This window comes from Benincasa hispida, chromosome 5, assembly GCF_027475165.1.
Source record: "Benincasa hispida cultivar pf3 chromosome 5, pf3_genome.v1.1, whole genome shotgun sequence".
Taxonomy (NCBI): Eukaryota; Viridiplantae; Streptophyta; class Magnoliopsida; order Cucurbitales; family Cucurbitaceae; genus Benincasa; species Benincasa hispida.
The window spans coordinates 40,520,612-40,592,700 of NC_143482.1; the positions used below are offsets into that span (position 1 = coordinate 40,520,612).

Here is a 72,089-nt window from a genome sequence, read left to right on the forward strand (position 1 = left end):
GAGGATGAGGACCCTTGTTCACGACCTGGATTCAGTACTTAAGAGAACAACCTTTCTCCTATCCCTAAATCGGGTAGGCGTGAATTCCGTCTTACACCCTATGTTCCCAACTATATACCCGGTCTTACCCCTAAAATGGGAGGCATATTGAGCCGGCACTGTTGAGCCAACCCTCACTTATGCAAATCTAAGGATAATCTCGAATAAACGGGAGTTCATAGTTAGCTTAAGATTAAGATCGAGTTACTTAGATCATCTAAGCGAAATAGTCAGTCTTAAATAGTAAACATCATTATAAAGTAAGAGTGACTTATTTCTTGGTCCAATCTTATACAAACTCATTGCATAAGACGTCGCACTCTTTATGTCAATACATGAACGAATCTGGATCACTTCGTTTGTAGTATGTTTACAACAACTTGTAACAGCTACAGAGTAGGCCGCATCCAATAGTGTTACCAGAATAAGGTATCCAACCTTAATCAAGTACTATAGACCATTTTGGCTATTTACTCGAACTTGATCCATCTTTATGTCTCTACATAAATTTAAAGTATTCATGTAATAGTCATGGATCTTAGTTTATTGGATTTAGACTCTATGAATGAAATTAATAGATTCAATACCTTTATTGAGGAAATGTTAAATAACATCTTTTATTGATAATAAAATATGTTTACTTTTACAAATTTTGAGTTTTAGGACATAAAACCCAACAGTGGCACCTAACACTACTTCCTTATTTAAGTGATTAGAAAGACGATTGAATTTTCTAGCAAGGACCTTATTACACATCTAACCTGTATCATATCGTGCAAATGACATGTGTTTTCAATTTGTGTCACATCTTTACTAAGGATGAACATCTTCAATTTGTTGTGTTGTCCGCAGTGTGAACAATATCAAATTTTATAGTGCCACAGGTAGGGTGATTATGCCACTTGTTCTTCTTCTTCTGTTTTTGAAAGTGTTTGATAGATTGAACTTAAATTCATTTAAGGTTCCTACACACCCTTGAAGAAATGGATCAAGTCATAACGTAGTTCAAATGATTTTTTTTGGTTTTTTAGTGGACTGAACTTGGAGTTTCTTTCAAGCTGCCTACGTATCATTTTTAATGAATAGGGATCAAGTCATAGTAGTTGAAACTTTTTTTTTTTTTTGTCATTCACCTTTTAAGCTCATATGGGCTAGGAGGAACATGCAATTTAGGCTCTTGCGAGAAAAAGCTATTACATTTATATTTCAGAGGTTTTTACTTTCATCATGGCTTTGTTCATCCTCTTCATATATAAGATTCATCAATATGATTAGTTTTGGCTTCACCATCAATGAACCTTCTATATTTATGTCAATAGACAACTTCCTCTTCGTGCGTGAAAGGACACAATTGTGAACCTTATCGTCGTTGTTTTCTTCATGAAATGGTTTTTCCTTCAAGGTTTTTATTTTTATTTCATGTTGATCACTTCTCAATTTGAGAAGATAAAAAAAATAAATGTTGAAGGTTGATCTTACTTGGTTGTGGAGATTTTTAGCCTTTTGAACACTGAAGTTTGAGTGGTAGTAAACGTTGGATATCGGTTTTCTTCTTCTATTGTGGTCATACTCAATCTTTGGAAGACTGAAAATCGAGTAGTTGAAGGCTTGATACGGTCAAAGACAAAAATTCTTTGCTCAGTTTCTTTTGAATCATCGACTTGTTCAGTAGTTATATGATTGTTGTTGATTTCTGCTACGATGATAGGGTGACAAGGAATAGTTTTTTAAACTTTCTTTGGATGATTATTGAGGAATCTTCTTGGGAAATTTTTTTTCAAAGTTACCGGTCGTCAAAGTTGAAGAAAGTGTTCATCTTCTTCCTTGGTAGGCTTAAGCTTCCATCCCATCTTTTTTCTTTTCTTTTTTTTTTCTGAGTCTTGCTTCCTTTTCTGTAACTTCGATAAGCGTGCAACTCTTTTTAGGTGCAATTTGGTTGTCTTTTTTTTCAATGAATCACAACTATCCGCTTTCAGCCTCCTCTTTGATTGGTTCTTTCTTCTCTTGGGAATTTTTCATCACGATCTTTAACTAGAATCGAACAACTACTGGCTCAAAGGCCCCAAACTAATTAAACCTTCCATTTGATCATAAAATGGTGTTGACTGAGAAACAATTGAATTCATTGCTACTGCGGTATGATTTGTCTAAGCTACTTCATCAATATCTATCAATCTTCTTTTCACGAGCTAACTTTAGAATCAACTTCTTCAGCAAGAAGCACTTTTCAATTGGGTAACTAACGAACCGATGATACTTTTAGTAATTAGATGTCTACTCTTTCTGCTTGTTCCTATCATTTGCATTTCGACAACTGAATAAGTTGCTTCTCTAGCAGTTGTTCCAGTATGTCTACAATATCAGTGTTAGGGAATGGATAAAATCTTCTCTTGTCTTTCTTTAAGAGTTGGGTGATGCTTCTCGTTGCCATCATATTTTCTTTGGAATCTTGTTTCTTTTCCTTTGGAGGATAAATTTAGCGAGGTCGCATTCACGACCATAGATTCTGTTATGACACTATTCACAATCTTTTCAGTGCCTTTGATTTCTTTCTCATCCTCTATCCTATGAGGGACTAGGAAATCTTTAGTTTCCCTGTTGGTGATGCTCAACATCATGTCATAGGCGTGACTCGCCAATTTTTCGAATGTACGAGACTTTATCCCTTGTAGAAAGTGGAGAAGTTCCCAGTGAATGCTTTAGGTGCACATCTCCGCTATAGATAATTAGTGAGTCTATCTTTGCAATCTAGACTCAAAGCTCTCTAGAGGATGATGTAATCGATGATTGGCTCTCCTTTTCGCTGCTTGGCATTTTTCAGCTCCATCATACTAACAATGCATCTAGTGTTGTAGTAGAGGTTTAGAAACTCTCTTTCAAACTATTCTCAACTATTAATCACTTCTAGCTTTAGATCAATATACCAATCGAAAGCATTTCCTTTCAAGGTATAGACGAACTGCTTGACTAGCTGGTCTCTCTGGTTCATGCATTTTTATAGGTTTCAATGAATTGAGCAACATGTTGTTTCAGATTGTTTTTTCTATCAAACTGTTGGAACTTTGGAGGTTGCTACCTAACTGGCATTCTCAGGTTGTCGATTCTCTTGGTGTACTAATTGGAGTACACAAAAGAAGATTGTGACGATCCTCCATACTAAGCCCTTATGGAGTTTGTAATTATATCATGTAGTTGTTGAACTGATAGGGAGGCAACAAAGGTGGATTGTATCGGCTCCCGCAAAATAGTCTTTCCTTTGTCATTGGCTTTGGCAGTTGGAGTTTGACTCATCTCAGCAGTTTCTCGGGCCTATATTTGATCTCTTAAGGCAATGATTACATGATCTTGCTCCTCAAGAGCTTTCATTAAGAGATTTATTTTCATCTTCATCTCTGCCATGGCCGACTCAGCCGTTATGTCAGCCGTCATGATAGACACTACATTAAAGTGTGATTCTTTCTCTGATCTGTCAGAAGAAAGATCAGAGTTGTCGAACAAAGAATTTTCTCTAATGGTGATTCTTCCTTTACGAAATTCCATCAGATGTTCCCAGATTTTCTTCGCGATCACAGAGTCGTGTTCTTGCTCGTACAAGATCCTCTTTAAGTGACTCCAGGTGATAGATCTCGTATCGGAGCTGCTTGTAGCAGTTGCTTTAGATGCAGATTTCTTTGGTGCCATTTTGATTTATTAATTTAGATGACAAGAAAGAGATTAGAGGTAGAGATGTCCCACTAGACGTGCCAATTTGTTTGCACGAGGTTTCCAAAGAAACTTATTTTGTGGAGTTGAACTTGTGTTTGTGTTGATTTGATGTAAATGTGATTCGATCTCTAATACTTGATCCTCTGATTCTCTCTCAGTTGGATGCATACGGTTGATTTGGGGAAGCAAAGTGCATGGTGTTTTTGAAGTTTAAGTCTTGGAAGAGTCTATGGATCTTCAAAACTTGAGCTTCAAGGAGTAGTTTAGTCTTCTGGAGATAAGGAATCTTCTGATTGTAGAGAATTTTCTCTAGGCTCTCTTCAATGTACCATTGTTTTAACTCTCAGTTAGATGCATACACTTGATTTGGGGAAGATGAACCCGGTGTTGTGGTTTCAAATTCCAAAATTTATTGACACTTGTTTCAGCCCATTAAAGGTATGTTGATAATTTTAGGTGGTTTTAATTAAACTGTATTCAATAATCTTTCTTAATAAGATAGTAACATCTCATTTACATGGTTGGGGGTACATTGGACTTTTATAATTTCGTAATTATTTGTTTAAATTCGTTTTGTCATTTTTATAGAAGGAAAGTTATTTTTCTATTTTTCTAAATAAAAAATTAAAATATGATATTCATCTTGTCCGTCCTATTAATTGACCCATAAGCAAGCCTTATTATTGGTTAATGTGAGGGGAGGTGCTATGAAAAAGGGAAATTGTTGGCAATGGATCAATATTTCATAACAGCAAGTTTAGAAGAAAATTATGCAAGTATGCTGAGAGCCACCTTTTGTGAGTGTAGAAGAAGGAAAGCCAAGAGATTAAAGTTTTTTTCTTCAACATTGTAGTATGTGGTAGTGAGTGAAGTTTGAGAGAATCGAGTGTGTTCTATCTTGTTGGGTTGAAGGTTTCTCTTATTGTTTATCCTAAGATACCGAGTTATATATTATTGGAAATTAAATAGTTTGTGTTGGACTATTTGGGAGAGATTTGTAGCGCGAGTTTGAGGAATCTCTTTTGCAATCTCTACCATATTAGAATCTACAGTTGCATAAGATTGGAAGTAGTCTCAAGTTTCGAGAAAACCAGTATATGTTTGGTGTCATTCTCTTTTTCTCTTCTCTTTATTTGTTATTTTACAATCAATTACTTATTTGACTCTAACCTGTGAACTAGGATTTTGAAATATAATTTAGTTTATTCTGCATTTATTCATACTAGTAAAAATTCTCAACTGTCTCAAGATATATAGCAGAACGAATCTCTAGTCAGACTATGCACCAAATAATCTCCAGAGTACATAGAAAAGTAAATCTCCAATCATATTATGTACCTAGTAATATCTCGGTACATAGCAAACCAAATCTTTAGTCATATGTGCACACAAAGGACCCCAAAGGGGCACATCGACACACAGCCCAAAGTCTATTTGTGTATCTAAGTGAATCCCAAAGATCTCATATATATTATATCCACACTAAACACATTTACATAAGTGCATCTAGGGAAATCACCATAAAGTTTAGTGGTTTGAAAACAATATGAACATGGTAAACATAAATTCTAAAACCACAACAAGGTCATAAACATAACTCAAGGCCATAACTTCATAGCAATTGCTTTAACTACAATCACCATTACTTCCGACATTTTAAATTCAAATATTGAAGCATTTCTAAAGCCCAACCATTTTTTAAATTTGTTTGCAATATTTTCAACCTTTATCGATAAGTCAAATCAACAAGTTCCTAAAATTCATCTTATATATACTCCAATAACGATGGCTAAAATCTACGTAGCTAAAATCATCCATAAACATAAATCATTGAAATTTCATATTACAAAATCCTAGAGTAAATTGAACAACTCCAAATTACTCTCTCTCAAATATAATTATTTCTTTTTGTACTTTAATGTACTTTTAATGGTAAAGTAATGTATTATTTCATTCCACTATCTCTACAAAAACTTTCTTTCCATAGCATATTTCAATAACATTTCTTCTCTCTCCTTAAATCCACAAAACACTTTTTTTCCATAACATAATTTCATATTCCATTATTTTATTTATTTCTCTTCAAAATTACTTTTCTTCTGGATTTTTCCACCCAACAACATTCATAAACTTCACAATCTAAAAAGCACAGATATAGATATAGATACGGATACATGATACGGATGCGTTGAAGATACATTATATATATATATATATATAACTAATTGCTATAATACTTATTTTAAGTTAGATTAAAGTAGATCAAAAAAGATAGTGAAAACTTGAAAAAAAATTCAGTAACATCGAGTGATTGTTGAGCGACTAGAGTATATGGTAGGAAAGAAGTAGAAGATGAAGATTGAAGAAGGAAGTTGAGGATGAAGGGGGTGTAAATCATGATTTGAATAGTGAGAGAAAAGTGAAGAATGAAGATTTAATTACATTTCAGGTTTTTTTTTAATTTTTTATGTTTTATCATTTTTAATTTATTTTGTCTTAGATTGCTCAATTTAAGTGGACTTTTATGTTTGGAAGTGATTTTAAAATGATTGAAATCACTTTTGTTATTTTCAAAATCACGATGAAACATGTTTAATCCTTTAAAGCTAATTTTGACGATATGAAAATTGCATTTAAAAGTGTAAAATTAAAAACTAAATTAATTTTGAGTAATCAAAAGTGTGTTTTCGAGTGATTTTAAAAATGGAAAAAGTGATTTTTGATGATTTTAAAATCACTCCTAAATATGCACTAAAATAAAATAGGTTGTGGGTTGGACTTTTTAAGTGGTTTGACTTAAATTTGAAAAAAAAATGACCTACTTATCCCCTTCACACGTATCTGGAAGTAGATATGTATATCTGAAAATGAAAAATAAAAGTAAAAAAATCAGATACTTCAAATCACGTATCTACCACGTATCTGGAGGTATCCATATCGTATCCGTATATGATACTGATTCTCTGCACAATTAAAAGTATTTGTACTTCCTAGTTCACAATCAAACAACATCAATTAAAGCACACTTGAAACTTCCATGGAAACAATAAGAAAGTGAGACTCCTAAGATAAAACCATCTATTTCCATGTTTTCTTAAAAGAAAATGATCTTGCCAAATTTCCATATGGCAATTTTTCTATAGCTTCTCCGAACCAGTTCCAAAGTTGGCTGTGATTTTTTCAACACCCAACGGACTTCCAAAACATGTTCGATCAGCCCGAAACCATAAACAAAAGGAGTTTCCAAGATTCGAGCTAATCTACAATAGTTTAGTCTAAACTAAGAGAGTCTAAATATGCTTTGATTTATCACGTAATGAAAAACACTTGGGTCTTTGTTGATTTGTGTCTGACAATGTTCCAACTCATGTATCGGACCTTTAACGTCTATAAATCTTTTGATTTTAGATCAATAAGATTTTTGAAACTCAAAACTAACCCAAAATAAAATGGCAAATGTTTTTTTTTAGGTCGTTTAAGTGTGCGTAATCCCCGAACTATGAGTGAAAGGAAGAAATTTTTACTACTCACTGTTGTTCACCAGTAAACGCCGCTACGTCGTAGAAAAGGTCTTTGTCGGAGGGAGCGTATACGTAGGCGAGCCATCGTCGAGCTTGGCTGAGAATGAAAATGCAAAGAGAAGGGTGAAAAGATGAATATGTTTGATATTTACAAGATATAGTAAATTTTTCGAATTATCAATAATAAACGCTGATTATCAGCGTCTGTTATTGATAATTTGAAAATTTTGTTATATCTTGTAAATAATGTCAACAGTTTTACCATTTTAAATAATTTTTTAATTTTTTTCTTTTTTTTTAATTAATCACAAACTCTCTTCTTTGACCTTTATAAATGAAATGTACTTTATTAATATCAACTCCAATATCATTTTCTTATCTATTTTAATTCAAACTTGTCCTTCATCAAAATATTTCAAAATCAAATAATCATTAACCCAAAAATAACCAAATAGAACAAAGGAGAAAATTTTTAAAATCTAACATAGAAACCGTGCAAAAACTAGTAAAGAGATAGCCTAAAATTGTACTCTACCATTGAGACATTGGCCTCCTATTTTTCTAAAAGACTTCAAATTGAATGCGTGCGTTTCTTATGTCATTCTTCATAGCATCGAGAAGCCATCACCTAAGATAAGTGTGTTGTTCAACATGATGTTCGAGTCAAACTGCTCAAATATCATTTTTCTCGCTACAACAAAATTCGGATTTCATGACATTTAAAAATTGCTAGATTTTAAAATTCATAATAGTTATTTTCAGTCATTGTATCACCTGTAAAAGTATGTGAATTGTTGTCCATTTGATCTTCACGTTTACAATCACAAATCATTCAGATATAACGGTCAAAAACAATTCAAGAGTCAGGGGAGGTAATATGCTGAGGCTTGAAAATCTTCTGTCGTTTACCAAATGGAAGCTCTATCATGTAGATGAAGCTCCAAGAACTAAACAATAGTTCAATTATGTAAACGATTGGATGAAGCACTAGACGATCATGTAGAGGACAGTTGACTGGAGCTAGACGATCATGTAGAGGATAGTTGACTGGAGCTAGACGATCATGTAGACGACAGTTGACTGGAGCTACTCACGGATGATGAAATTCTTCAAGCAATCCATTGATAATTGCATATTTGTTACAATGATTGAATATAAATTGATTGAATCTCTCAAAAAAATTACACGAATAGCTCTATAAATTCGAAGTCTCTCTAAAAGTTTTGAGTTTTTCTTCTCTTCTTCCCTTCCCTTCTTCTCTAAAAACCTGAATCAAAATTTATACCAGCAGGCATAGCGTCGCCACGCCAAGGCCAGCATTGGAACGCTAAATCGTAAAAGAACTAAGAAGCATTGGGCTAATGTTGCAACGTTGTGTTGACGCTTGGTTGTGCAAGGTGCGGGGAATGAATCGCGTCAAAATCTGGAACGTTGCAACGTCGTGAGGAGTGTTGCAACTCATCGAGTTTTTGCAGTAAAAAGCAAGCGTTCTGTCTTTAACTCGATACTCGATGCACGATATTCCTTTACTTGATACACGATGTTGGATGCCTTTACTTGATAGCATTTACTCGATGGTCAAAAAAAATAAGAAGAAACTCGATAGTACTCAATTATACTTGATGCTCGATGAACGATTACTCGATGATTGATGACTCGATGCTTGATTATACTCGATGGTATTTACTGACATTTACTTGATGCATTACTCAATCCTTCACAGCCTTACTAGATGACATTTTGGTAATTTTCTGATTTTCTTCAATTTAGTTTATTTTCTTGGTCATTTTTTATCTTTTTGGCTCAATTTTCTATTCCTAATCGCATTTGGACAGTTTTACCTACAAAATTAGCAATTAAATAAAAGAATCAACACAATTTTAGGGAAATTAACATAGAAAATATATATCCTTTAAAAACCTAACCGTCACTGCCACTAAAAATCAATCAACTTGATGAGAGACGCCGCAAGGGAGGTCGATGGTGATGGGGCAAAATAGCAAACGACAATTAGGGGCAAAATACCCGACACTCTCCAAAATTTTCCTCATCCTCGCCTCTAAAGCCCTAAAAAACAAATCAATCATCAGAAGAAAAAAAATTCCAAAACAAATTTCACCAATCAAGAACTCATAGAACTCTAACCTTGGGTTTTGATACTCGGTGGCATTAGACGGAAGTCTATGGCCAGAATCTTAGTCGCGCAAGTCTTTGCCTCCAAAATCATCTCTTCTCTGCTCTCAAAAGAAGAGGATGAAGAATCGAGGTTTGTTGTTTGGTGGAAGACAGAGAGAGAGGGAATGGGGGAAAGGATGAAAAAAATCAGGGTTTGTTGTGGTGGCAATTTAGAACTTAGTTTTTTTTTTTTTTTTTTTTTTTTAAAAAAAAAAAAAAACAACATTACTGATTTTTTTTATTTTAAATAAAACATAACGATTTTAACTTTATGACAGTTTAATATTCATAGATTTATGACACTTAAAAACGGTCATAAATGTTAAAAATTACGAAAATCAGCATTTTTCCTGCCAAACTCGCGCTTTTTAGGATTTATGACAGTTTTTTTCTCTCGCCCCCCTTAGTTTGGCTATAATCTTAGTCATGGAATGTCATCTTTGTTGTAGTGTCTTCTGAACAATTCAAGTTGGGTGCCGATTAGTTGCCTCTTTAATAACTGGTTAGCATGCTTAATATGGTGGCATGTTGGTCATTTGTGAAGGAAATCAGTTTATCGAAGCGACCTAGTATAAGTTGTCATTTGATTTCTGCAAGGAGCTAGGAAAAAAAACCACTTAACAACATGCTCAATGAAATTGTTAGCCTGCATATAATGTAGGTGACATCAATCATGAATACCCATATCGTTACCGATATCGAAAGCTGTATCATTTGTCTATCGTTAAGGTATCAAAGATCAAATCTAACGTAAAATAAACCTAAAACCCTAAAGTTGGATTAATACCCATATCAAGATTACATGAATTTCATGATTTTGAACCCTAAACCGAAAGTAATTGTGCGATGAATAGAAACTCAAAGGAAGAGAGGTCGATCAAGAAATAGTAAGAAGAAGATGAGTAGTGTGAAAAATGGTTGAGATATTTGAAATACTAAAATACGATCATTCATTAGAATGGTACGTTTTTTTATATCTCAAGGACACTAATAATCACACGTTGCATTCCATATCTAATGTTAATGTAAGTGGCCTCAATATTGATGCAAATTACCTATTAAATGCATCGAAAGAAATCTAATTCTATTTATGTTTAAAATTCATTACGATTGATACATGAATGAAAATTGATTATGATTAGACCAATTTTAATTACAGATTAATAAACGTGATCTCTTGACATTTCTCTACCGAAAGTATCATATGCCTATAACCTTTGTTCATTGTCAGGAAGAAACATGACGCGTGAAATAAAGTTTGAAAAGGAAGCTGTCGGTTTGTTGACTAAGAAAAGTCAAGTTTTTCTTAACAATAATTATATAAGATTAAAAACAAAAAAGTTGACCATTGACTACGTGGCAAGCAAAAGTTTATACCTGGTCACCATACACCAATTACTTGGCGAAAATTCCAATATGGGATAGGGCTGTTTTCAAATAAAAATAAATAAATTAAAATATTTATAAGATATAGTAAAATTTTAGAACTATCAATAATAAATGCAGATAGACATTAATAGATTTCTATCCGTATTTATCTGTATCACTGATAAATATTTATAGAAGTTTATCAGTTTCTATCATTGATAGTTCTAAAATTTTATTATATTTTATAAATATTTTCAACAGTTTTATCATTTGAAATAATTTTCTTATTGGTTGACGTAATTTTATATGACATTTTTTAATTATCACACTTCTGGAAGCTCATCTCATCTACTTTTCCGGTCTAATTTTCTCACACCATTATTTCTCCTTCACATTCAATTTTTGCCAGATTTTCTCGTCATTGACCGACTTGCATCGCCAATCACATTTTTTCCTTGCAAGACTTTTGTTTATCGAAAGAGACAATGTACCCAACTTCTACGTTTCTATTTTTAATTTTTGAAAATTAATGAAAACTTTTCTAAAGATTTGGTATAAAAATAATCACAATTTTTAAAAATAAAAAAATCAAAAGTCTCGTTTAATATTTTGATTTTTAATTTTTTTTGAAATTAAGCCGATAAACTATCCACTTTAGTATCTTATTGAACAAACCACTCATATCGGTCAATCCAAGGAAAGCCATCACTTAATTTTCAATTAGGTCTTGTTTTAGCCTCTATCTACTTTTTATCAATAATATAAACATCAATCCAAATTTTAAAAACTAAAAATAAATAGTTTTTATAAACTGGTTTTTACTTTTGGAATTTGGTTTAGAATTCAACTTTTTTATATAAGAAAGATACTGATGTATCTAAGAAATAGAAAGAAAATAGACTTCATTTTAAAAAACTTAAATAGTTATAATTATCAAATGAAACCTAACTGATAATGAATGGGGTGTAAGTAGTTATTAAAGAGGATTAATATTTTCCATATTATCTTTCTTTCCAAAAACAAAATACAAAAAAAATAAGGCCACAACTTTTCTTCAACCACCACCAAATTTTTAATAACCCTTACATCCAACAATATTTGAAGTTTGAGTCAATGGCGTTGGAAGAATTATCATTCTTCACAGCTTTCACTCTTCTTATCCTTTTTCTTACTTTCATCCCTTTAATATCCTTTTCTCAACCAAACTCTGTTCATTCTCATGGAGAAGTGTCATCACAATTTTTGTTGCTGAACCAACTTCATGGATCCCATAAGGGTGACAAAGTGAAAGGTATCCACCAGCTGAAGAAATACCTTCGACAGTTCGGCTACTTGAACTATGCTCAGATTGATCATTTTGAAAATAACAACCACGATGAGTTCGACCAGTTGTTAGAGTCCGCCATTAAAACGTACCAAGAGAATTACAATCTCAAAGTCACAGGGACTCTAGATGTTTTGACGCTAGCACAAATGTCGAAGCCTCGATGCGGAGTTGCAGATATCATCCATGGCAATACTTGGATGAGAGCAAGCAAGAAAAGAAATCAACTTGGGCATGGAATTGGGCATTTTCATACGGTTTCTCACTATGCTTTCTTGGGAGGAAATATCAGGTGGCCCAAATCTCACCTTACTTACGGTAAATTATCAACCATTATCAATATTAATTCAAATAAAAATTGATATGAATAATGTTCTTAACACAAAATCTCTTACTTTGTTGCATGTTAATCACTAATCAACTCAAAATTGGAAGTTGATAGATTATAGTAAAATTTTAGAGAAAATACTTTTTCGGTCTTTAAATTTTTGTTATAATTTTTATCTGGTTGATAGGTTTGAAAATGTTACATATTTAATCCTTAAATTTTGAGATTGAGTTCTTTAGTTCTTAGGTCTAAAATTGTTGCAAATTTATCCATGAGATTTGTGTTTTGTTTAAATTTGGTCACTAAGTTTCAAGATTTACATCTTTAGCCTCAATTTTTTTTTTATTATTAAATATTCATTTTCCATCTTTGACATTAATGTGTATTAATCAATTTAAAATAATTATGATGTAAATTTTTAAATTTAATTTTAATAGTGATGAAAAATAATGAAAATTAATTAATTGTAGTTCTTTTAAATAGACGTTAAAACTAAAGACGGGAAATGATCATTTAATTTAAAATCGTAGCTAAAAGTATAATTCTTGAAACCTAACACCAAACTAAAACAAAACTCGAACTTCAAAGGTACACTTGTAATATTTTAAAATCTAGAGACTAAATTAAAATCAAACTCAAAACTTAATAACAAAGAGCTATTTGGGGCGTTAAGTTGGTTAGTATAGTCAATGATTATCATAGCATGTGGTTTATAATAGTCCATCTTTTGAGATGCAAACTATTTTAGTATGAGTTTTCAAATAGTTTTACTCGAGCTAAGTGTGGGTTATAATAATTGGAAACTTCAACTATTATAATGGAAGTCTCAAACATTGAGTAGATTATAATAACTCATTCCATTCAAGACAAGTTGGAGGCCAAATGATCCGTGTAATATTTTAAAATCTAGAGATTAAAAGAAAATTAAATTCAAAATCCAAGGAGCGAAAGCGATTCTTGTCAAAATTTAATTGTATCCATACTTCAACAAAAAATATTCATTCATTCATATTCTTAACAGCGTTCATTCGTGGAACTCCACCAGAAATGGCAAGTCCGATTTCTCGAGCTTTTGCAACTTGGGCTGCGAACTCTCACTTCACATTTTCACAAGCTTTGGACAACCAAACTGCAGACATAAACATAGAGTTTGCAAGTGGTGATCATGGAGATGGGAATCCATTCGATGGTGTTGGGGGAGTGATAGCCCATTCTTTTATGCCGCCAGACGGTCGGTTTCACCTCGATGCCGACGAGTCTTGGGCGGCCGGTGTTTTTTCTGGTTCGTTTGATTTGGAGACGGTGGCATTGCATGAGATTGGACACCTTCTCGGCCTTCAACACAGCTCCATTGAAGGGGCTATCATGTGGCCATCAATTCCTAAAGGAGCTTCCAAGGGTTTGCATCCTGATGATATTGCAGGCATTAAGGCTTTATATGGTACAAAAGTTATGCCAAATGCACCTGAAGTTATGCCAAATGCGCTAACTCGTACTCTCAAGTCATCTTTTAAAGAATGTCATATTGGTGCTTATAGTTAAGAAAAAGTTAAATATTCTTGACAATAAAAAGTGACATTATTAACTTCTTTTGTGACAAGGGAAAAATGTCACTATATATTCTTTTTTTACATTTTAAACTTATAGCCAATATCCATAACTGTTACGCTTGTGGTCGACTGTTAATCTTTTCTTTTATTCTGTTGAATATTTTGTCTTTGACTTTGTGTGAATATTCTTTTCTTTTTGGTGGCAGATTTGTTGGGGTGATCTTTCCTTGTTTGTGTTGTTGCTATTGTTGGTTTTCTTGCCTTTTCTAGCTTGCCTTTTTTTGTAGCATCTGTGTGGTTTTTTAGGGTAAGTTGTATTCCTACTGCACAAATCCGTTTAGTTGTAATTTAGAGAGTAGGTGTGTATTCGGTATTGTGGGTTGATTAGAGACAAAAACAGTTCGTGCTTGAAGCTTAGGCTGACCAAGTAGATTCTTCACAGTTCAGAAGTAGTGTGTTAGTTGAGTGTTCCTACTAGTAGGTGAAAAGAGGGTGAAGTTGTTGTTGTGGCATCAGATTTAGGGGGAGCCCAAGTCTGCAAACTTATCACAAATAGTATCAGCATTAGGGGGAGCCTAACTTGCTCGCTAGTATTCATTTATGAGTAAACTGACCATATGTAATCTTAGTTGAAGTGTATATTGTAAAACTAAGTTGCATTGTAATGGATTTCTTTTCACCTAGGCAGAAAGCCTCCCCAAACGTGGGTGTAACTACACCGAACTGGGTTAAGAAGTCTCTATGTGCCTCTCCCTTCTTTTTACTTCGGTCCTTTTCATTTGGTATCAGAACGGGTTGACTCCTTGTTCATTGAGTTCTCAATGGAGTCTATCAGGGAAGGTAGATCCACAACACAACCTCCAATTATGGATGGAACGAATTATTCTTATTGGAAGGCCCAAATGACTGCATTCCTTAAATCTACTAACAACAAGTCTTGGAAGGTTGTTCTCAAAGGTTGATCACATCCTACAATTACTGACAAAGATGGGATTATTAGTCTAAAGCCTAAAAAGGACTGGACTGAAGAGGAAGATCAAGCATCACTTGGAAATTCTTAAGCCTTGAATACTATCTTCGATGATGTCAATCAAAACAACTTCAGGTTAATCAACACGTGTGTTACTGCAAAAGAACTGTGGGAGATTCCTATAATAGCCCATGAAGGAAGATATAATTAAAGATATCAAGGTTGCAGGTCTTGACAACCCAATTTGAATCTCTTAAAATGCACGTAATGAGAGTATTGTGGAGTTCAATGTATACCTCCTCGACATCACTAATGAATCCTTTTCCCTTGGAGAAAAAATTTCAAAAGAGAAATTGATTCGTAAAATATTACAATCTTTACCTAAAAGATTCGATATGAAGGTTATTACTATAGAAGAGACCAGATATTAGTATCATGAAAATTGATGAACTGTTCAGTTCTTTACGAACATTTGAAATGAACCTTGATGAAAAAACAGGAAAAAAAAGTCAAAGAAATTTTCATGCAATCTTCAACGAATGATGATGGATTGTGAAGAAAAGTCAAAGAGTCAGATGAAAATCTAATATAATCTATATCTCTCTTGACAAAACAATTTGTGAAAGAGATCAAGTGTTGTGCCCTTCGTGGTCCCTATGCTCCACCTCATGGCAAAGACATGAAGAACATCAGCAATAACAATGTTCCAAGACAAAGAAATCATTTTCGCAAAAAGACTAAAAGCAACAAAGGAGACAGTATTCAAACTCAATAGTGACAACTTACTATGTTGAGATATCAATTTTCAATGGAACATTTGCAACTGGTATATGTGATTTAGTTACTTTCTTTGCATCTATAAAACATCTAGTAATTGATTTTCTATATTTTGCAAATGAATTATCTTATGAACTTCAAGTTCACATTAATCTGTACGGGGATCTAAATGAGACAATAACGATGTATTCCATGCAATTTCTTTCTCCAATTTTTAATTCCTCCCCCTAATGTTGGAAAGTTTGTGTCATTAAAATGACAATCAACAAATTGGGCAGTAAATACATCACCTATTAAGGGTTCAAGATATTTAATAATACACGGGGAATCATATCCAATATATATTCCTAACCTCCGTTGAGGACCCATTTTAGTGTATTATGGTGGAGCAATTGGAACATATACTGCACATCCAAAAATTCATAGATGAGAAATATTTAGCTCATGGCGATAAACTAATTATAATGGCGAGTACTTATGATAAGCTACGGGCCTAATGCATACAAGTGACGATGCATGCAAAATAGCATGTTCACATATAGATGTAGGAAGTTTAGCTCTCATAAGCAATGGTCTAGCAATTAACTAAAAACATTTTATGAATGATTCTGCTAAATCATTTTGTGTATGGACATGAGCTACAGGATGTTCAACACTTATCCCAATTGACATACAGTAATGATCAAAAGCTTGAGATGTAAATTCTCCAGCATTATCAAGATGAATGGTCTTAATTATATAATCAGGAAATTATGCTCTTAACTTAATTATTTAAGTAAGTAATCTTGCAAATGCAAGATTTCGACTTGATAATAAGCACACGTGTGACCATCTGTTGGATGCGTCAATTAATACCATAAAATATCTAAAAGGTCCACTTGGTGGGTTAATAAGTCCACATATACCACCATAAATTTGTTGATTTAGTTCCCACCTTAACTAGTGATGGTCTAATGATTAATTTGCCTTGACAGCAAGTATCACATGATAATTCATTAGATTGAAGAATTTGCTAGCTCTTCAATGGGTGTGTCACACCCCGCCCCAGACTACCCTCTGAGCCTGAGAAAGGGCATGACTGCAGTAGTTATCAACCCTTTTGTTGACACTTACTGCCTAATAACTCTTGCGGAAATAACTCTCATACCAATGAACAAATTCAACAACCCACTGATTAAGTCAAAGAGGTAAATAACAGTTGATTAAGTAGGCTCATTTTATATTACAACAATGTAACATTTATACAACTTCAAGACTTAACTACAAAGTCTACAACAACAACTGTAAAACCCTCCGAAAGTGTAACTGTGGCTTGTGGTAGACCTTGACCTTAGCAGCATCCTGGAACTCCTCACCTTTCTACTACCTGGGGGGAAAAAGAAAAACATTTAGAAAGTATGAGCTATAAAGCCCAGTGAGTGGTGCCTTTAAATAAACAAATAACTTTGACTACAGAAATATACTTTTTGGAAAGCAATGCATAGTCAACCAGAATATTACCACAAGTTTACAATTATTTCTCCAGTCAGACCGCTAGATTATCCCCAGCTCAATCGCTGGTTAAAACAATTAACCCCAGCTTAACCGCTGGTTATTACTTAATATGAACATCCCCAGCTTTACTGCTGGTTATCCCTAACATGATCATACATTTTTTTCCCAGCACTTTAACACGTATACTAACACAACAACAATTCTTGTGGAAACTTTCCTTGTACCCTATTATCCTGCCAATGTGCACATCGACTATTTTTCCCCTAGCTATGCTTAGGTAACTTGACTATGTTTCCTGTCGGTCGTCACCGACTATAATTTTCCGCCGACCGAAGCCGACTATATTTTTCCACCAGCCGAAGCCGACTATATTTTCCCGCTAAGTACCTTTTCAAGCATGCTAACTATATATCCAGGGTATAATTCTAGTTTCCAACACAAACATACAAGCAATATCTTAACAAGCATAGTAACAAGATAAACTTATATCCTTGATAATGCCAATTTAACATTATCTCCTATATATATTTACTTATATATAGAAATTACATCAACAATACAATAACACAATAACCACTTACCTTGGTTGGTTAGGAACTTTCTTTTCCGAAGTTCCTTAGGTTTCCTTGGTTCCCTTTTGAACCCTAAATTCTAGATTCAACTATCAGCTTAGATTACTCATAGTTCCAGAACTTATTTTAAGATACTTCCTTCTGCAAACATATTCTAAAATGTCTCAAGAAACTTACCTTAAACTCTTAGCTCCGAAATCCTCGTGGTTTGGCCGAAATCATAAAAAAATCAAGACTGGCCCATCTAACCCGACAGCTTGGCCCGTCTGTCTTTTCCTCATTCTCCAACCCGATTCCTTGGAGATTCTTCTCTAGAAGCCCCACCATGAAAACTAGACTCTCATAGATTTCAGGTGGCTTTGGAATCACTCCAAATGCACGAGTATTCTGGGAGAACGTCTCATCCCAAGTTGATGTTGTTTCCAGACTTCACTGTCTATTGCATTTCCTCTGGAAGCTTTATGATCAACACATAGATTTGCTATCAACGCAATGTTTAATCATCTTTCCCACTCTTCTTTATGTCTTTTGAATTGTGATCTGAAAAGAAGTCCTTGGCCCTATTTATAGGAATATAAAAACTCTCCAAGGTCGACACCTCCTACTTGGCTGCATGTCCAAGTGTTTCTTCCTCACACTATCAATGCAACCTTCAATCAACGCAATCTAAGATGTCTTCTTCATCCTCAGCCAGCACAAAATGCTTAATTTTGCATGTCTTGTGCAACCACCTCATTTGCTTAAGGCTTAAGATTTCTTCCCAACAAGCCACATGTCCGGATGACATCCTTAAATGCGTCCATCCTTCATATGCGTTCATCTAACTTCATATGCGTTCAACTAGGATATTGACCAACACTCTTTCAATGCATACTACTAGTTTGTCCTATGCGCCCACATGCCCTTGGATGTCTAACGCATAGCACATCACCAATGCATAGCACATCACCAATGCATAGCACATTACTAATGCATAGTGCATCACCAACGCATAGCACATCACCAACGCATAGCACATCACCAACGCATAGTACATCACCAACGCATAGCACATCACCAACGCATAGTGCATCACCGACACATAGTGCATCACCAATGCATAGCACATCACCAACGCATAACACATCACCAACGCATAGTATTGCACTGCCGCATCCATCGCATCCATCGCTTCCATCGCTACTTACCATCGCATAGCACTGTTGCGTCCATTGCGTCCATCGCATCCATCGCGGCATACCATCACATAGAACTGCCGCGTCGTATACCAACGCATTCCTCGGCCGCATAGCATCAATGCATTGCATCACTATGTGACATCAACGCATAGTGCTAGCCGTATACCGTCGATCCATACCTTCGGCCGCACAACGCATAGCACCGCCGCATGATGCCAACACATAGTTGCTGCCGCATACCATCGACGCATACCCCCATCACCACATGTCATCCATCGTCGCATCCTTCATCGTCGCATGCCATACATCGCCGCATGCTAACAGCGCATCCCTTCGGCCACAAACCATCGGCCGTATACTCTCGCGTCCAATGCATCCATCGCACCTGCCTCCACGCCGCATGCCTCTATCCATCGCATCCATCACGTCCAACGCATCCAACGTCCAGCCCCCTTGGATGCGCAACTTGAGGCTGCCGCATGCGTTATTCTAACCTCTTCTAAACCTTGGCTGTTGCTTGCACTACTAAGCTCCCAAATAACCTCTCAAAGTCTAATGGCCAACACATTGCACATACTAACGCATTGTTAAATACTTAGTCAAATTTCACCAATTAAAGCTTAACTCAAAACTACTGAAGGAAATTCTATTCAACACTTAGAAATTTCCTTTTCTTCAACATAGGATTTAACTTTCACTTAGTTAATTCCTTTTAACACCTGCTTAAATAGAGATAATGAAAATCCGGGTTTCATAGGGTGTCTATTTGAATTGTGATAACGGGCAGAAATGCATGTTATTACATTGCTAAGTTATTAAACAATGAGGGTTTGCGTTAATGAAATATGTTAGATTGCGTCCAAAAAGAATTAAGTTTATAACATTGCGGTCACATGCGTTCATCACATAGAAACAGTTAACTTTTGTGTTCTTATATAGAATATGCGTTGACGCAAGGTAAAAAGCACGATCACAAGAAATCAACGGACGAGCGCAGCATTATCGCAAGGTTTTGCAGTGATTTGTGCTCGCAAACATCTGCTCAAGAAGGATTGCCGCATAGAGCCGGCACAACTTGGTGGACGCATTTGGGTGAAAGGCATCATTAATCACTATGGGACAGAAAGCTGATGACGGTTGAATCCGAATTAAGTTGACAGCCGCTAACGATAACAAGTACATTCAGCTTTTCGGTGACAAATATTCAGCACATCAGTCAGGAAATTAAAGCCATCCCATCTGTGCAATCATAACAAAGAAGCCGCCCTTCACCCCGGAGCTCTATAAATACCAAAGGCATCCTTCAGAAAAGGGGTTAACAAGTTCACCTGTTCACCGATTTAGGAGCTTTAGCCGTTTTCATAGTTTTCTTTTATTTTTAAGGTGGAGCAAGGGAAGAGTAGAGACGCCGGAAGATCGCACAGGGCAACTCGAGAGAGAATCCGGAGGCATCGAAAGCAGAGAGCGGGCCGACTCTCGCGAGAACGAGATTATTTTTTGAACAAGAGTAGAAAGATAGTGTAAAAGTCTGGGAAGCAAAAGATTGCTGCCAGGCTCTTTATTCTCTTCTTGCATTGTTATTTTGTGCTTCAACTTTATATTTATACAATGGAAGTTCTTATTCTACATCTATTCACTCTCTTCGCACACATGAGTTGCTAAACGTATCGAATGGGTTGAGGAGAACTAATCTAACATGACCTAGGAAGTTCATTGCTTGCGATTATCTTGTGTTATGCTATGCCAAACATCCCTTTAGATCTACTTGAGAGAGAGTCTAAAGAAAGAACCTAAGACTTGAGAGAGCTAGGTTAGAATTTAGACTAGAGAGAGCAAGATTTGAACTGCATAAATAAGAGTAGGGACTTAGAGATAAGCTCTGTTTGCCAACCTGCATCGCATGCATCCTAGAGAAAGGAATGATATTATGTGGTCGCCTTACTTTTGTGTGTGTCATTTTGTAATCGCTTAAATAAGAATGGAGGCTTATGTGTAGGTCCTATAGACTTATCACATATATTACAGGCGTTCTAGTATTAGAAGTCATAGAATTCACATCGTGAGGTGGTTTACTATTGTATGTGTGTATCATGATCGCATAGCATGAACGCATCCAAGAAGTGTTAGCCATAACCCTTCTCAACCCGTTCACCGCATACTCATCGTATCTTCCGTTTTATCAACTTTTTTCGAACTCCACCGCATTTGTTTATTTTGATTACCGCAACAAATAAAACCAACAAAAATTTGAGTTACCGGTTACCACAAATTTTTTCTGAAAATTACCGCCGCATACTGTTTTCCCAAGTCCCTGAGTTCGACCCTGGACTTACCAGGAAACTCAGTGGGGTTTACACTTGGATTCCACTGAGAAAACTTGAGTACTCAATGCATTTCATCAATAATTCCACATCATAAAATAACGCATCAAGTTTTTGGCGCCGTTGCCGGGAACTTCGGCAAAATAGTGTGCTAACGGTAATTTTTCTGATTTCTTTGCAGACTCTCAATCTCTGGCAAATTACGACTCGGAGATTAAGAGACCGCCAACAACAACAGTCAGATAAAGAAGATATGGTGGAGCAGTCTGGAAACGGAGCACCAAACGAAAACAACGTCATGGCGAATCCAATCCTGCTGGCAAACAATCGCAATAGGCCGATTAGGGAGTAAGCATCACCAAACCTCTATGATTTCTCTCCAGGAATCATGAGGCTTGCCCTCGATGGAAGCAGATTCGAAATGAAGTTGATGATGCTGCAGATGATCCAGACTGTATGGCAATTTGGAGGGAAGCGTGGCGAAGACCTGCACGCCCACCTCCAGAGCTTCATAGAAATCTACAACACTTTTGTGTTCCCGAATATCTACACCGAGGAAGTTCGACACACTCTGTTCCGATTTTTCTTATGCGATCAAGCAAGAAAATGGGCATATTCTCTCGAACGGAGGGAGATAACCTCGTGGGAACAAGTCATCGAAAAATTTATGAAGAAGTATTTCGCACCAACCGAGAATGCTAGGAGAAGGAAATTAATAAAAAAAATTTGAACAAGAAGATGACGAATCGCTCAGTGATGCCTGGGCGAGGTTCAAGCGGCGGGTAAGAGACTGTCCACATAATGGCTTACCAGACTGCCTGCGAATGGAGATTTTTTACCAAGGACTGAATCCCTCTTCGCAGATCGCTGCCAATGCGGCAGCTGCTGGTGGTCTGCTAGACAAAACATATGATGAGGCAAAGAGTATACATGATCGCATTTCTAAAAATCACGAGGATTGGCGAAAAAGCGATCAGAGATTAAGAATAAAAAATAATAACGCAAACAATGGGGCCATTGCATCTCTGCAAAATCAAATGACTACAATGATGAGTTTGATACAAGGCATCATAATTAATAACACAGGAGCGAAGAAAGGGCAGGTTAACACAAATGCTCAAATGATCGCAAGTGTGTCATTTGTGGAGATGCTCATTCGATGGAAGAATGCCCAGCAAACTCGCAGCCAGTATGCTTCATAAAGAATAATCCCTATTCCGATACATGGAACCTCGGGTGGAGAAACCACCCAAATTTTTTGTGAAAAAATCAACAACAAAGCTTCCAACCAGTTGCGCAAAAAGGAGGGCCACCCAGATTTTTCCTGCAAAACAGCGGTCCAATGCATAGTCAAGCCAGCAGCTTGCAAACACCGCAATCTTCATCCTTAGAGAGCTTGTTGAAGCAGTACATTGAAAAAAACAAATCAGTGCTTTAGCAACATCCATTCGAAATCTAGAAATTCAACCTAGGACAAATTGCAGGCGAGCTGAAAAATAGACTGCAAGGAGCGTTGCCGAGCTCAACTGAGCTCCCTGGCAATGTTGAGGGTACCGGGAAGGAACAATACTTAGCAGTTTCCTTGTTAAGCGACAACATGACTGCGGAAGTAGGGGAGGAGCCCATTGTGACCAACTTGAGTGTGGTGACATCCGAGGACCTGTTGACTTATAATTCGGAAAAGCCCAAGAAAATGAACCCCAAAATTGTGTCCACCCTCAAGCCTTCAGAACATGAGACAAAAGAAGTCCAGCTACCATCAGCTCTGCAAAGATTGAACGAAAAACAAAATGATGGAAAAAAAAAAATCACAATAGTGGCCGCAAAGCAAAATGTTATGATCCCACCAAAAATAGGTGACCCAGGAATCTTCACGATACCATGCTCCATTGGAGGAATCTACAGTGGCCAAGCACTATGTGATCTTGGGGCAAGTATAAACATAATGCCACTATCAATCTTCAAACGATTGAGTATTGGTATACTCACACCCACAACAGAAACTTTCCTACTTGTGAATAGATCCCAAATACATCGTGAAGGAGAGCTGAAAATGTCGCAATCTCAATTGATAAATTCATCTTGTCGGTAGACTTCCTCATTTTGGATTATAAAGCGGACGAAAATGTGTTCATCATATTGGGACGACCATTCCTTTCAACCAGTCGCGTTCAAATTGATGTGCGCAAGGGGGAGATCGTAATGAACATTCATGGGGAAAAGCTCCGGATTAAGGCAGTCAAGATCCTAGAGGACAAAGAAAAGAAGGAGAAGCCACCGTGGACATGAAAAGACCAGCTCGGGAATAAGCAGTCCCTGAGTTACTATATAACTCAACCTCAACAGGGATGCAAACCTTTTGAATATCCTTTCTCTACATCAATACTTCATGAACTTTCAACATTTTAATTTTGTCTATTATCGCATATCTATTTTTTTCTTTATATTCTAAAAAAAAAAAGATTGTGTTGAACGATTGCGTTAAAAGATGTTGTTTTGTTTAAAATCATTTGACTCTCTCACTGTTTTTCTTGCAAACGATCGAGGCGCAGGATTGCGGAGGTGTTACACGAAAAAGCAACTTATCTTATTCCGTCACCGCAATCCACAGAAGATAGATCGCCGCAAAGAAGGATGCATCAACACACAATGCGGGCGACCGCGCAAATTTGGGGGTTGTATTCTTCCTGAACTTTATTTCAAATTTTGCACTATCGCATTCCATTTTGATTTTGAAAATTTTATCACCGCATTCTCTTTGATTACTACAATCATTTAACATTGATAATTTAGTAAGTCACTGCATGAGTTCTTTCCCAATTATGATTTCAATGATTAAACACATGCTTCTATTTTTTTCCTCATATATACTAGAATCAACTTAATCTTAGAAAAGTCACCTCATGAAATATTTCTAGAAGTTAGAGATCTGCTAGCTTTCTTTCAAACTCTCTTTATGTAGCTTCCTAAGAACATCACATGACTTCTTTCAATCTTTTGGCAATGGGGACATTGTCGCATTTTAAATTTGGGGGCGAGGTATTTATTTTCGACCTTGTTATTCTGAAAAAAAACAAAAACAAAAAAAAAAAAACAACTCCACCGTCAACGCAATGGGAAAACCCATGTTGATAAGAGTTAAGTTGTGAAGGGTACTTACCCGTAGTTGGATGTCCACATAACACACGTGGGGACAAGCCAAAACGAAAGTAAGTCGCCAGGATCAACGCATAGATACAATGATCGCAACTCCGCTGCCAAGAAGGTATGAGTTTAGTCTAAGAAATAGCGCATTGCTCGTAGTTGGATGTCCGCATGACACACGTGGGGGCAAGCCAAAACGAAAGCAAGGCACTTGGATCAGCGTAAGGTCAGAAAAAAATAATAATGTCAAGAAATATGCAAGGATAAAAATCATTTGATACCCCGGTGGAAAAGTTTTCTTTGTGAAATAAATCATGCGATGTTCTGGAATTTAGTAAAGCCCTTTTGAAGGTTAAACTTGCGGTCCCTAGGTCTTAGAAATATTTTTAGAGGAGACTTGAATAAGACTTAAGGAAATTTTGGTGTATAGGATTTGAATAAAATATCCTTGAGAAATCTAGGAAAAGAGAATTGCGGTCAATTTGCTAAAAGAAATCTTTAGCTTATGCTTGAGGACAAGCATTATTTAAATTTGGGGTGTGATAACGGGCAGAAATGCACGTTATTACATTGCTAAGTTATTAAATAATGAGGGTTTGCATTGATGAAATATGTTAGATTGCGTCTAAAAAGCATTAAGTTTATAACATTGCGGTCGCATGCATTCATCGCATAGAAATAGTTAACTTTTGTGTTTTTATGTAGAATATGCGTTGACGCAAGGTAAAAAGTGAGATCACAAGAAATCAATGGATGAGCGCAACATTACCGCAAGGCTTTGCGGAGATTTGTGCTCGCAAACATCTGCTCAAGAAGGATTGCCGCATAGAGCTGACGCAACTTGGTGGGCGCATCTAGGTGAAAGGCATCATTAATCACGATGGGGCAGAACGTTGATGACAATCGAATCCGAATTAAGTTGACAGCCGCTAACGATAACAAGTACATTCAGCTTTTCGGTAACAAATATTCAACGCATCAGTCGGGGAATTAAAGCCATCCCATCTGTGCAATCATAAGAGAGAAGCTGCCCTTCACCCCGGAGCTCTATAAATACCAAAGGCGTCCTTCAAAAAAGGGGTTAACAAGTTCACATGTTCACCGATTTAGGAGCTTTAGCCGTGTTCATAGTTTTCTTTTATTTTTAAGGTGGAGCAATGGAAGAGTAGAAATGCCGGAAGATCGCTCAGGACAATTCGAGAGAGAACCTGGAGACGTAGAAAGCAGAGAGCGGGCCGAGTCTCGCGAGAGCGAGATTATCTTTTGAACAAGAGTAGAAAGACAATGTAAAAGTTTGGGAAGCAAGAGATTGCTGCCAGGCTCTTTATTCTCTTCTTGCATTGTTATTTTGTACTTCAACTTTATATTTATACAATGGAAGTTCTTATTCTACATCTGTTCACTCTCTTCACACACATGAGTAGCTAAACGTATCGAATGGGTTGAGGAGAACTAAGCTAACATGACCTAGGAAGTTCATTGCTTGCGATTATCTTGTGTTATGCTGTGCCAAACATTCCTTTAGAGCTACTCGAGAGAGAGTCTAAAGAAAGAACCTAAGACTTGAGAGAGCTAGGTTAGAATTTAGACTAGAGAGAGCAAGATTTGAACTGCATAAACAAGAGTAGGGACTTAGAGATAAGCTCTGTTTGCCAACCTGCATCGCATGCATCCTAGAGAAAGGAATGATATTATGTGGTCGCCTTACTTTTGTGTGTGTCATTTTGTAATCGCATAAATAACAATGGAGGCTTATGTGTAGCTCCTATAGACTTATCGCATGCGTTCTAGTATTAGAAGCTGTAGCATTCGCATCAAGAGATGGTTTAGTATTGTAAGTGTGTTGCATGATTGCATAGCATGAACGCATCCTAGGATGTGTTAGCCGCAAATCTTCTCAACCCGTTCACCAAATACTCATCGTATCTTCCTTTTTATCAACTCTTTTCGAACTGTGCCGTATTTGTTTATTTTGATTACCGCAACAAACAAAACCAACAACTATTTAAGTTACCGGTTACCGCAAAGTTTTCCTGAAAAATTACCACCGCATACTGTTTTCCCAAGTCCCTGAGTTTGACCCTAGAATTACCAGGAAACTCAATGGAGTTTACACTTGGATTCTACTGAGAAAACTTGAGTGCTCAACGCATTTTCATCATCGCATTTCATCCGTAATTCCACATCATAAAATAACGCATCAAATTGTCAATAATTTTTCTCATCATTATAAACCCTGGATGACCTAACTATCATGCCAAATTATAAATATGTCTGGATTCATAAACTTTAGGTTCATTGTTGCATATGTTTCAATTACTCATATATGAGTATAATATAATCTAGAAGATAAAGCAGACAACTCTTCCAGTATATGTTTTTCATATGAGATAGTAGATATGATATAAAGATATTCCATATTAACCTTTCTATTAGTCTCAATATGATAACCATTGTAATGTATATCTATAAAACTAAGTAGGTTTCTTTTTTATTGACTAGAGAACAATGCATTGTCAATTGTAAATTTTGTTTCTCTAGGGAAAATAATATTTTCTTTTTCAAACCCTTCAATTAGGTTTGTAGAACCTGTATCGTATTGACTTTTGCTTCCAACATTGTCAGTTTTGAAAAATATTTTCTACTTGTAAGTATTGTATGTGTAGTTGCACTATCTGCCAAACATAGATCTTCTTTACTCATTTTTTAGTCACCCAACATATGAAAATGATTCAAGTTTCTTCATTAAAAGAAAATAATTACAATAAGAAATGAATATACAAAGTTAACATCTACTAAGAGAAGAAAGAAAACATGGAGATGAATTCAAAGTCAAAGGAAACATTTGATGTTCCATCAATTTTGTCAATTTTCTCTTCAGGAGATTCAAAGAAGTCCGCCACATCCAAATTTATCCTATGAGATGGGTTGAATATGTCATTATCCTGGTATGCAAAATTTTTTTCCACATTTTTTTCTTTATCCTTCCAAGAGGCGTGATATAGATCAACTAAGTGTTTTGACATACGACAGGTACGTGACCAATGCCCAGTCATTCTACATCGAAAATATTTATTTTCAACACTTTTTTAATTCTTATCTTGTGGAGCCTTTCCTTATGATCAGCATTTTCTGTGGTTCTTTTGAAATTTGAATGATTAGAACGACCACCACCAAAATAATAATTATTTCTTCCTCTACTACGATAACGATCTCGACCATGATTATTAACATTCACAGCATTCACTTTAGGGAATGTTGTTGTTCCAGTTGGTCAAGATTCATGATTTTTTATCAATAACTTGTTATTTTGTTCGGCCACGAGAAGACATGAAATTAGTTCAGAATAATGTTTAAAATCTTTCCCTCGATATTGCTACTGCATGAGCATATCCAAAATGTAGAAAAATGTTTTTTCTAACATATTGATTTAAAGTGTTTTAGCCTCAAATCCATTTACGATGAGCTTTAGGAAGAAAATTTGTTTTTTGTTGATCACATTCTTATGGCATCCAAGTGTATTCTCACATCAAGCACTAATGACAAATAATTATTACCAATAATATCAAATGCTACAAAATCTAATTTTGTAATATTTTCATAATAGCATTATTACAAAATGTTATATTTATATTAGAAAATTAGTATATATCAAATATGTAAAACAACATTTAAAATATTAATGATAACGAAGAGAGAAAAATCAGCATACCTTTAGGACCTACCGTTAGCGAGAAGAACGATAGGAGCTCGTGCTGATAAAGTGTTATGAATTTGAAGAGCACAACAGGAACATGTTGGGGATTTCCTAGAACTCACAATTCATAAATTTTGTGTTAAACATTCTATTTCTCAATAAAATATTATTGAGTATCCTATTCAATAAAGTTGTTGATTTTTCATTCTATTATGAAAATCCAATAAACATATCCATGGCTATAGTATGAATACTTTAACTTTATATGATGACATAAACAGGATCAAGTTAATAGTATATAGCCTAAATGGTCTATAAGTATATGAATGAAATTGGGTATCTCATCCTGGTACATTATTGGTTGCGGCTCATTTTGTATAGGTAATACAAATGATGTGATCCACAAATCATTCAAGAAGAGACATGTGAGTGGGGGCATCCTACGCAATGAGTTTTCATATAGACTGGACCATGAAATAGTCACTTTTCTTTATAACGACCGTTTACTGTTAAAACTGACTATTTCATACTTAAATAATCTAAGATAACTCGATCTTAATCCTAAACTAACTATGAACTTCTGTTTATTCAGGATTATCCTTTGATCTGCATAGGTGAGAGTAGTCTAACAACACTGCTTAATAAGCCTTCCATTTTGGGGATAAGACCGGATGGATAGCTGAGGACATAGCTCTGCAAGATGAAATTCGCTCCTACCCATTTTAGGGTTAGCAGATAGGTTGTTCTCTCAAGTGCTGATTCCAAGTCTTGAACAATCGAAGCTTCACCTTCTCATGATAGAGAAGGATATGATTCATAAGTAATATTATGAATTAAAATTGTTCATTATAAGGTCAGTGGGAACTTAAGGAACAAGATGTATTTACAGGGGTAAAACGGTAATTTTGTCCCAGCTGTAATTACGAACGACTTGTAAAGGATCGACTTACTGATTATGATTTATATGGATAGAAATATATCTACAGTGAGGAGAGTGCAACTATCGAGCTATAGTGGTATGTCTTGATAGTTAACGAATAATAATTAATTCGATTAAAGAATTTTAACGAATTAATTACAGATTGTTGGAGTTCATGATCTGTAGGTCCATTAGGTCTCTTTACTAACTCATTAAATTGGAATAACAAATTGAGTATTGATGTATGAAATTAGGGTTATGAATTTGAAATGTTCAAATTCAATTTTAGGGTTTTCGATTGATTGTATATGATACAATAATAAACGTTTAATTTAATTGAAATTAAACGAAATGGAAAAATAAATTAATATTTAAATTATGATTTAAATATAAAATTGTTTTATTGGTGGTATTGATATTTTATTAATTTAATATTTAGATATCAAATTAATATTATTTTAATTAAAAATCAATTAAAATTAGTTTTATTTAATTAATTATTTTTTAATTAATTTTATAAAACTAATTTAAAAAATAAAAATGAAAATTATTTTTGAAATCATTTTAAGTTAGTGGATTTTTCCAATTTTTGTGAAAAATCCACTAAACAATTTGATGGATTATCACCAAATTCCATTTCTTTGGGTGATGATCTTCAAGCTGGAGCTGCCCTTCATGCAACCTTGTACATTTGCATGATTTCTACCTATATAGAAGCTTCATGCATGAAGAACAGATAAGGATTCTGAGTTATACTTACTGAAGTGATAACCTGAAAACCCTACATACTCCTCACTGGTTCTTCATCAATTCAATCTGATTTAAGTGTTTCTACCACGCGTTCAAGCTTGAGTATAGTAGAGAAGATCTCGGTGGTAGTCCTCTTGAAGTTTCAAGCTCTATCTTGGTAGATTTCAGCTGAATTCGTGGAGGAAATCTTCAAAGGTAATATGTGTTCAAACCCTCTTATGAATATCATATGAACAACATGCTTAAAACTCAAATTAAATGTAGTTTAAGTGCTTATTGATTCTGTAGTCTTTCGTTGCATGATATATCATTCCTTCAGAACACGGATACCAATAAAATATAATATAATAATAAAATAAATAAATATTGAAACAAATTAAACATAATATATAAATTAATTAATTAAATTAAATTAACAAAATATGAAATAAGAAATTTCTCTAAAATCTCCACTTTCTCGAATTATCACGGATTTTGTCCAACGTGTGTCTTTCAAAACCCACCAAATACCACTATTTACAAGGAATTTGGTATGTAGGAGGTAGATTACATGGACACTAAGAATGAGTATTTACAAGACATGTGGTTATATATGGAGTGTAGAGACATTTGGTTTTTTGACACTAAGAATAGGTATCTATTTTACACATAATTTATGATATTTATAATATAGTTTTTGTTAACTAAAAAGTAAAAAGTAAAAAGAAAAAGAAAGATGCTCCATATGGCAAAAGTTTGAAATTTGGAGATGGGGGAGAGAGGAATGAGAGAGATTGTAATCTGAAAAGGAAGAGGAATTTGGGAGATGGAAGAATTGGCAGAATGGAAGATAGGATTAAGAAAGGAATAGGTAAATGTTATTTTAAATATTTGTTGTATTTGAAATTTTCTTTAAAGATTTGCTATATTAGAAAATAAGAAGGACTAGTTTGTCATCCATTATAATTATTCTATTTTTAATTCTCAATTAAGGTCGAATCAAAACCAAGAGGGAAATTCAGTACTAGTCCAAGCTCTGATCGAAAAGAAGACTACAAATCCAAGTAGAAACATAGGAGGTGGAAAGAAATTGTGTAAGTCAAATGAAATATACAATCCAAATCGATGGAGAACGATGGAAAACTCTACTAGGAGCAATGAAATTCTTAAATTAATTGAACTCTTTAATTAAATTAATCAACATTCATTAACTGCAGGTGACTTCATTAAAGATCTACAACTGCGCTCTTTGCACTGTAGATATATTTCTGGATCCATAGATATAACCAATCAATAGTAAGTTGACTATTCACGGATCACTCATAATTATAGTTGGGTCAATTTACAATTTTGTCCCTAAATTACATCTAACTCTTTAAGTCCCACCGATCTTCTAATGAATAACCTGTTTCTGGTTCAACCCTTTAGACTAATGAGAGGGAAGGGCCCAATGTTCAAGATTTGGAGTCAACACTTAAGGGAGCAATTCATCTACTTACCCTAAAGATTGGAAGAAGTGAATTTCATCTTCTGTAGCTATGTTTCCAACTCCCTACTCATATATTCCCAAAATGGTAGGCTTCTTGAGTCGGCGAGTCAAGCTACTCTCACCCATATAAATCAAAGGACTGCTCTCATAGGCAGGAGTTCATAACTCACTCAGGATTGAGGTCGAGTTACCTATGATCATCCTATGAAATGTTAATCTCCAAATGATTTGTTGCACTTTACAACTTTTGTAACAATTACAAAATGGGTTGTATCCGTAGTGTCACTAGGATAAGACATCCAACCTTATCCATATACTATAGATTATTTAGGTTATTACTTAAACATGATCCACCTGTATGTCAACCACATACATGTTTAAATTACATAAAATAACCTTGGATCTTTCTTTAATGGATAATAATATATAAAATAATCAATCATTATTTCAAATAACATATTAACTACAAGGCTTTAGAGCATACATCCCAATAGGTTTTGGTGTGGATAGAATGATAATACATTAAAATAAAAGCAAAGGGACAAATGTAACCTAGGATTGGAAATTTCTAGTTTCGAGAGAAAAGAGGTTCCTATGCAATTTCAATCATTGATTTCTATTGATAAAACATGCATTTAATTCATGCATGCATGATGACTTACTTCGTTGGATTAAACAAAGCAACTGTCAAGTCTAAACCCTAATTAAACTACATGCTTTAGTTCTATTGGGTTTGAAAGTGTTCATCTAAGACTAAGAATATGTGCATTAAGATTAAGGATTTTATTGTGTGGTTAATTAATTAGGTAGTCTAACTAATTAATCAAGTTTATATTTGAACTAGTAAAAGCATGCATTATAATAGCAATGAAATACATGGATTCAATTATTTGTGACTTAAGTGATTCAAGCCAAACAAAAAATTAAATATATCAAGCAAGCCTAAATCAATTAGCAATGATGATACACATTTAAGAAGGGAGAGTTAATCCAAGCACAAATTCACATCTAGAAATTATTCAATATTTAAAGAAGCATAAATAGATATGCATTCAGTCCATCAATAGAAAACTCACAAAATTACAAAGGTCTTGCTCCCAAAAACTAGAGAAAAACTTACCTCATAGACAAAAGAAACATGGGGTGGGGGGGGGGGGGGGGGGGGTGTTCCAAATCTAGGATTTTAACCCAAACGGAAATAAAATCCTAAGATAAAATTCCAAAAATAATGGAGAAGATGAAGAAATTTCAGTCCTCTCCACGGCTTCTGTTACGAAATGGATAATTAAAGAATATATAAAAAAAAGAACGTAGAGATAGAGAAGATCGACACACAGATATACGTGGTTGACTAACGGTGTGTTAGCTACGTCCATGGGCAGAGGGAGAACAATATTACTAGGGATAATGTTTTCATAAAATTACATCAAACGGCGTTTCTAGGGTTAGAGAGTTTATATAACGCACTACTCTAAACCCTAGGGTCATAATCGTAAATAACTACAAATAAATAAATATGCTAAATACGAATTTTGAATAGGTTTTAGGGGCGTTGCCCCCGAACCCCTACCAGCGAGACCCCCATACTTGGTTGTTCGAAGTGCCAACAAACAAATTTAAGGCATTCCAACAAATCTCCACCTTAACTTGAATTCTCTCCCAGATAACAGATGTACCAAATGTAACATAAATCAATATTGCCAGACGTATTTAGACTTATCCCTCATGCCTAAAAGTGTCCCACAAAGAGGACCACTAACAATTCAAAAGATTCAGCAAGTCCAAACAATGTTGGAATTTGCCTTGTGGGACCGGTTTGGTGAACATATCAATAGGGTTATCAGTAGTACCAATTTTCATCACTTTAACTCTATGCTCACCTCTTAAGAAGTGATATCTTACATCTATGTGCTTAATTCTCTCATGATGAACTTGATCCTTGGCTAGGCATATTGCACTCAAACTATCACAATATACAATAGCTTGGTCATGATGGAAACTAAGATCACCAACTAACCCCCTCAACCATATTCCCTCTTTAGCAGCTTCTGTCAAGGCCATGTACTCTGCTTCAGTAGTAGACAAAGTAATTGTAGGCTGTAAGGTTTCCTTCCAACTAACAACAGAACCACCCAGCGTGAACACATAGCCAGTCATAGACCTCCTAATGTCAACATCTTCAGTATAGTCAGAATCAGAATAACCGATCACCAAACACTCTGTGCAATTCCCATGAACGAGAACAACATCAAATGTACCTCTAAGGTAACGAAAAATCCTTTTAACGACTTGTAAATGCTCCTTCCTAGGTTGACCCATGAACTTGTTGACAACACTAACGGCAAGGGCAAGATTAGGCCTAGTACAGACCATAGCATACATCAAACTTCCCACTGCACTAGCATAAGGAACTCAAGACATGTACTCCTTCTCAGCTTCAGAATGTGGTGAAAGCACGATGACAAACGAGCATTTACAGCACTAGGAGTATCTATAGGCTTAGCTGATGACATACCAAACCTGGACAATATTTTTTGAATATATCCTTTCTGCGACAAAAAGAGTTTGTTGTTATCTCTGTTCCTATAAATCTCCATACCCAGAATTTTCGGAGCAGCACCCAAATCCTTCATATCAAACTCAGCACTAAGAAGATTCTTCAATTTCAGAATGTCAGACTTGGACTTTGCAGCTATGAGCATATCTACATATAAAAGTAGATAAATCATCAAACCATCATTAGCTTTGTTGTGATATACACAACAATCATATGAACTTCTATTATAGCCAAGTTCAATCATATAGCTGTCAAAATGTTTGTACCACTGCCTTGGAGACTGCTTTAACCCATACAAAGATTTCTTTAACTTGCAAACATAATCTTCTTTACCTGGACACTGGAACCCATCTGGTTGGGTCATATAAATCTCTTCCTCCAACTCTCCATGTAAGAAAGTTTTCTTCACATCTAGTTGTTCAAGTTCCAAATTCTAATGTGCTATTATAGCTATCAACACCCTGATAGAAGTATGTCTGACTACTGGTGAGAAGATCTCATTATAATCAACTCATTCCCTTTGTGTGAACCTTCTAGCAACAACTCGAGCTTTATATTTAATGCCCTCTTAAGGTGATATTCCCTCCTTTTTCTTGAAGACCCAATTACAAGTGACAATTTTTCTCTCCTTAGGTTGTTTAACTAATTCCCAAGTCTGATTTTTGTCAAGAGATTCCATCTCATCCCCCATAGCAGCAAGCCATTGAACAGACTCACCACATGACACATCTTCTCTATAGATGGATGGCTCATGAGGATCCACCTCTTCAGCAACCTGCAACGCAAAAGTAACCATATCTTCAAAACCATACCTCATAGGAGGTCCAACACCAACTCTCCTAGCTCTATCATGAGCTATACTCGGTTGATCTACTCGTGATCTAGAATTCTCAAGCAAAGCAACTTCTCACGTTTTAGGCACATTAATTTCTGGTTGCACATCAGTTTCTGTAGTAACGTGTTGATCTTTTCCACCTTGATGTTGTAATTCATTCACAGCTGAAGTGAATTGCATCTTCACCTGTTTATCAACATTACTACTTTCTCCCACATCAGTAGATGTCACAAAAGGCTTTACAGTTGAGTTAAGCATGAAATTTTCATCAAATATCACAGTCCTACTAAGTATGGCTCTATTCTCAGAAGGTGACCAGACTCTATATCCCTTAACTTCATCCCTAAAACCCACAAATATACCCTTTTTAGCTCCCGATTTTAATTTATCCTCATTAACATGATAGTAGACAGTATAACAAACAACTTTTAATAAAGAATAATCTGCAGGCTTACCAGACCACACCTCATAAGGTGTTTTACAATCAATAGCTGTGTGAGGTCCACGATTGATCAGATAACATGATGTATTTACTACTTCTGCCCAAAATCTTCTAATCAACCTTGCATTAGAGAGCATGCATCTTGCTCTCTCCAACAACGTCTGATTCATACGTTTTGCAACCCCATTTTTCTGTGTAGTATCCCTAACAGTGTGATGGCAAATAATCCCCTCGACTTTACAGAACTCATTAAGTTCAGATCCATAGAATTCAAGACCATTATCAGTTAGCCTTTTGATCTTCTTCCCAGTTTGATTTTCAATAATATCTTCTACTGCTTGAAATTCTTGAAGGCTTCACTTTTATGTTTCATCATAAAAACCCAAGTCATTCTTGAGTAATCATCAATTATTGACAAAAAATACCTACTACCTCTAATAGATTCGACTTTGAAAGGTCCCCAGCAGTCTGAATGAATATAATCAAGTGTCCCTTTTGTACGATGAATACCTCTTGGAAACTTGCTGTGATGAAGCTTCCCAAATACACAAAGTTCACAGAATTCAAAATCATGCACCTTGTGCCCACAAAGAAGATCCCTTTTTGACAGAATTTGCATCCCTTTTTCACTCATATGACCAAGTCTCCTGCCATAACTTAGTCATATCATCCTTGTAAACGACCGACGATGGAACAACAACATAACCTATTATCGTGGAACCTAATAGAAAATACAGTGTTCCACGCTTTATGCCTTTCAGAACTACCTGAGAACCCTTATAGACATACATTGCTCCATCTTTACCTTTAAAATTGTAACCCTTGCTATCGAGTACACTAAAGGATATCAAACTCTTCTTCATTAGTGGAACATGTCTAACCTCTTTTAAAGTGTAGAAGACACCATTATGTGTTCATATCTTGATTGAGCCGATTCCAACTATGTTGCACACAGCACCATTAGCCATGCTAACATTCCCTTCATCTATTTGTTGATAGGTTGAGAACCACTCTCTATTTTGACACATATGATAAGATGCCTCAGAATAAAAAACTCATACATCATCAGAATGTGAATGTTCATTCACAACTAAAGTGCTAAATCTCCTTCAGAATCGATCTCGACTTCTTCAGGATCAATCTCAACTTGTAAAACAAAGGCGAATGCTTCCCTTTTGTCACTCCTTTCCTTCTTTTCCTGATTCCTTTTTATGTTAGGACATTCAGTTTTTAATGCTTTCTTTACAGTAGTGAAAAATATCATCTAACCTATAATCCTTTGACTTCGAAGACTTTTTATTCTGGTTCGACTTCTTTTTATTCTGGTTCGACTTCTACTTATCAGAATTCCTATGTCCCTTGCTCCCTGTAGCAGCTAACCCAGATGCCAGACTTTTTGTAACTGAACTTCCTGCATTCTGATAGTCCTCTCTCATAAGCAACAGGGACTTTGTATATTCTAAGGTCAGAGTTTCTTTCCCTCTAATATACGATTCAACGAAAGTCTCATACAATGGGGGCAAAGATGTCAACAAAATTAAGGCAGCATCCTCATCATCAACCTTAACTCTACGTTACACAGATCTAATAAAATTTTATTTAATTGATCAAGATGGTCTCGTAGAGACGTACCTTCCTGCATATGTAGATGATACAGACGTTTCTTCATAAACAACTTCTTGGTTAAAGATTTCCTCATGTAAAGACTTTCCAACTTCAACCAAAGACCAACGGCAGTTTCTTCATCTACAATCTCGATGATGACATCATCAACCAAACATAGCATGATCGTCGAATGAGCCTTCTCCTCAAGAATCTGCCACTCTTCGTCATCCACAATAGCCTTCTTTGACTTACTCGTCAGCGGCGCCCACAGCTGCTGTTGCTTTAGCAAGGATCACATTTTGATCTGCCATAAACCAAAATTGTTCCTCCTGGTAAATTTATCAATCTTTACATTCACGTCAGACACCTTCAATTGTCGAACAAATGCAGAATTTCGAAGAAACCCTCACAAGGCTCTGATACCAGTTTGTTACGACATCGACAATTAAAGAACACAAAAAAAGAACGTAGAGATAGAGAAGATTGACACACAGATATATGTGGTTCACTAACAGTGTGTTAGCTACATCTACGGGCAGAGGAAGAACAGTATTATTAGGGAGAATATTTTTAGAAAATTACATCAAACGGCGCCTCTAAGGTTAGAGAGTTTATATAGCGCACTACTCTAAATCCTAGGGTCATAATCGTAAATAACTACAAATAAATAAATATGCTAAACATGAATTATGAATAAGTTTGAAGTGCCAACAAATAAATTCAATGCATTCCAACAACTTCCATAAGTTTCTACATTCAAAACCCTAAAAAAAAGTGAAGAATCATATATAAAGATCGTGGCAGCGCCGTGGCGTTAAAGGTCCCTTGTCAAAATGCATAGAACCTTCTATTTTTTGACAAAATCTAAAGTGTCGCAGCGCTACAGCACTTGGGTGCTTCTGGAAAACGAGCCCGGGGTGGCACCCTATGCCAGCCTCCCAAGGTGAACTAAAAATTTTCCAAAATTCACCACGTAATACAAAGATTGAATTTAGTTTAACTTTTAGTTTGACTTTGACCAACCCGAGCACAAAAGAGTAGAACTTGCTATATCCTTGTTTCAAGGTGAAGCTGAGAACTGGTGGCGCATGTTTGAAATCAGCCATGAGAGAAAAGAAGAGGTAAGCTGGGAAAAGTTTGAGGAAGTTTTCTATGAAGAGTTTTATCCAAGGTCATTCCGTAGTGAAAAATTGAATGAATTTCTTAGGCTAGTATAGGCCCCATGACAGTAGGGAAGTATGAAGAAAAAAGTAATGACCTATCCAAGTATGCCACAGTTTTGTTTGAGAACGAATCTGATAAGTGTAAAAGGCTCAAGAATGGACTGTGGTAAAGGATTTAAACCCCTGTCACAGCAAGTGTGGGGTGGAGAGATTTTTCAAGACAGATAGAGACAACTAAGAGAGTGGAAACAAGTTTGATGGAAAAAATAGATAAAGGAAAAGTAAAAAGGGATGTTCGTGTTAGCAATTCCTCAAATATGCCACACGGACAGTTAAGCAGAAGAAGTACACCTAGATTCATGAGCAGAGGAAGTTCAAGTTAAGCTGTGATTCAATAATGAAAGCAGGAAGAAGAAACCAAAGGTTAGGAGAATCTAGCGTCCTATAGATTTTTCTAGAAGGCCAAGTAAGAGACAACTCAGAGAATCAGGCCAGTGTAGATGTGCATCCTTATTGTTTATCTTGTGGCATACATCATTGGGGTCAGTGTTTGAAAGGACCATTGTTGGTTACAACTATGGAAAACTTGGTCATTATAGAAAGAAGTGCCCACAACTGTTACATGGAAGTGTCATGGAATAGAGGATTTTTTCATATGCAGTAGTTCAACAACCAAAGCCATTAGAGATTAGTGATGAAAGCTATTTTGGTACAAAAACTAGTTCTAGTAAGAGGCTTTCATGTGTAACTTGTAGTAGGCACCATTAGGGACCGTGCTTTAGGGAAGTAAAAACATATTTTCATTGTGGAAAGAACAGTCAATTTCATAAGAATTATCCTCAGTTGGTACAGGAAGGTAGTGTCATGCAACAAGATGTCTCTCAAGCTGTCATTCTACAACCAATACTCATGATAGGGAGTAGAAAGGTAACTAGTGATGTAACGACCGGATCCTTACACATTATGATCTGACCGCTACGACATGCATACTTAGACTTTTCTATCATGAGATGGGTTCTGGTGAAAATTTTAAAGAACATATCTTTATTTTATTAATTAGATAGAAAAACTATATAAAAAGTTTATTTATCAAAACACCAGGATCCATAAAACATTAGCGTGGTGGTACAAAATGCATATGCCTATAATAGTGAGTTTGATGGTTGGCCATTTGAGCGACGTCCAATTTTGCCATCTACGCTGTGTCCTTACCTACAAAGTCTGTAAAAATATAGGATGAGTATATAATATACTCAGTAAGTAGTTCTCACATAGGGTAGTGACCAAATACACAATCACAAGCAACATGTCATGAAAACATATGGTTGGGACCGAAAACGTATAATAACATGTGGTGGTCGGTTATGCTTCCTACATAAATCTCTCCGCCCTGATAGGAAGATGAGGACCTAATCGAAAACTAACCCATCTGATGATTAGCGGGTCATGCAGTCAGTAGGGCCAGAGTCGCATCCAACATCAACCATTAACATAAACGTAAGATTGGAAGCATAACTTACACCTAATTAAAACTTGATTTTAACATAATCGTGAAAAAACATAATGCATGGGGTCCCTTGTAGAGAAAGGTGTTCTAAACACGTAATGCAATATAACAATTAATATAACCATGCAACATAATAAAGGTACACTACCATAGAACATTTAAAGAAAGGGTGAGATAAACTACTTACTGTGATCTAGTTATTCCTTATTATTCTTTATGATTTGATCAGTAGAGCTTTCCCTTTTTAAACTAGAAGGAAATTTGGGCAGCACCTTACCCGAGGTTTTCTCTTTTAGCCTCCCAGATCTTTTTCACTCACACTTACTTTTTCACACGATTCTTTGTTACTAAGATTTGTTTGAGAATGGGTTAAATCTTCGACAAAGGGTCCTATTTATAGTAGTTTTCAGCTCTTCTCAGTGTGACAAATCATCCTACAGGTGGCTTCTTTAGAATTACTTAGGGTTTAAGGATTCCTCTCAATAAGACACCTAATCTTGGCTAACGTTTTCCCTTACGTCATCATTCTTTGTTTGTATTCAATTTTAGGGTTTTTCTATGTATAATCTATAAGATCGTGGCCAAACTCAATGTATAATCCACGCTTCTGTCCAAATCTCGCTCTCTTTGTTCTCAGAATCTCGCTCTCTCTAGCTTTTTCGCTGGTTTGGCTCTCCCGACTCCCGCTCTCGCTCTCGTTCTCACTCTCGCTCCCGCTCCCGCGCTAGCTCTCTCCCATTGTCTCGCTGAGAATCTCACTCTCTTTACTCTCGCTCTCCCCAATTTTCTCTTCAATCTCGCTCTCTTTACTCTCTCCTCAATTTTCTCTCCCCAATTTTAAGAGTATATGGGCAATTAATTCACCTCCAATTCTTCCAATGAGCAGTGCCCAAACAAAAAGTTATCTACTGCCCGTTGTCTCCTGAATTAGCTAGCGTCCATCTTCTAATTAATCCTCCCTGATTCTGCTCCTTATTCATTATTTTTGGATAATGAATAAATTTCCTATTTTCCCCTTCTAAATTTCCACCCCTTTAAATAAAATTTCGTCCTGCTTAATATTTGACATTTAATTTCCTGTATGCGTACAAATCTGGGTTGTTACAAGTGAAGTGGGACAGGACTCCCAGTGGTTTAACACAGACTAAAAAGACACCGGATGACATAACAGGTTGGCTTTAAAAGAGTTGAGGATCCAAGTACAAGAACTGATGGATAAAGATTACTTCTTACTGGTGTTATTCCGTATGATGCGTCAGCATAGATCTTAGATAGGAAAGATCGGGTTCTGAAAAACAAATTCACCTCATTAATTAAGTCCTTAAAGAAATCATGATATGAGAGAAAGTGTAAAACCCTAGTTTGATGAGATGAAGTTGGTGAAAGGAAAATTAGTTAGTCTACTAGTGAGAATGTTAAAGTTATTAGAGAGAAGTGAATGGATCGAATCTCGAGCGGAAGTGTGTGAATGCCTTGCATTTTCATTTTTTGTTTAAAAAAACAAAATACAACAACAAGCATAATAAAATAGTGGATAAAGATATTTAATTCAGCATGCTTTTAAAGAGAATAGAAGAAAAGGAAGAACGATTTCTTACCTTTGGAGATTCTCTTAATCTTCACGAAATCCCAAGGTTTTTCTCCGCAACGAATCTCCAACTAACTATGAACACCACTGTAAGAGAGACCTCAATGTTCTCTTGGAATCCAAGGGTAGAAGTGTGGTCTCTAACCCTTGGAGGAGGAAGAGGAATAGAGAATGTTGGAGAGGAGAAATTGTTGAGAGAATTTGGGAGAACTTTGGAGGCTAGGTTTTTCAAAATGAATGTTTACCCTAATTTGGAAAAGAGAAACAATTTATATGGAGAAGGCTTTACCCCATCTCCAAGTATTTCTAAATTTGCACTTTATGGCTCAATTAATCAAATAACATTTATTTGATTAATTAGTAAACCTAACAAATAACTATAGACATTAAATCTAATTTAATGTATATAGTCAATTAATTAAATAAACATCATATGCTTATTTGCCTCCACTTCTCAAAATTAACTAACTCCTTATGAATTAGATTCATAAAAAATAAATAAATAAATAAATAAACCATTATTTGAACCATATTCGAATATTCCTCTCTTAATTATAGATCAAATCTATAATTAATCATATCATGTTAATCTCATTAATATGACATTCCATCAATTTATGTAAACAATTCAAATCATTGCCCTTGTATTTTCTTTTGTAAGCAATCAAGAGGACCTTATGGACCTACAGATTAGAAGCTCCAATGATATGAGATTAATTGTTTAAATTCCTTTAATCCAATTAATCAATATTTATTAACTACCGAACACTCCATTAAAGACGGATAGTTGCAATCTTCGCACTGTAGATTTATTTCTGTGTCCTTGTATATAACCAATCAACAAAGCGATGACCCTTCACAAATGCTCATAACTACAGTTGGGTCAAAATAACGTTTTACCCCTGAGTTACATCTAACTTCTTAAGAACCATCGATTCCTCTAATAAACAAACAATTTATAGTTCAACTATAAACTAACACCTCTCGGGCCAGTGAGAAGTTGAGACCTCATTGTCCAAGACCCGAAACCAACTATTAAGGGAGTAATTTATCTACTTTTCCAAGGAATTGGAAAGAATGAATTCCATCTTGTGTAGTTGTGTTCCCAGCTCCCTATCAGACAAATTCCTAAAATGGTAGGCTTATTGAGTCAGCTATCATGACCACTCTCACCTGTACAGATCAAAGAATTTTCGTCATAAACAGGAGTTCACAACTCACTCAGGATTAAAGTCAAGTCTTTTATGTCTATTCTAGTGAAGGAAATCTAAACAGAGATCTCCATGAGCGAAAGTAAGATCTTTCCAAGCCCATCGTGCAAGAATAAATGCATTCACATACATACAAGAATAGTTACGCATTATAAAGAAAATTACAGCATGCCTTCTTAACTAAACATAACATAAATTGAGAGACATACATTTAAAGAACTCTTATTCTGGAAATCTCTCGCTCTCGTGAGCGATCGCACAACAATATCTCGCTCTCGTGAGCAATCGTTCAGCCAACCTCTCGCTGTCGTTACAATCGTGAACAGTCTACTTCTCAAACAGCAACCCTTCAACATTACCACTAGGTAACCTTGGTATTCTCAGAGTGAGAATACAAGAGGTGTAAGCTCTGTGTGAATTTGGTAAAGGAAGGGAGGAAGAAAACGATCAATCTACACGATCAAGTAAGTGGGAGAAAGGTTTTGTCTATCGCATAGACTGAGAGTACTTGACCATTTAATAAATCTCGCTCTCGTGAGCAATTGTCTAACCGATCGTTTAGTCTCTCGCTCAATTGTTTACACGATCGTTTAGCAAATCTCGCTCGATCGTTTAATATCTTGCTCATTCGTTTACACGATCGTTTAGTCTCTCACTAGATCGTTTAGTATCTCGCTCAATTGTTTACACGATCATTTAGTCTCTCGTTAGAGGGCTATCGTGTAGTCTCTTGTGAGTAAACGATTAGTGAAGCAATTAATGAAGTGATCATTCATAAAATGAAAACTCTTTTGATTTTATCCTTCAGTTATTCAAAATTGAAATTAACCTCCCACTTGTACGTTTAACGGAGAAAATAACCAATTAAACAATTATCTCGTAATTTTTTTATTATAAATAAATATAATAACTAACTTATCATATTATCATATTATATTTATAACCTATAGTTTTAATATCACATCATATGTAATATTTAAATCATAGTTATTTTCTCCTTATTTAATATAAATTATATTTATATCAATTTCTCCAATTAATGTATCTAATACATCAAATCAATTATATCACATATAATTGAACCAATTTAATTATATCATATATAATCAAATTTCCTCTTGTTAATTTGAACACTTCAAACTAAACCAAAAACTGATTCTCAACTTGAAACCATTGAACTACCAAGGGGTCCTTATGGACCTATAGCTTGAAGCTCCAACGGTACGTGAATAACTTACTAAACTCTTTAGTCACGAGATCCACCATCCGTTAACTATTGGTCACTCTACTAAAGACTGACAGTTGCACTCTTCGCACTACAAATATGTTTCTTTGTCCATGTAACCAATCAACAGTGCGGCCTTCACAAATCGCTGGTAAGTACAACTTGGCCAATTTACCATTTTGCCACTGTAGTTACATCAAACTCCTGTAGTACCACTGATTCCTCTAATGAACAATAAGTCATAGTCCTACTATGACTGAGTTCTCTCTTCCAAAGAGAGGGTGTGGCCACTATGTTCATGACCCGGAATCAGCCCTTAAGGGAGAAATTTATCTACTTACCACTCTTTCGGGGAAGGAGTGAATTCCATTTTGTGTAGCTGAGTTCCCAGCTCCTCAATCAGACGAATCCCCCAAAAAGGTAGGCTTGTTGAGTTGGCAATCTGACACTCTCACCCATACTAATCAAAGGACTGCCCTCATAAGCAGGAGTTCCCAACTCACTCAGGATTAAGGTCATGTCACATATGGTCATTTTAGTGAAATGTAAGTCTCAATTATCAACGCCGTTATATAAAGAAACTAATAATCTCGTGGTTCGGTCTTATACAAACTCTTTGTATAGGATACCCCTGCTCGCATGTCTCCACATGAATGGTCAGGATCAGACCATTTGTAGTACTTTACAACACTTGTAACATCTAAAAAGTAGGTCGTATCCATAGTGTCACTAGGATAAGGCATCCCCCCTTTATCCATCTACTACAGACCATTTAGGTTATTACTTAAGGCATGATCCACTTGTATGTCTCACATACATGCTTAAGTTACATGAAATAACCACGGATCTTAGTTTATTGGATTTGAGTAAATGCAAATAAAATAATACTTATTTTATTAATAACAATGTGTACAAAATGTTTACAAACTATAAGACCACCAGGAGAATTAGGACACCCATCCCAACACCTAATGAAATGTAAATCTCTTCTAGTAACAGTGTTATATAGAGAGTTTATTCATTTCATGGTCTAGTTTTATACAAACTCTTTGTATAGAATATCTCCACTTGCATGTCTTCACATGAACGATCAGGATCACATCATTTGTAGCACTTTACAACAATTGTAACATCAAAGCGGGTCGTATTTGTAGTGTCACCAGGATAAGGTACCAAGCCTTATTCATCTACTACAGATCATTTAGTTATTACTTAAACATGATCCACCTATATGTCTCCACATGCATGTTTAAGTTTCATAAAATAACCTTGCATCTTAGTTTATTAGATTGAATTAATGCAATCAATCATCAAATAAAATACCTCGGATTTTATTAGATAAATAATTTGTGTTAACATAACTACAAACAACGAGATATACTAGATTTAGGACATTAATCCCAACATGAAAGACTAAAGATAACTCAAGATCAACAGAAGAGTTATGCAACAAACACATTAGGCATTTGGAATTGAAGTTGAAGATAAGATCTTCCTTAAATTTTCTACTTGGAAAGGGTGTTGTGAGTTGGCAAAAGTAAAGCTAAGTCTGAGACTTATTGGACCTTACGAGATTTCAAAACATATTGAACCTTCAACGTATTGTTTAGCATTGTCAATGGAACTATCCAAGATACATGATGAGTACCATGTGTCAATTCTATTTAAATACGTTCCAACTTCGTCACATATTCTCAAAGCACAACCTGTGCAGTTGAAGGAGAATTTGTTTTATGAGGAAAAACTAGTACAGATTCTAGATAGGAAAGAATAAGTGTCGAGAAACAAGATGATTCCATTGGTTAAGCTTTGTAAAGGAATCATCCAATTAAAAAGGCAATCTAGAAAGCGAACACTTGATGAAAGTTTGTTACCGTAGTTGTTCACATGATCACCTTGGATGAATTTCAATGATGAAATTCTCAATTGGGAGTACTGATTTGTAAGCTCTTTATTCTTTTTCTTTTTCTTTTTCTTTTTCTTTTCTTTTTGGAACTACTTGTGAACCTAAAGGTTGAGATTGAACTTGTGAGCTCAAAACCAAGCATTTGAAAATGTTTTTGGTCTTGAAAATTTTGGATAAGTGTATACTTGGGAATTTAAAGTTTAACCGATGTCACATTTACTGTAAAAGAGAAGTGATGTTTAACGTCTTCACAATTTGTTCTAAGTTAGAGAAGAAATTTGGGATGGGGTGTGCCATGTTATCCCTTCTACGTTTAATTTATCCAAGAAAGGTGTTCATTCTAATCTCTTGTTTGGTTTATGTAGGTTGAATGTTTAGACATCATCTCATATTATTTGAAAATGTCAGGTTACGAAAGACATTTGGCCTCATTATTTCAAGTCTAATGTGGATATTATTTGAGATATAAGACTCAATGGAGCAATATGGATCACTGGTTCTAGATCATTGAGCAAGGTTCTCCTCAGGAGTTGGCAAAGATTGTGATCATTACATGACATATTTGGGAGACCATAAATAAACTGTTGTTTCAGAGACTTCCTTCGGGCACTGATTCCATATGTGCTTTGATTGAAAAGTTTAGAGGGTGTTCATCTCCTAACCGACAAGTATGTTGACGTCTTTCAGTTGTCTTTTTTTCATTGAGGAGATTAAGACCATAATTAAGTCCTCTCAATTTTTCCTTCAATCTTATTCTCTATTGAAAGAACACTCACTGCACCCACCACATCTTGATCCAACAACCTAAAGGTTGTCGTTTTGAACTTTTAACGGGTAAACTATTACTGTCAAAAATAGAAAAATAAGGAAAACTATTTATACAAAATAGCAAAATTTTAATCTTCCTTGAATAGAGGCTGATAGAAGTCTATCAATGTCTATTAGTAATAGAAACTGATAGACGTTGATAAAAATCTATCCGTATTTTTTTTTTTATTTCTATAAATAGTTTGACAATTTTTCTATATATGAAAGTTCTTTTACATAAGCCTGAAACCATCGAAATGAAATACTTCATGAACAAAAAATTAAAAGATGGAATAATTTGCAATATCTGCAATTTCAAAAACATATTTGCAATTTCACGTTTAAAATTTATCGCCCATTACAATTTTCCAATTATGTTAACTTAACTATTTATTATTTAATATCTATTAATAATTACTAATATTCTGATTAATTTGTACTTATTTAATTATTTTTAGTAAGTAAATTAAATAGTTTAATTGATGTTTAATGTAAAAATATTCATTTATTTTTATTTGAAGTAACTAAATACTTAATAGATATAAAATTGTATTGAATAAATACTAAATTTAATCATGGCAATACTAAATTCAAGTATGACTATATTAATTGTCCTCTCATATCTAATTAAGTAATTTTTAATTTTGATTTCAATATACAAATTTGGTAAAACAAACTTCAATATTTAACTTTCGAACATTAATTATACATATCTAAATACATATATATTAATTATCTTATTAATTATCTCATATTTAAATCTACATATTTAATATCCAAATCGAGAAAACAATATCTACAATCCACCAACTCTTAAGACGTAGAACTCTTTTTCAATAGATATTTTAATTGGGGAGAGTTAAAAAAAATGGGCATGAAAGAGAGTAAAAAAAATGTAATTTAATGGCTTTGATTTGATATGTGTTTATTTTAATTGGAGCGGGAAAAGTGATGAATTTGGGGCGAATGCATCCTAAATGCAGGTATACACTGTCATCAAATAGTATAAAATAGAAGTATTCCTAGTATCGAATCCAAGAGAATGGTTCACAAAGCTACTCATTCGGTTTGAATACAAATTGAGTTTAGACAAGCAATCGAGAGGTAATCAAGGTAGAAGATGATTAAAGAAAAGAAAACGATAGCAAAAGATAAAGTTAATAAGAAAACAAATAATAAGAAGAAGAAAGGCATTCAAAATAGCTTCTGCCTACGTGAATTGCGCCATAATCTTGCCAACTAGATGAGGTTGCAAACCTGATATACGAGTAGAAAAATTGTTAAAGGTAAGTTTAAGTATTAGGAGTTATTAATCGATTAGTATATATTTTTTTAGTATCTATAGCCAATCAATTGTCTATGATCGACTAACAATTAACTCTTTCAAGTGCAGCAAGACGAGCCTCGTACCCTCAAGTTTACGCATGTAACACATTTCCATGGATGTTCAGCAACACAATTGCCAATTAACTCTTTTTCTATCATTTTTCAAAGATTGTAAGGAGGCTAAGTGATAAGTGGCAAAATATACAACTTTTAAGCTTGAGTTTTAGTTAGTTTTTGTATGAATAGTTGAACTTTCACGTGTTATTTGGTTGAATTTGAGGTTTTGACTATTTGGAACGCAGTCAATGAATTTATGAAGAAATTGGAGCTTTTTGGTAATAAAAGAAGATAAATTGAAGAGTTCCAAAATTGAAGTAGAATTTATTTTTAAAAAATCCAAAACCGAAAGAATTGAAGATTAAAAGGAAAAATTAAATATTTGGGAGCAAAAATGTTCTTAATTTAATTAAAATATGAATTTTTTAATTTAATGAGAATATAGATTATAAGATTTCGTTTGGTAACCATTTTGTTTTCTATTTTTGTTTTTGAAAATTAAGTCTATAGATATTACTTCCACCTCCAAATTTCTTCCTTTGTTATCTACTTTTCACCAATGATTTAGAAAACTAAGCCAAATTTTGATAACTAGAAAAAAATAGCTTTCAAAAAGTCATTTTATTTTTAGAATTTTACTAAGAATTCAATCATTGTACTTTAGAAATATGCAAATCATGGTAAGAAATGTGAAGTGAATAGGCTTAATTTTCAAAAACCAAAAACAAAAATGAAATGGTTATCAAATGGAGCCTAATTTAATTAGATTATGGATTCTCAATTTAATTGGATTAAGTTATGGAGTGGGATATTTTATTAAAAAATGAGATAAAATCATTCAAAATATAATTTGATTTGGAATACTAATTTGATTATGGGATCTTAAAAGCTTAAGATTAAGATACTTTCTCCCCTCTATAAATAGATTAGTTCACTTCATTCTAAGTAAAGCCAAATACAGAGAGAAATTAATAATCTTTATTTAAGTTCTACATAATTTTGAAGGTAAGGAAGATATTCTTCAAGAACATTAAAACTCAAATAAAGAAATAATAAAAAAGACTCAATGCACATTTAAAAAACTAAGGTTAGAAGAATGCTTGTGTACCTAAATTTGCTATTGTTGGTATGACTTATCACAAAATACTTCATTTCTTTGCAATATGCTTAGATAAAGAGCATAAATAACTTTCCTAAAATGAGCGTTATCGGAAAGTTGTTAAAAGGAAAATTTTCACAAATAAAACAAATATCAAATTATTTATATAAATAGCAAAAAAACATTAATAAACACGATAGACTTCTATCAGCGTCCATCAGTGATAGATTTTTTATCAATTTCTATCATTGATAGATACTGATAGACTTCTATCTGCCTTTATAAAAAAAATTAAAATTTTACTATTTTATGTAAATAATTTTCTTATTTTTCTGTTTTTGAAAATTCCTGAAAATTAAAACGTATATATCACACACACAAAGATAATTGTATAATTTCGATAGATAATTGAATAAAAAAGTATATGTAAGATGTATTTGTTGCTTTTAAATTATTTTAACATAAGTTATTCGTGGATGAAAGCCAAAGGGTAAAGATAGGAAAAGAGAAAAGTTAGGCAGTAAATTCAAAGTTGATTTTTTTTTTTTTAATATGATTGAATTTCAATAATTGAATGGATTCCTTTATAAGCTAATCAAATCAAAACTATACCATCATGATATGTATTGCATATAAATAAAAGTATTAAAATTTAATTATAATTTTTTTTTCTTGTGTCTAAAAAAATAAAAGAAGATTTCTTACAATTTTTCTCGTAATTCTCTAATTTCGATTAATTCAAATATTATTTAGAATCTCAAATACATATATTTAATTTTTAAATATTTGAATATTATCATCCATATAGAAAACACATATATTTGTTAAGACCTTTTTAAATATTAAAAAGTATTTATATTTTATACTAAAAAGTTCCAAAAGTATAAAGTAATTTAAAAAAAAAATTGCTATAAAATATAAATATTTTTTAGATTTTTCTATTTATAAGAATTTTATTATTTATTATTTTGAGATATTTAAATTCTTAAGGTATGATATTCATATCTATAAAACAATATTCGCAATCAAACAAATGGTAAAGAAAATGATGAGGGTAGTGAAAGGAAGAGTTAATAGGGAAAATGCATTATCATCATAGTTGATGTGTATTTCAAAGGCGGGATACAAACACAATTTATAAGAACTATTTATAAAATTTATAATCGTTTAGGTGAGAAGATCTATAAAATTTAAATGTTGTAATTATGGTTCAAATTTTTCGCCAAATTTTAAAATTTGATGGACTCGAAATTTCGATAGAGGAAATTTTGATTTCCCTCAATTTCTGAAAATTTCTCAAAATTTTGAAATTTTCACCAATATTTCTTCAATATTCTCCCAATTAGTTGTGCTAGCGAGCATCCACTCCACTTTAGCACATCTCCAAATAACTTGACTAATGAGCCAATCAAAGAATAAATGGTCTCAAGACGTCAATAAAAGAATAAATGATCTCAAGACTCAACCACACCATTGGAAAGAATACAAGTACTAGAGACATCTGAACATCGATGACTAATACAATATTGCGTCTATAACCTATTTCTCACGACAAGACAAACTATAAAAGAGTGCCTCGAAATATTTCTTATAAATTAGAGGAGACCAAACCAAGACACCACACAATACCTAAAATGAAATAAATCCCAAATACTAGCAACTTGAAAGACCCCACAAAACAACAAGGAAGTCAGATCACACGATTGTCTATATACACTATGCCACAATTGGTTGGTCCTTGTCGGGAGAGCTCAACTAACTCTCTATTTTTTTTTTTCCCTCTACATTTAAGGAATGTTATGAGGCGGCAACCATATTGTGACGTGTCATATAATAATTTGTCCTCATAGATAAGACTCTGACTCTTCCTGATCAAATATTCATAGTTCGAAAGTTTAGTTTATCTATCGTACGTAACAGCAATAAATATTGTTGATTATAAAAATATTTTATTATAAACTTCTTCATTTATGTGTATATTTTTATCTTTTACTCTCTCCCCTTGTTAGTTACCCAACTTTAAGAAAGATTTTTGGTTTTATGTGGATCAAAATGTGTTTCCACACACTCAATGTTATTCTTTAAAATGTGAGTATATATATATATATAATTATCTTATTGATACACCAATTTTATATTTTAAATTAATTTTAATTGAGTATTTGATATATTATTGATACACTAATAAGATATTTTAAATGCATTTTGAATGAATACTCGTTTTATACTATTAAAACATCAATAATATTATACTTTAAATAAATTTTAAATGGTTGCTAAAAAACTTCATTGATAAACCGATGTTTGAAATTACCTTTAAAACAAGTATGATAGAAATTAACTATCCACTTGCAATGGAAGACTATGATTTCTAAACAATTTAGAAACCATGTTCGAATTGGCTCTGGGAGCGTTTGGAGGTGAGTTAGACATGTTTTACTTTGCTTTAAACATGTGTTTTATTACTTCAACATTTTAAAAATGCATTTTTAGGAGGTGTTTGGCTCACCAACATGAGATGAGTTGAGTTGGTAACATATACCAACTCAATGTTTGGTTGGTGGAGTTGAGTTGGTATATTTACCAACTTGCCCTAACTCATCTCAACTCTCCCTTCTTCCAATGTTTTCAATGGCTCCATTCATTGGCCATTGTTGGCGACTACCACTGCTACAGTCTGGGAACCAACTTCGAGCTTCGACAACTACCTCTGATGACAACTCCAGCAACCAACTTCGATAACAACCTCGTGCAACCATATCCGACGACCAATTTTGGGCTCTGACAACTACCTCTGAAACAAACTCCATTGACCAACTCTGACAACTACCTTTGTGTGACCAACTATCTAGGCTTCAATAACTACCTCTGATTACGAACTCCAGTGAAAATCATCTTCAATGATCGACATTGATGACCACCTTCGCGCGATCAATTTCAATGACCAATTTCTCCGACAACTACATCTGACAACAAACTCCAATGAGCAACTTCAATACCAACTTAATGCAACCAACTTTTGGCTTTGACAACCACCTCCGACTACAAACTCCGGTGAAAATTATCTTCAATAATCAACTTCGACAACCACCTCCAACTATTATAAGACCTATTGCTTCTTAACAATCCTGCTATAGTCCAGGAGGAGGTATTGTTTGCGTCTATTTAGTATGATTGACCAGCTTAACTATTTTAATGAACAATATTTTTTTGTATGTATGAAATTGGCTCATTGTTGGCCATGACTATATATATACACCCTATTACTTGTGAACATGATAATAAACCCTTATGACAACCCAACTTTTTGTGCATGTTCAACTCATACGTTCCATGACTACTAAAGTATTTTGTAGGATTGTTGATTATATAATAGTATTTTGTCTACATTAAGCGCAATATTTATTTATATGTAGAAAATTGTAAAATATATTTCTATCTAATCGAATTCACATATCAAATGACTATCGAGAATATTTGAAAAAGTATGCATGTAGTTTAAAAGTATTTAACAAATTAAAAAAAAACCATAAAATGAAGATTTTTTTTCCTGAACATTTTCTAGCAAGAATTAGTGGAAAATAGATATTTGTTCTTTGATGATCCTCCAAATTTAGAGGAAATGAGAGTGGAATTGTTGAAGAAATGTGGCATTTCAATGGTTGTTAAGAAGATGAGGGAGATTCAATTAAAAAAATTTATGACAGGAAAAATACATAGCAAAAACTAATAAGAAGAAGAATATGATGATGAAATTCATGGAGAAAAATTAGGAATCAAGAGTTTTGATTTCTCTTTGGTTTTCCATTTGATTTAACATATTTCTGCAAGAAATATAGTGGGTTAATTGTTGTTCATTACTAAAAAAATTTTTAAAAAAAATTGCAATCCATATTTCATTCGAACAAAGATCCATATTTTATTCGAACAAAGATGGAATTATTGAATAAAAAAGTTTCAAAACAAAAATAGTAATCATGAAAGCAGATTATTTAGAGTTCAAAAAACTGAACCAGATACCACAAATATATGAACTCAATTCTGCAGCTCAAACACAGACATATGAACTCAGTAAAATAACTATGCAGCCTAAACATAAATATATAAATTCCATAGACATATGAACTTCACTAACATATGAACACCAAGCATCATATCTCAACTTTATACCTTAAACAACCCCTTAGTAATATCCCAGATTTGTTAATAAATCAACTGTGAAAGTGTCATTTGTTTTCTAAGTCCACCCATTTTATGTTTAATAATTGGAGCCAACATGCAATCATTGTAAGTTGATGATAACGTACAAGTAAAATAATACTTCAAAACAATTATAAATATTTTAAATTTAAATCCACAAATAACAAGTATACGAGCATAAGTTGACTGATAATTTTGGATATCAATGATATAATTTAGTTCATCAATGGTATAAAAGATATTTATTTTTCATATTTATTTATATATCAATTGACTGATATACAATGTAAAGTATATTATTAGATATACTACTGAGTATATTTGTCGATATGCTAATGAAGATGAATTTGGAATAATAAAGAAAAAATAAACTAGGTCTAAACTTTTTGCTGTACTTTCGGATTTTTCTTTTAAGAAAAAACCATTTTTAGATTTGCAAATATATTTAGGGGTCATTTGGTTAGAGGTTTTCTTGATATAAATTGACATAGGCATCCAAAATTCATGTTGTTTCTCAATTTTCAATACATTGCGCGGGAATATTCCCAAACATTCTCATTTCCCACAAATAAGGGTTTTCTTTTTCCTTCCAAAACTGTGAATTCTCCCTTTTCCCATCTTCTTCTGTTTTTAATTTTATATAATTTCATTTTGAATATAGGTAGTTAATTAATTAATATTAATTTAAAAAATAAATTTAAATATTTGTTTTAATAAATCAATAATAATCTAATAAAATATTTACTTAATTTATGTTTACAATAAAAATTTATTAAATGAATACAATTACATAATGACAAAAATTATTAAGGAGATGTTTGATAAATGTGTATGAGTTGTTGGGTTGGGTAGGTATTTATTACCCATGTTTGTTAAGAAACCTATGAGTTATTAAAACCCTTTTTTATCGACTCAAAACTCCGCTTTTTTACCCACTCAAAACTTCCTTTTTTTTATCCACTCAAAACTAACCCTAAAAATCAATATATTTTCATTTCTTTCTCTCTTCCCTCATCTTTGCCGTTTGGATCCATATCTGATTTTTTTTTTTGTTTATCGTCAAACCTTTGGATTCTATTTTCATTTCTTTCTATGGACTGTCATGTCGAAAAGAATGAAAACTTTTGCATACGTCATGACATGTAATTTTTATATTTGTATTATGACACGGATATTATAAGTATCAAAAAGAACATATATTTTGTGAATTTTTTTTGGAAACGGCCACATGTTCGATCGATTCATATTATTTTTGTGATCTTATGAAAAATGTTACTGTACTACATCACATTCTCAAAGGTAATTATCATATGTACAATTTCAATTCCAAATATACTATCCATATTATATAAAAATAAATTGTATGAAATGTGAAATAATAAAGTTAAGTTAGCAAGATTCAATATATATACATACAATATACCAATTAGTAATTGGGATAATTAACTTCAATATATATACATACAATATACAATATACCAATTAATTGAGCAACAATATGAAATATATTTTGTTGGTATGTTTTACCGATTGAAGAGAATTAAAATTATTACAGTTTTTTAAAAGAATATATGAAAAATAATCTACTATGTTCTACAAATTGAGAAAAAATTTGAGATTGTCCAGTTTATGTCATAAATGATTTGAAAAAATACGTGTATATTTGAAAATTAATCAACAATAGCAAAGCATAAAACTAAAAAATAAAAGAATGAAATAAAAACAAACAGAAAAAAATAGAATTAATCTCATTCACAAAAAACTGCATCAGGTCCCTAACTCAACTCAACTCAACTCTGCACAACAAACACAGAAAATAATTATCAACTCAACTCAACTCTGCAAATAAACACAGACAATTTAACTTCCCAGATAATTTAACTCTCCAAGATAATAATTACCAACTCAACTCAACTCAACTCTCTACTTTTATCACGTACCAAACAATAATAAACTATATTTAATTAGTAAACTAGAATTAGTCAACTTTAGTTTAGTACAAAAATTCATTTTCTAATAATAATAATTGATTACTTATTTTTTTCATAATCAAACAATTATTAATTAAGATTAAATTGATCATTCATTATAAATATATAATCAATTTTTATTATCTATAATCAGATAATTAATTATTTATTGTGATTAATTTTTATTACTTTATTCATTTTTAACATATCATATTTTTATCTCATTTTTTAACTTTTTATATAATATATAATTGGCTAAATTATACAAAATACTCTTAAACTTTGAAATTTGTGTCAAAAATATCCTTGAACTTTCAAAAGTTTCAAAAATATACTTAAAAAAATATCCTTATCGTTTTGGATAGAAACCCTTAGTGTTTTGTATCAAAAGTACCCTTGCACTTTCAAAAGTTTCAAAAATACTCTTGAACTTTAAAAAATGGTTAAAAAAATTATATGAACAAAAATTGTTAATATCGTCTTACTTCTCTATTTTTCATCTTTTTTTTCTCTCATCCCTTCCTCAATACCCTCTCACTCCCGTTTTTGCTAATTGTTTGACATTTGTTTATCTAAAATAAGTAAATAAATAAAATTGCATATTTCAATTAAGGTATATGGACTATAATAAGAAGAAAGAGAATAAAAAGCACCAAAAATTTGAGGGCTTAAATGTATTAACAAAATTGTACTTAGTAGTTAAGTGTATGTTAATAGCCGAATACATTTTTTTTGTTTGACTGTTTTGTTTGTTTTAAGGGGAGATTTTTATTTTCGAATTTTGTGAGATTTTATGTTTTAACTTAAAATTTTGGCTAATGAAAAAATTGGTCTAAGCTAATAACTGAAAAATTAAGAGAAAATGAAAGTATTCATATGAAAAAATGGAAGAATTTTGTATAATTTGTTTTAAAAATGGTTATTTTTTAACTAAGAAAACTTCAAACAAATTGATCACTATATATTAACGGAGGGGCATTTTAAACTTCTTTTAAGTGTAAAGTTATTTCTACAACGAATTATTAACAGAGTTTTGTTCATATACTAACGGTGAAGGTATTTTTTAATTTTGTTTAAGTTAAGGGTATTTTTTGAAACTTTTGAAAGTTCAGAGGCATTTTTTTAAACAAAACTTTAACGGTTTCCATCCAAAACTAACGGCAAGGGCATTTTTGAACTCTTTTTAAAAGTTTATGGTTATTTTTGAAACTTTTGAAAGTTGTATTTTTTAGGCAAAATATAAAGTTTAGGGACATTTTATTTTATATAATTTAGCTATGTTGTTTATTAAAATATATTTTCTTGTATTATTTAATTGAAATAAAAATTACTAATGTTGAACTTAATTATTATAAAAATAATTAAACATTAGATTATAAATAATATGACATTCATTAAATACAATAATTGGTTAATTTTAATTATAAATTATTTAATTTTCAAATATTTATAATTAAAATTACTATTGATTGTTAATTAATTAATTATCAATATATTGACTGATATTATTGTTTAATTAATTAATCTGATCAAATTATATAAGATTATCGTACTTATTTTTATAAGTTAAATACAAACATAATTTTTGTTTATCAAATTTTGATATCATTTTCCATGCACATCCAAATCCAGTCATCTTTGATTTCCATACATCTTATTTTTAGACATCCTATTTCCAGACATTTTTTATTTCTCGGTATTTTTAAAACCATAAACCAAACGACTCCTTAATAAATTTTCACTATTCTTCCAGCTGTCCCTTTTGTACCATTATGAACAATCAATGAATAAATTTAAACAAAAACGATTTTTAAATAGAATTCAAGTTACATAAACGATCTCTTAATCTAGCTTCAGCATTTGAATAATCTATACGCACTTTAATAATAAATAATCATGGTTTAACCAATATTTTGGGTCAAATGACTTGTAGATTGGATTATAATATTTAATGTTAGCTTTAGTATTTAATATAAGAAGTAAAAATGAAGCATTGTAGTCAATTGAGATTTCAAAATAATAATAATAATAAATAAATTGGCTAACATGGATAATGCTCAACTGGAATAATGCTTGTACTATCAATCTCGAAGTTAGGGGTTCAATTTTCCCACTCCATGTATTTAATCTAAATACTTTTGATTGATTGATTAAAAATGAAACTCAAACACTAATTTGGCATACAATTAACACTTCAATAGCTATAATAATACATCGATTTACAAATTATTTGTTACACATTAAATATCATTCATTAATCATAACACTACTAAAATTAATAAATTCAATTAATAATTGACATGTACTTCTTCCCTTCTCTTCTACCTAAAATTCAATCCAAGACTTCGTGGATGCCCACAACGCTGCTCGTGCCGAAGTCCATGTTGGGCCTGTCTATTGGGACGAGACGGTGTAGCCTATGCTCATCAATACGCCAACAAGCGCATCGATGACGGTAAGTCGGTTCATTCTACCAGACCTTACGGGAAAAATATTGAACATGCATGCACCACCGCAGCTCGTTTGTGGGTGAGTGAGAAGCAATTCTACAACTACGATGCTAATTCATGTCTTCCTGGCAAGATGTGTAGCCATTAAACTTAGGTCGTGTGATAGAACTCTATGGGAATTGGATGTGCAAAAGTGAGGTGTAAAAGTGGGAGTACGTTCATTGTTAGAGACAACCAAGTCAGCAGCTCAGTCAGCATTCTACATACACAAAGGACACCTCCAAGTCAGCGCACAATTTCCAAATCACCTCTCTTCTAGAAGACTAATTGGTTAGAAGAAATATTTCATTCAACCAATCACACGTATACATCTGTATTGAAAATATTCTATTCATTTTTTACATCCTTCTTCTCCAACCGCTATATAAGCCTTGTACCATTTACCATACAATACATAGTGAAATATATAGAGGCATATTCAAACCCAACGATTTCTCTCTCTTTTCTGTTTTCTTACTTGGTATCAGAGCCATCAATGGCCAACGCCTTCTCCACCGGTTCGTCTTCTTCATCCACCACCACCTTCAGCAATCCACCATTAGACCAGCTGCTGAATCGGATCACTACGATCAAACTTGACCGGAGAAACTATCTGCTATGGAAAACATTAGCACTACCAATCCTAAGAAGCTACAAGCTAGAAGGCCATCTCACAGGTGAAAAACCCTGTCCCTCAAAGTTCATCACTACAAAAACTGAAGAATCAGGCCTCCTTCAAGTTGAAGACATCACCGAAAGTGCTGGCAAGCCTCGTCAAGCTCCGCTCGTTCCAGAACAATCAATCCTTTGTTCAAACAATGGGTCACGATAGACCTTCTGCTCCTCGAATGGCCGTACAACTCGATGACCTCTGAAGTGGCTCTGCAACTAATGGGCTTCAACAATGTGAAGGACTCATAGGAAGCCACTCAAGATCTCTTTGGTGTTCAGTCGAGAGTAGATGAGGACTTACTTCGTCACATCTTCCAGACGACAAAGAAAGGTAACTCCAAAATGGAGGATTACTTGCGTATTATGAAAACTAACACAGATAACTTAGGACAGCCGACAACCCTTTACCTAGACGCTCATTAATTTCTCAGGTCCTTCTCGGCTTGGAAGAAGTTTACAACCTGGTGATTGCAGTCATACAAGGCAAACCAAACATTTTATGGCTGGATATGTAGTCCGAGCTCCTCATCTTTGAAAAACATCTAGAACATCAAAACTCTCAAAGAAATTTAGGCAACATTGTACCTACTGTGAACGTAGCCAGAGTCGCAATCCCAACGATCCTAGACAAATGAACAACTATCACTAGCCAAACTTTCAGCCTCAGTTTAATCAGCAACGAGGAGGAAGAAATGGAAATGCCAACTCCGGTCGAGGACGAGGTTATGGATGTGGAAACAAACCCACATGCAAGTTTGTGGCAAGTATAGACACTCAGCCCTCGTCTACTACAATCTGTTTAACAAAGAGTTTATCGGAAATTTTGGGCAAAACAGAGGTGGATAGAACACAAATACTAGAAACAATATCGGATCCAATCCCGCTGCCCTTGTAGCAACTTAGAATTTAAACCCCTTTGTCGGACCTAAGATCGTTGTGGATCCAAACTGGTATGTGGATAGTGGAGCCACAAATCATGTTACAGCCGACTATGCCAATCTAAAAAACCCAGGTGAATACTCAGGTAATGAAAATATTATTGTTGGAAATGGTAACAAACTACAAATCGCTTATATTGGTAACACCTCTCTGTCTGATGAAAACAACACTGTACTGCTTGAAAATGTGTTGTGTGTGCCTGAAATTACAAAGAATTTAGTGAGTGTGTCAAAGTTAGCTCAAGATAACAACATCTATTTTGAGTTTCGTGGTGCTCATTACTTTATTAAGGACAAGGGTACGGGTGGAACTCTTCTAAAAGGAAATCTTAAGGATGGGCTATATCATCTGGATCGAGTGGCTATGACGATGAATGAGAAGTTGAAGCATAGTTATCCTGAACATAGAAGGCTTATGGACAAAAATAAAAACACCTCTGCATTGATTTTGTCTGGAAAAATAGCCGGCATTAATGTAGCAGTATATAGAGCTCTCTGGCATAGACATTTAGGACATCCTTCATAAAAAATTTTGAATTATGTAATTAGTGATTGTAATCTACCTATTAAACATAATGAAGAGTCTCTGTTTTGTGAATCTTGTCCAATGGGCAAAGCTCATAATCTACCTTTTCCTACGTCTAAAAGCCACGCAACAAAACCCTTTGATTTGATCCACTCTGACTTATGGGGACCAGCCCCGGTTGTTTCCTTGGATGGTCATAGATATTACATTTTATTCATTAATGATTTTAGCATATATACTTGGATCTATCCATTAAAACAAAAGAGCGGTGCCATTGAAGCTTTTCAACATTTCCTTGCCTATGTTCAGAATCAGTTTAACAAAACGATAAAAATGCTTCAGTCTGATAATGGAGGTGAATATGTTAAGATCCATCATCTATGTAATTCAAGGGGTATTATAACTAGACCATCGTGCCCCTATACCTCTGCTCAAAACGGTCGAGCAGAAAGAAAACACCGACATATAGTAGAAACCAGTCTCACATTGCTAGCCCAAGTCAGGTTGCCATTGAGTTTTTGGTGGGATGCTTTCCTCACAGCCACGATGCTTATAAATGGATTGCCCACAGAAGTACTACAAAGTAAATCCTTAGTCTCTGTTCTTTTCAACAAGAAACTAAAATTTTCAGAGCTCAAAGTTTTTTATTGCGCCTGTTTTCATATCTCTGCCCCTTCCAGCCCAAGGAATTCAATTTCCACTCTGAAAAATGTGTATATCTTGGTCCTATTGCACTGTACAAAGGCTTCAAATTTCTAACAAAAGTCGGCCGTGTCATTATCTCTCGACATGTCTCCTTTAATGAGGATGAGTTTCCTTTCACCCAATTATCTCTAGAAAATCTCAAATGCCAACACATACCCTCACCCAACCTCACCCTACCTCTTTGCCCATAGAACGACCTTATACCTAATTGTTTACCTTAACCTCATCGCTCACCAAATCTATCCTCACCCGATCCCCTACCTCAAGCCCATCGCTCACTAACTTGATCTCTAAACGATCGCTCCCCTAATGCCCATCGCTTACCAACTTCACTACCCGATCGCTTACCCAATGCCCATCGCTTACCAAATTCATCCCTAAACAATTGCTCACCTACTGCCTATCGCTTACCAACTTCACTACCCGATCGCTTACCCAATGCCCATCGCTTACCAAATTCATCACTACCCGATCGCTTACCTAAATCCCATCGCTTACAACATTCATCACTACCTGATCGCTTACCTAATGCCCATCGTTTACCCTCACCTGATCGTCTACCCGATCGCCTACCAAATTCATCTCTAAATTATCGCTCACCTGATGCCTGTCATTTACCCACACTCGATCGTTTACACGATCGTGTACCTATATCAACACCATCCAATCGTTTACCTATCCGTTTCTCACCCAATCGTTTACCTCAATCCCATCGTCTACCTACCTCAGCACCACCCGATCGCTCACCCTATTCTCATCGCTTACCTACTCACCTCCAATCCACCCCTGACTCCACAAATTCCCTCAGCCCCACCAACTATAATGACAACTTCTTACCTCCTGTACCTATGGTCTCTTCCACCTGACCCCTTCAACCTGACAGCCAGAATCCCCCACCAACTCGACCTTTGACCTTACCCATCCATCCCATAATAACCCGAGGAAAAGTCGGTATCTTTAAACCAAAAATCCTCATTACTTCCTTCCCAATCGACTGATCTGTAACCGAACCCACATGGATCCAAAGACTCCATTGCTTCTCCTCCTTGGAAGAAAGCCATGAACGCCGAATATGTTGTTCTAATGCGCAATCACCCTTGGCATCTTGTGCTCCCCCCCCCTAAAGATGAATATTATGGGACACAAATGGGTATTCAGAATCAAGCAAAATTCGGAGGCTTGGTATAATGCTACAAAGCGAGGCTTGTAGCAAAAGAGTTTCACTAGAGCTCAGGCATCGACTTCTTGAAACTTTCAGTCCGGTTGTAAAGCCATCGATTGTTCGAGTTATTCTTAGTATTGCCGCTTCTCACAGGTGGAGCCTTCGGTAATTCGATTTCAACAATGCCTTCTTGAATGGCACTTTAGAAGAAAGCATATACATGACACAACCCTCTGGCTACATAAATCAGTCCTGTCCACACTATGTTTGCAAGCTTGACAAAGTGCTCTATGAATTAAAACAGGCCCCAAGGGCTTGGAATGCAGCCTTAACATGTTGGGATTGGTGTCCTAATTCTCCCGGAGTCTCGTTGTTTTGTAAATATACACATTGTTTAATGAATAAAATAAGTGTTATTTAATTCTGGCATTTACTCATATCCAATAAATAAAGCTCCTTGGTTATCTTATGTAAACTTAAGCATGTATATGTGATATACAAGTGGATCATGCCTTAAGTGATAACCTAAATAAATCTGTAGTATAAGGATTAAGGTGGGATACCTGCTCCTGATGACACTACGGATACAACTCGCTTTGTAGAGGTTTGCAAGTATTGTAAACTACTACAGATGGTAGATTCTTACCATTCATGTGGAGACGTGCGAGCAAGGGTGTCCTATACAAAGAGTTTGTATAAGACTTGGACCACGAGATGATTAGACTCTGTATATAACGACGTTGATATTAGAGACTTACATCTCACCTAAACAACCATAGGTGACACGACCATAATCCTGAGTGTTTTGGGAACTCCTGCCTTTGAGGGCGGTCCTTTGATTAGTATGGGTGAAAGTGGCAAGATTACCAACTTAACATGCCTACCTTTTTGAGGACTTGCCTAATCTGGGAGCTAGGAACTTAATCCACAAGATGGAATTCACTCATTTCCCAGAGCAGGGATAAATAGAGAGATTGCTCCCTTCAAGGCTGATTTCGGGACTTGAACATAGTGGCCACAGCTTCTCTTTGGAAGAGAAGACTCATTCATAGTAGAACTATGACTTATGTTCATTAGAGGGATCAGTGGTACTTAAGGAGATAGATGTAACTACAGGGGCATAATGGTTATTAGCCCAGCTGTACTTACGAGCGATCTGTGAAGGGTTGTCGCACTATTGATTGGTTAAGATAGACACATAATATATCTGTGGTAAGAAGAGTTCAGTTGTCAGTCTTTAGTGGAGTGCCTGGCAGTTAACGGATGGTGGATCTCGTGACTAAAGAGTTTAGTCAGTTATTCACGTACCGTTGGAGCTTCGAGCTACAAGTCCATAAGGTCCTCTTGGTAGCTCAATGGATTTAGTTGAGGATCAGTTCTTGGTGTTCATTTGAAATGTTCAAATTGACAAGAGGTATTTTGATTATATATGATATAATCGGTATGATGTATGAGATGCATCTAATGGAGGATTAATGTTAATGAGATTTACATTAAATACCATAGAATAGAAAAAGAACTATGGTTTATATGTTTCATGAGATGAAATATTAAAACTATAGGTTATAAACATCGTATGATAAGTTGGTTATCATTTATATTTATAATAATATTAATTATTGGATAATTAATTCTTTTTCTTTAATAACCAAATGAGTGGGTTGTTATTGGATTCATGGTAACCGTGAGTTTAAAAGAAAAATGGTTTTCCTTATTTTAGTAAGATTTACAAAAGGTTTCATAAAAAGTTTTGAGATTTCTCTCTCGGCAAAAAATGGATCTCACGGTAGTCGTCAAGTAAATACGGATTTACTAAATGACAGTTGGACGAGCTAAACGATTGTACAGTGGCGAGCTAAACGATCGTGCAGTATATACTAAACGATCGCATAGTTTTGCTAGACGATCGCTTGCCCTAAGTAAACGATCGTGTAGGTCTGTAGGTGACGGACCGAACTAAGCGATCGCATAACTTTTGCTAGATGATCACTTAGTTTTATCTAAACGAATGGGCATCGATCTATACGATAGGTCTCCGCCATCTCCCACTTGCCCAGTCATGTACACGATCAGTGTTTTCCTCCTTCGTCTGCCTCATACCAAGTCCGAGCCCACCCTCTGGATTCTCACTCCGAGAATACCAAGGTAGCCTTGTTGGTGGTGTCATACTCAACTCGACACCGTCAAGGTTTTCTATGGAGGCTGTTCGTATTGCTGAGGAGTTCGTGGCCGAGGCGATCGTTGAGGACAAGCGGGAAGTATTCGTGTTGTGTTGCGGTCATGTAGATCGAGCGTTCAAGGTTGCTGTTGTTCGAGCGTTCATGAGCAAGGAGCGTGGAGACGAGAAAACAAATGTTCGTAGAGTTCTTCCTTGTTCATTTGTTGTTCATGCTGTAATTTCTGCATATGAATTGTATAACCGCTTGATTCTGAAGTCGATTGTAAATGTGATGTTTATTCATGATTGTGATTTGGAATTATCTTACTTCCGCTGCTTATGGAAATCGCGAATCCGATTTCTTTCATAACAAAAGAACTTCTTCGATGGGGATTCATCAACTTCAGGTCAGATCCATCCTTGTTCATTTATAACAAACAATCCTCTGTTATTTTTCTCCTGGTGTATGTTGATGATGTAATCATCACTAACAATGATCCTCCACCCATCTGTCATCTTATTCGGTCGCTCACAAATCCTTTGCTCTAAAAGATTTAGGACAACTCACATACTTTCTTAGTCTTCAAGTGTACTATCTTGATCCCAGTCTCATCATAAATCAAACAAAATATGTGGATGATCTCTTACAAAGATTACAACTTACAAATCTCAAACCTACCCCACCCCCAGTGTGCTTGGCAAACACTTATCCATTGATGATGGTACTCCTCTCAATGATCCCTTTGTCTACAGAAGCACAGTTGGTGCACTGCAGTACCTCACAACACCGAGACCTGACATCGCATACATCGTTAATCACTTAAGCCAATTTCTTCAAAGACCAATTGATATTCACTGGCAGGCTGTCAAACGTGTCCTTCGGTATATCAGTGCAACTAAACACTTCGGCCTGTTGTTCCAACCCAGCTCCGACCTATCAATCTCTGCATACTCCAATGTTGATTGGGCTTCCAACATCGACGACTGAAAATCAGTGGCAGTATACTGTGTATTTAATGGCAACAATCTTGTTTTTTGGTCCTTCAAGAAGCAAACGGTTGTAGCTCGATCGAGTACTGAGTCTGAATATCGGGCTTTAGCACACACTGCCTCTGAAGTTATTTGGCTTGATCAACTGATGTCGGAGCTTGAGATGTTATCCTCTGTAAAACCTATCATCTGATGTGATAACTTAAGCGTCGGTGCGATTGCCACCAATCCTGTTTTTCATGCCAAAACTAAACACATCGAGATTGATGCTCATTTTGTAAGAGATCATGTTTTTTGGGTGTCCTTGGAGGTTCGGTATGTTCCTTCATCCAACCAACTAGCCGACTGTTTTACAAAACCGCTCACATACTCTCATTTTAAGTCTCTTCGTTACAAACTCAGCGTACTTGATGTACCCTCTCATTTGAGGTTAGAGACAACCAAGTCAGCAGCTCAATCAGCATTCCACATACACAAAGGACACCTCCAAGTCAGCTGCACCATTGCTAGATCACGTCTCTTCTAGAAAACTAATTGGTTAGAAGGAATATTTCATTCAACCAATCACATGTGTAAATCTGTATTGAAGATATTCTATTCATTTTTTACATTCTTCTTCTCCAATGACTATATAAGCCTTGTACCATTTACCATACAATACATAGTGAAATATACAGAGGCATATTCAATCCCAACGATTTCTCTCTCTTTTTTATTTTCTTACTTTCATCATTTGCAACTACGATCTAGAGGGAGCATTAGAGGACAGGGGCCATATAGTGAAGGGAGGCTTCAAATAAGACAACAAAGTTAGAAAAGAGGGAAAGGTTTATATCAAAAAGGCATGTCAATGATCTAATAAATAAATTAAATAGTTTCGGACATGATCTTTGATCATGACTTACTATCTAAGTTTATTGTGCATGCTACCTACTATTATTGATGGAAATGGAATTACAAAGTTGTGAAAAGAAAAAGGTAAAAATATCATTTTAGTCGTAAATTGTTCAATTTTTGTTCATTTACTTTTAACATGTCCAATTTTAGTACATATACTTTTAATAAATCTTACGAAACTTTATATCGTCGACACATGGCACGTGGTATGCATCGTCACGAGATCATATGTCGTGGACATACTAGGATTGTATATGCATTGAGTAGTCTGGCTTTGAATTCATTGGGCACTTTCTTTGCCTTTTGTACATAAAGGCATAAAAGAAGAGCTAAGCTGCTTCCAAAAGGCTTAATTTGATTAAAAAACAAAAAGGGGAATTGGAGTAGATGGTGGTTTTTGAGGTTTCATTCGGAAAAATAGCAAAACCGCCCAGGAATAAGAATTATGGCAACTCATGTGACATGCTCATGGCTGCAAATTTCAAAATTCTTGATTTGCCCTTCACTTGTTTGGGGATGTTGTTGTTGTCGTAACCACAAATACAGGGTAATTCCAAAAGAGAAAGTAGGGTGAGATTTATGTACAGGGTAATTGTTGATATTTGCCAAGGACAACCGTCTTCCTAATTTTGCTCATATAGTTAATATAATCTCTATAGTTTATTATTATTTTAGATTCTATTTAACCGCTTTTTGAATTTATCTCACCTTAATAAAATATCCACATTTTAAAACCAAATTTATATTTGAAATATCCATATAATATTAAAACTTATTTCCTAATTTTTAGATAACACAATCTCTATATTTTATTATTAAATTAGATTATGTTTAACAACTTTTCGAATTTATCTCACCTTAATAAAATATCCAGATTTTGAAACCAAATCTATATTTGAAATACCCATATATTATTAAAACTTCTTTTATCCATATACTTTTTTTTCAAATTTCGATATTGTTTTTCTCATATTCGTAATAAATTAGGTTTATATGCCGAATTTTAACATTCCTAAAAAAATATTAGTTCCTAAAAAAATGGTCATGTGTTGATTGCACAAGAATCAACTCGATTGTTTGCTTGAACTTTGTCATAAGTTTTGTTACGTACACAAAAGGTTTCATCGATTTAGGTTTCCTTGTTAATTCATTAACTTTTGCTAATGTTTTTGCTATGACTTTACAACGGGTTAAACTCCTATTTAATGGTCGATGGGATGAGAATTCTCAATACCATGATTTCCGAGATTGTGATGCGTATATTCCATCAAATTCATCGTTCCAACAATTTGTGGAATATATCCAAGGTAAACTTTTTCCCTCTGGTGAGTTAACTATATCTCGTTTGATAATGTACTGGATTGGTTCTTCCAATTCGAATCTTATTAGCATTGTTGAAGATAAATATATTTTGTGGTTGATGTTAATGTTACCAGATTCCCCCGAAATTGATTTATGTGTAGTTGTTGACCATGTCTCATCTGTTGCCCAAAACTCTCAAAATACATTGTATTTGAATAATGAATCGACAAACATTGATCAATCTTTCAAACATCCTGCGGGCAACAATGAAATTGTTGATTCTCAAGATTTTGATGTCTTTCAATCTGGTATTCCCATTAGAGTAGGTTTACCTTTTAGTAGCAAGTCTGTATTGAAGAAAGCAATTTATTTTCTTGCTCTTAAAAACAGTTTCGAACTTACTACTACTAGGTCAAACAAAACTTCGTTTGAAATTCATTGCAAGGATATGTCTTGTGGGTGGTATCTACGTGCATCTGTATATAGAGGGGGTGGTGTGTGGATTGTTCAGAAATTCATCGATAACCATAAATGTTGTATTGACATTGTTAAAGATGGTCATCGACAAGCAACATCCTGGATTGTTGCTGAATGTACAAAGTCATTTTTTAAAATGAATGAAAAAGTCCCATGCCGACCGTGTGATGTTGTAAGCTATATGAGAAGACAACATGGTGTAAATATAAGTTATGATAAAGCTTGGAGAGGTCGTGAGATTGCCTCAATTCCCTCAGGGGGACTTCTGAGTCATCATACATCGGTTTGCCACCATTTTCAACTGCATTGATTGAAAACAATCCTGGTATGTTTCTCGTCTATATTTAGTTTAAGCAATTATATACACTCTACTTTGTCTTGTATAATCAATCTAAATGTTTATTACTTACAGGAACATATACAACACAAGAATTTGATGATGAAGGTAGGTTTAAGTATTACTTTATAGCGCTTGCTGCTTCTATAGATGCATGGAAATTTTGTTTTCCTATTATGTCAGTCGATGGTGCATGTTTAAAGAACAATTTTATGGGGACATTATTTTCTGCTTGTACACTTGAAGGCAATTCGCAGATTGTACCTCTTGCATTTGTCGTTGTCAATTATGAGAATGATGCATCATGGTCTTGGTTTTTTCGTAACCTTAAAGCTATTTTTGGGGATTCTAACGACCATGTTATTATGTCTGATGGTCATAAAAGTATAGCCAAGGGTGTTAGTTCTGTTTATGATTTTGCTGAACACGAGTTGTGTGCATTCATTTGTATAAAAACCTTATTAAGAACCATAAGTCACGTCCAATTGTAGACACTTTCCATATGTGTACAAGAGCATATACAATTGGTGAATTTGAGTATTACATGAGGCAATTGGATGAGATTCCTCCATCCATTAGGATTGAATTAGAGGATGTTGGCAAATCCAAATGGGCTAGGACATTTTTTCGGAGGAAAAGATATCCCTTAATGACAATCAATATATCTGAATGCATGAATTCAGCTTTAAAGGAAGCATGTGAATTACCTGTTATTAATCTCCTTCAATCTATCCGTAGTTTGGTTCAAAAATAGTTTTACAAACGTCATAGTCATTAGAGTTTTCAGCATTCTAAATTGTCATCGCATGCAGAGAACATTATTCGATCAGTCTTAAGGGACAGTAGGTCAATGGATGTAAATGTTCTTTTAGTTACACGGTATTTGTATTCGATTGAGCCTATTATTAATAGAAAAATTGTAAGTTTATCATCTCTGATTTTTTTCTTTTTTTTTTTTTTTTTTGTAGTTGTACCCCATTAACCAATATGAATTTGAAGTGCATGATCGCTCTAACTAATTTGTTGTTAACATTTAGAATCGTACTTGCTCATGTTGGTGGTGGGACCTAGATATGATTTTGTACTCTCCTGCATGCATTGCATTGTCTCGTAGGAACCTTCAACTACAATCATATGCACATGATTTCTATCGTGTTTCCAATCTACGTTTGTTATACAGAAAAGACACGCGACCTATTGGCAATGTTCAAAAATTCACTACAAGTCATGCAATTGGCAATGATTCAGTTCTTCCTCCTAATGTCAAACGTCTAGCTGGGAGGCCTAAGAAAAAAAGGTTCACGTCTTGTTTAGAAAACAAAGCTACAGTCCGCTGTAGTCGGTGCAGTAAGAGGGGTCATAATTGTAGGTCTTGAAAGGATCCCATACAACATTGAATGCACCTACAGTGTTATATCGTTTAGTATTGTTCTACTTTACGTTCCCTCTTCAAACGGTTCTTTGATGTTCAAACTTAATATTGTTTATGGAAGGAATTGTTATTTGTATTAATGATTGTACATGGAACTGAAAGTTAAATATTACTAATTTATGTTGGTTGTTCAGTCCTTTGTACTTTCAGTTCACAGAGACTAGATGATCACTTAACAAGTCCAAACGATCATTTACAAAATACCATACGATCGCTTAAATTATCTACACGATCACTGAGCTCCACTACACGATCGCTAAGTAATAAAATGTTATACGATCGCCTACCCAATGCTAGACGATCGTTGAGCTCAGCTACACGATCACTGAGCTCGACTAAATGATCGCTTAGCTCTGCTACACGAATGATGAGTAACAAAATACTATACGATCGCCTACCCAATGTTATACGATCACCTACCTAATCCTATACGATCACCTACCAAATGCTACACGATCGCCTGCCAAATACTACACGATCGTTGAGTAACAAAATGCTATACGATCGCCTACCCAATACTATACGATTGCCTACCAAATGCTACATGATCGCTGAGCTCAGCTACACGATCACTGAGTAACACTAGACGATCACCCACGAAGACCCCGCGATCGCTTACACGAAACTACCAAATGATATATGATTCGCCTACTAAATTGGAGGCCTATCAAATATCCGAAAAATGTCATACGATCGCCTACCCAGTGTTTATAAAATCAATTCAAAATATTTAGATTATATACAAAACAGTAATGATATACCAATATTGTATATGGAATTAAAAGTTAAATATTACTAATTTATATTCGCTCTTTAGTCCTTTGTATTATTCATAATGTCACATTGAACTAAACGTTTTAGAATTACAGTGTGTTCGTGAAATCATTTCACAATATTCAGATTATATACAAAAATAGTAATCATATACCAATTATTGTATTGGAATTGAAAGTTAAATATTACTAATAGATTGATTCCAAACTATTTATTGATATATCAAAAGAGTAACGATAACAATTCCAAATCACTTTATATATTCATTGTTCATTTTAGTTATTAAGGGTTGGAGATTGAGCTACATGCTTTATAATTACAGTGTGTTTGTTTTTATTAAACTTCATGTATGTGTAATGTGAAAAGTTCAATTCACCTACAAATAATTTATATATATGCCCTCTGGACGACTAAGACTTTACCGAGGTTATTTAGTATAGGGCTGCCCAGACAAACTCGTACAAAACAGCTGCACCAAATTCAAAGCTATTATATTTTCAGAATCCAAAATAATTAAACTGTATACCGAAATAGGAAGCAAGACTACTAAATCCTAAGACATTTAGTCAACTGCATCAACATATTCAACATATTTTCAGAATCCAAAATAGTTAAACTCTATACCAAAACAAGAAGCAAGACTACTAAATCCTAAAACGTTTAGACAGCTACCAAAATAGCTGCATCAACATGTTCAAATCATTTTGTCCATTAAATACAGGAAGCAAGACTACTGAAAAGTTCTAAAGTTTAAAACATATACCAAAACAAGATTATAGAATTCGCCCATATAGCAGAAACAAAATCTGAATGTATCCTACTTTCAATATCCAGATTGGGAATCACATAAAAAGCCAGAATCGGTTGCTTTGATCATTCATTGCAAGATCAGGCTTGTCTTAGGTGCAAGTCAAATGATGGGCCATCCGGGAGTGTATTTTCATCCGTGGTTTGAGGTTTTCGTATTATCCCTCTTGTTGCATCTATCCATATGCCTGTCATTGGTGGACTCGCATGATTCATTTTTGGCAGTTTCCTTTTTAGTTCCTATTACTTTGATCTTCTCTCCTCCTCTTGGTTAGCCATCATGATCAACTCTTGCTTAGTTATGTGTAACTAACAACATTTAATGACCAATTAGTTGTTAGGACTTAATGAATTATAATAGTGATCAAATTTACAAGATCAATTGTTCTTACATGTTTGAGTATGATCCTTGTAGTAGGGTTATTTTCATCAATGTTGTAAAGCTTACCAATCATTTCCACCTTCCTTTTGACCTTTTATTAGTTATTAAAGAGACAACATCTGTTAGAGATATGTAGAAATACACATTATATGTTCAAGATCTACATTAGTTGTAGTATTATACCTCTTATTTTTTTGGTTGTGGGGGTTGACCCGTGCACCTCAATGGTTGTACCTTTTGAAGGATCTTAGTTGTGGTTAAAAAGTTGAAATAATTTATTTAATATTGGGTTAAAAGATGATAGGTACCAGGATTGTACAGTTTAAAAGGAACATACCAATATTGTTGTCTTTCGCTTGTTTGACATCTCCAACTTCTTGTAAATCTCTCCTTCATCAATTGATCGTATCACTTCGTTGATTTCTCATCAGTATCTTGATTGTCCTATCTCAATCAATTATGCTATTCAATTTCCATGTATTTTTAAAATTTATAATATGCAACATGCTTATCAACTCACCTTGACCTCTGTTTCTTTACTTCCTTTTTCTTCAGACTCCTTGTTTTTATCTCCATGGCATGTTTCTTTGTATACTACTGATTGTATTTTCAGTCTATGATCATTGTTTCCATTGCCTTCTTCGTCTTCGTCGTTATCTTTTCTTCGAACCATTGTAGGAGCATCAGAACCATCAACCAACTCCTTCTCTTCTTCTTTTTCTTCTTGTTTTTTCTCAATACTATTTAGTTCCTTTTCAAATTGGGATGCAGGCTATTTCCATATAATTCATAATAGGTTTGTACTATGAAAAACAATAAATACAGTGTAGTTAGTGTACATACCATAAAAGGATCGCTTGTTGATGCATGTGATTGGATAGCTTGTGTAGTCTTCATGTAGTCAATCAGTTTGGTTAACGACTCCACCAAGTCATCGATCTTCTTTATTAAGATTTACTGATTATTCTTCATGGCATTAAAGATTTCATTCATCCTTGTGTTCATTAATTGTTCCATTTTCTCTATTCCTTCAAACCTTTGTTCCATTTCATCTTTGTCATATGATAAATCGGGTCTTCTATTCAAGGATAGTTCAACCACTCTCTTTCGGTCTATATTTGCTCATTTCTTCTTCGACCTCTTACAACACCCTTTTTTCCTCCTCAATGAATGGGGCAAAATATGGCATAGTCATTTCATGTGGGGTCGCAAGTAATGGACAAATTTCAAGCTGTCAAGTAAA

At 34.5% G+C, this 72,089-nt stretch overlaps 1 protein-coding gene, 1 long non-coding RNA gene and 2 pseudogenes across 3 annotated transcripts; 2 read left to right on the plus strand and 2 right to left on the minus strand.

Moving 5' to 3' along the window:
* Positions 1 to 8,360: 8,360 nt before the first annotated feature.
* LOC150036141 (uncharacterized) lies at positions 8,361 to 9,664 on the minus strand. The gene is made up of 2 exons (XR_016529770.1): positions 9,411 to 9,664; positions 8,361 to 9,332 (listed from the first exon to the last, which is right to left on the minus strand). It is a non-coding gene; the product is annotated as an uncharacterized LOC150036141 (long non-coding RNA).
* Positions 9,665 to 11,467: 1,803 nt separating this feature from the next.
* Positions 11,468 to 14,100, plus strand: LOC120077085 (metalloendoproteinase 2-MMP-like). 2 transcript variants are annotated; one of them, XM_039030943.2, is made up of 2 exons: positions 11,468 to 12,450; positions 13,482 to 14,100. In XM_039030943.2, the coding sequence occupies exons 1-2, from the start codon at positions 11,922 to 11,924 to the stop codon at positions 14,000 to 14,002; spliced, it is 1,050 nt and encodes a 349-aa protein (XP_038886871.1). In that variant the 5' UTR covers positions 11,468 to 11,921; the 3' UTR covers positions 14,003 to 14,100. The 2 variants fall into 2 exon arrangements, with proteins under 2 accessions (XP_038886871.1, XP_038886872.1); XM_039030944.2 differs by having other exon boundaries at positions 11,817 to 12,450; positions 13,506 to 14,100.
* An 18,891-nt stretch (positions 14,101 to 32,991) lies between these two features.
* LOC150036142 (secreted RxLR effector protein 161 pseudogene) lies at positions 32,992 to 33,673 on the minus strand (annotated as a pseudogene).
* Positions 33,674 to 66,509: 32,836 nt separating this feature from the next.
* On the plus strand, positions 66,510 to 68,848 carry LOC120077310 (uncharacterized; annotated as a pseudogene).
* The last annotated feature ends 3,241 nt before the right edge of the window (positions 68,849 to 72,089 follow it).

Bases quoted from the DNA above. Each gene is read 5' to 3' on its own strand.
- LOC120077085 (XM_039030943.2), top strand. From the start codon at position 11,922: ATGGCGTTGGAAGAATTATCATTCTTCACAGCTTTCACTCTTCTTATC. The intron at 12,451-13,481 runs GTAAATTATCAA...TATTCTTAACAG, and splicing joins CAAATCTCACCTTACTTACG to CGTTCATTCGTGGAACTCCA.